The following is a 72,089-nucleotide window of genomic DNA, read 5'->3' on the forward strand; positions in this document are numbered from 1 at the left end:
TACTCAGCCATAAAAAGGAATGAAATCTTATTATTCACAACAACATGGATGGACCTAGTGGGCATTATGCTAAGTGAAATGAGTCAGAGAAAGACAAATACCTTATGATTTCACTTATATGTAGAATCTAAGAAAGAAAGTGGAAAAAACAATGAAACAGACTTATAAATACAGAAAACAAATTGGTTGTTGCTGGAGGAGAAAGGGTAAGGGAACAAGAAAAATAAGTGAAGGCTTAAAAGATATAAACTTCCAGTTATAAAATAAATAAGTCAAGGGGATAAGTACAGCATAGCAAATATAGTAAATAATATTGTAATAATCTTTTATGGTGACAGATGATTATCATGGCAAGCATTTTGTAAAGTATATAATTATCAAGTCACTATGTTGTACACACAAAACTAACATGTCAACTATTTTTCAATTAAAAACAAAACACTGTAGGGGCGCCTGGGTGGCGCAGTCGGTTGGGCGTCCGACTTCAGCCAGGTCACGATCTCGCGGTCCGTGAGTTCGAGCCCCGCGTCGGGCTCTGGGCTGATGGCTCAGAGCCTGGAGCCTGTTTCCGATTCTGTGTCTCCCTCTCTCTCTGCCCCTCCCCCGTTCATGCTCTGTCTCTCTCTGTCCCAAAAATAAATAAACGTTGAAAAAAAAAAAAAAATTAAAAAAAAAAAAAAAAAAAAAACAAAACACTGTAAACATCATTCTTTTCAATATTAAACTAATCTCTATTTTATCAGTATATTTTCACATCAATTAAGGAAAACACTGGTCATAACATTTTCTTTGTTGCTTTTACCCATTTTCAAAACATGCCTTGTCTCTCCAGTTCCCTTTTGGCTTTTTTGATACAAACAATCTCCAATAATCCTTATACACATAATGCAAATTAATTTGGATTTAGCCTAATACATCCTAGAAAGAGATTTATCTTCATCCATTTTTGTAATTGATTTGAAACCATAGTGATTGGAAGGTACATAGTGATACTATTTTTAGTTTAATAGCTATTGAGTTCTTAGTGGGGAGAGAAGAGTAATCTATGTAAACATCTTATGAAAAGAGTAATCATTTTTATTGGCTAATGAGGTTTAAAAACTCTTCTGAATCAAATAGTTCATTATAAGGGACATGGATTAACAGTCTATTTGACAAAGTAAAAATTCTATGACTTCCAAAAATTATATTTTATATGTGGAATTTTGCCATTTCAATCCAACTCAACAAATAAGCACTGAACTCTGTCTCTGATCAGAGTTATGCTTAAAATATAAACTTCCCAACAGTGAATACTTTGGGTATAGGCTTATCATATAATTTTGAGAAACAGAGTAGATTGTAAAAAGTAACACAGGAAGCCACATGCAAATGAATGAAAATGGACCATCATCTTATACCTTATGCAAACATTAACTCTAAGTTAATAAGAAAAACTTGAATGTAAGTTCCAAAACCATAAAACTCATAGAAGAAAACAAAGGTGGTAATCTTGAGATTGGTCTTGATGACTATTTTGGGGCAGTGGGGAGATTTGGTGTCAAAAGCCAAAACAACAACTAAAAGTCAACAAGTGGGACTATATCAAACTAAAAAACTGCAGCAAAGGAAATCATCAACAAAATGGAAAATCAACCTACTAAGTGGGAAAAAATATTTTCAAATAATATATCTGATAAGGGGTTAATATCCAAAACATGTAAAGAATTCATACAATTCAGTAACAAAACAAACAATCCAATTACAAAATGGGCAGAGGATCTGAATGGACATCTTTTCAAAGACAACATACAGATGGCCAACAGGTATATGAAAAGATGCTCAAAATCACTAATCATCATGGAAATGCAAATCAAAATTGCAATGAGAGATCACTTCCTACCTGTTAGAATGGCTAGTATCAAAAAGACAAGAAATAACAAAAGTTGGTAAGAATGTGAAGAAAAGGGAACCTTTGTGCACTGTTGGTGGGAATGTAAATTGGTACAGCCACTGTAGAAAACAGTATGGAGGTTCTTCAGAAAGTTAAAAATAGAATTACCATAAGATCCATCAATTTCACTCCTAGAAATTTACCTAAAAGGAAACACTAACTCAAAATGGTAAGTATACCTCTGTGTTTGTTGTAGCACATTTACAATAGCCTATATATGGGACAACCTAAGTGTCCATTAATGGATAAATGGGTAAAGAGAATATGGTGTGTATGTGTGTGTGTGTATGTGTGTGTGTATATATATATATGAATGACGTGTGTATACATATATACGTATATATACATATATGTGTATATATGTATATATGTGTATATATGTAATGTACACATACATACATATATACACATACATACATGTAATATATGTGTGTGTGTATATACATATATATATATTAATGTTATCTAGCCATTATAAAAGAATGAAATCTTGCCATTTGTGACAACATGTATGGACCTACAGGGCATTGTAGTAGGTGAAATAAGTCAGAGATAGACAAATACTGTATGATCTTACTTATATGTAGAATCTTTAAGCAAAAAATCAATCAAAACAAGTTCATAGATACAGAGCTACAGAGCATATTGAAGGTTGCCAGAGGGAGGGTGTGTGGGTGGGTAGTGGGTGAAATGGGTGAAGGGGGTCAAAAGGTACAAAATTCCAGTTATATGAGATGAATAAATTTTGGAGATGTAATATACAGCATGGTGATTATAGTTAACAATACAGTATTGCATATTTGAAAGTTGCTAAGACAATAGATCTTAAAAGTTTTCCAGGTAAAAATTTCTGTAACTATGTATAGTAATAAATGTTAACTAGACTTGTTATGGTGATCATTTCATAGTATATGCAAATACTGAATCACTACGTTGTACACCAGAAAGTAATATAATTTTATATGTCAGTCATATTTGAGGTTTTTAAAAAGTGACACAGAGTCTTGAAAAATTACACAAGCTAGTAACAAAATAAATCTTTACAGTTTTGAAAGAGAATCCAAGTTTGTACGGAGAAACAGAAAGTTTTAATGAATTAGGTAATATTTCAGTGTCAAATGAAAATAAGTATTTTTACCATTTCCCCCTTTTTAATAGGGGAAATGAAACAACATGATTTTAAGTGGAAAGAAGAAAAAACATATAAAGTCACGGAGAAAGCAAAGTCAGATATCCATTTAGAGATATAGTAAGTTATATCGTAAGATATACTAAACTATATAGTAAGATCTACTAAGCTATATAGTATAGTAAGATAAACAATATATTGTATTAGAGTATAGAGTATAGAGTACCTGGAGAATTATATTCAGAAATGATACTCGTAATTTTGGACCTATGGTTTTAAATAAGCTGTTTCCATATAAAAAAAATTATTTGTTGATGGTTTTGAGAAAGGCAATACAGAGCTTAAATTAGGAAGAATGAATTTGTCATTTTGGGAGCAAAATACTTGTATAATTAAGTCAGATGTATTACAACTAATTAGGATTGATTTTCTTGGAAGGGATTAGTAGGAAATGTCTTATAAGTATGGTAGGTTGACCACATATTTCTCATCATTCTTACAAGAACTACAATGACAATTTAAGAAAAAAAAATGAATGTATGAGGACTTTAAGAGACAAAACAGACGAACCTAAGGGAAGGGAAACAAAAATAATATAAAAACAGGGAGAGGGACAAAACAGAAGAGACTCATAAATATGAAGAATAAACTGAGGGTTGCTAAAAGGGTAAGGGGCATTAAGGAATCTACTCCTGAAATCATTGTTTCACTGTATGCTAACTAATTTGGATGTAAATTTTAAAAAGTAAAAAATAAAATAAATGAATGTAGTTATATAGTTGTATAGATGACAGAGAGAGAGAGAGAGAGAGAGAGAGAGAGAGAGAACACAAGAGAGATGCTTTTGTAGATGGGTAAATTGTGACATTATGAAATCAAAGAGTTTGAAGGAACCAGAGATGTTATCTTGTCTAATATCTCACTAGAGTTCAGTCTTAACAACTGGTTTCCAAAATCATGTTATAGGGCAATGTTAATTACCTAAAAGTTATTCCTTATATTAAATTGAATTCTATTTCTTAGAAACTTCTTTTTGTGCCTTCTGGTATGACATATACTAAGTGTAATTTCATTATTAATAATAGTACACGAAATACTTACAGGTGCTTTTTCTTTTTTAACTTAAAATTTCTTTTCTCCAGACTGACATCTGAAATTCATTTAATGATGTCCAAATACATGATATGAGCCCATTCTCTTCCTAATCACTCTCCTCTCAGTATCCTCCAAGTTGCTAGTAGTCTATATTTTAATATTTTGCTACACAGTGCTAAAGAAAATTATATGAGTATGGTTGATTAGAGTAAGGTTATTTTATGTCTTTCCCCTGGAAATGTTTCTAAAACTGGAATGTGTCTACAGAGAGTAATGCTTAACCTTGGCCACTCTCTGTCACTGAAAATATTTTTAGAGATATGATCTTTTATTCTTTTGACTAACACACTTAACAAGAGCTACATTCTTATGAAAACAGAGACTTTAATATTTTAAGTCCCTTGGGATAATAAATTATTTTATATGACAGGTCACCACTCCTAATTTTAATTTACTCTAATAACATGAATAAAATGAAGAAAAATGTTCCATAGATACTTCAATAATAAGAATTTGATTTTCTCCTTCAAGTTACCTCAACAAGTCCAATCAGAGGAGCACAACCTCTTCTAACAATTCTTTGGAGTCAAGTTGATTCCAATCAAACATACTATCAACCAGGCATTCAATCAATGCCTTCCATGATATCAGCAATGTACCAAACAGTGAGGAGAGGTTAAAAAGGAAGTAGAAGATAAAACTCCTGTCCTAAATATTGCCACAGCTTTGGGAGAATACAAAGATAGAAATGTAACTATCAAAAACATAACATAGTATAACTTTTATATTACTAAATGTGTGAAGAATTCTCTAAAAGATACATGCCAATCATGTAGATTGGATTTAGTTTACATAAACTAAATTATGACTACCTACTCTGTGCCAGGCACTATCTTTGTGTCCTCAGTAATGTCACCTAATAAGTAAAAAGACATTCGTAGTATATTCTGATGCATAGCTTGAGAGACGGTATTAACTAGAATCAAAATCTTGTCAAATGAAAGCAATTGATGCTTTTTGGTTAAACGCATTATTTTTTAACTTGGTTATTGACTTCATATTTAATTCAGACTCCACATCTCCCTCTGGTCTTTTATAATTAAAGAAGAGTTTCAAAAGGCGCTTAATGTTCTTCCTATTTAAATATTTAATAACTACATAACTCCTTTAATTTACTGTCCATAAATATATGTTCTTAAATTTGTATTGAGGTATCTTTGACTAATTTGGTGTGTTTGTTCATTCAGGGGACTGTGGACTGTTCATTTCTGTAAGTTTTAGGGTTTTTTCGCTTTACAATAAAAGTTCCCTAAAGATACTTTTTTTCTAGTGACTCTTATTTAGAGAAAATACTTAAATTTGATTAAAATTATATCCTACTGGCTCATAGTACAGATCTATATCAAATCACACTTGACAGGAAATTTGAACTTAAGTATACTACTCTCTTAATATTCAGTTTCCTTAGATGGTTATCAAACATTTAACAAATATGGTAACATTTGGATAAAAAAAAATAAGACAACGGATTATATATATCTCCTTTAAGTTTAGCTAATTTGGAAGTTATTGCCTGTAATTCAGGGGTCACTGCTATATGTCAGGGGTGATTTTCCACAAGTGTTAATCAAGAAAAAGGTATTTGTAGTCAATACTAATTAAGTACTGCCTATCAAGTTAATATCAGCTAACCATAAAAATTTACAACTCAATAAAATATAACAAAATAAGATGTAACTATTATTAAAGTATATTACTTGGAAGCCATACTTACAAAGAAACTCATACATATTGGTGGGGTGCCTGGGTGGCTCAGTTGGTTAAGCGTCTGACTCTTGATTTTGGCTCAGGGTCATGATCTCATGGTTTATGAGATCGAGCCCTGCGTTGGGCTATGTGCTGACTGTAAGGAGCCTGCTTGGGATTCACTCTCCCTTTCTCTCTGCCATTCCCCCATTTGCTCATGAACTCTCTCTCAAAATAAATAAATGAACATTTTTTAAAAACTCTCATAAATCTGTGAAACAAAATGTTATATCACATTTATTATTTTAATTTTTCAATGTATTAATTACTATTGTATAAAAACTTAGCAAACTTAGTGACTTAAAACAACAAATATTTCTTATCTCAGTTTCTGTGGGTTAGAAATCCAAGAGTAGTCTAGCTGGGTGATTCTAGTTTAGAGTTTCTTGTTACGTTGTGTCAAGCTCTCAAACAGGAATGCTATCATCTCATGGTTGGACTGAAGATTTACTTCCAAGCTGATCTACATAAGTGTTAGCAAATCTAGAAAAGTCTTTTTCTGACTTCATTCATGTTGTTCTAGCAGGTTCACCATGTGGCCTTTTCTTTGGCTGCTTGAATGTCCTCACAACACGGCAGCCAGCACCCACGACCCCTAACCTTAAACTACCCAGAATATGGCAGCTGGTTTCCCTAGAGCATGTGACTTGAGACAGAACAAGAGAACACAGTTATGACAGAGATCACCATCTTTTTAAAATGTAATGTCAACAGTGACATCCTCTAACTTCTGCTGTATTCTGTTCCCTAGACGTAAGCTACTAAGTGGAGCCCACATTCAAAGAGAGATATTAAGCTTCACCTATCGAGGAGAGGAATGTCAAAGAAACTATGGACCTGCTTTAAAACAGCCACATTTGATTACAAACTATAATTTGGGAAATCTTATAGAATTCTTGCAGAAGAACTTCATAATAAGATCCCATACATTTTATAGATGTAGAATATATAAAGGGAAGTACCTTGGATATACATTACTGAAAAGTGTTCTCAGAGTCAGAAATCTACTTGGAATTCTTAGTTCGAAGAACCTACTTCAAAGTGTGAGTAGAAAGACATAAAAGAGTGACTTTTTTTTTTTTCCTTACTTCTGGCAACTAAAGCTTCTCTCCTGTTTTCTTTAAGTCCAAGTTTGATTCCTTTGATGCCATCTTTTTTAAAATGTTTAGAAAACCAGTACTATAATTTTCAGAGAAAGTATGGTAGGGCATATCTTTCTTTGGTTTGTTAGTTTCTTTCTTCTTCAAATCCCAATGGATTTAGATATTTTTTGCTGAGATTCAAACTCATTTTAACTTTATAACCATCTTCCCCAGGGAAGACTAAGCACCTCTTCCATATTCTTCTCTTGTCTGGAGATTAATTTGCATTTTATCAACTATTTCTAAATAGGCTTTCTGAAGGAAAGAATATTTGGGGCGCCTGGGTGGTTCAGTTAAGTGTCCGGCTTCGGCTCAGGTCATGATCTCACAAGTCTGTGAGTTCGAGCCCCATACCGGGCTCTGTGCTGACGGCTCGAAGCCTGGAGCCTGCTTTGGATTTTGTGTCTCCTCTCTCTCTGCCCCTCCCCCACGCATGCTCTGTCTCTCTGTCAAAAATAAATAAACGTTAAAAAAATGACTTGAAGGAAAGAATAGTTAAAGGTATCAAAAGCTTTTTCTTTTCCTCCTAGGAACATACTAAATATTTTTTATTAGTAGGTATAACTTGAACATTGAACATGAAATTCCCCAATTCATGTTTAATAGATCAATTTAGGAAGTTATTTTCAAACACCCAAACAGCTATCTAAATTTATCTTAAGATTAATGGCTAAACTATTTAATATTGGGGTAATATTCGATACCAGAGTATCAGTCAGTTTGGCACAACTACAAAATGTCTCTAATGAGACTGACAAAAGACACAATGGAAATTGAAAAGAAAAAAATCAGTTTCAATTTTAATAAGAAGCAGAAGAGTGAAACTTCTTTAAAAAAAAAAAAAACAGGGGGCGCCTGGGTGGCGCAGTCGGTTAAGCCTCCGACTTCAGCCAGGTCACGATCTCGCGGTCCGTGAGTTCGAGCCCCGCGTCAGGCTCTGGGCTGATGGCTCGGAGCCTGGAGCCTGTTTCCGATTCTGTGTCTCCCTCTCTCTCTGCCCCTTGCCCGTTCATGCTCTGTCTCTCTCTGTCCCAAAAATAAATAAACGTTGAAAAAATAAATAAATAAAATAAAATAAAATAAAAAAACAGGAATATTGGTGATGTGGAGGATAATCACTGTTTAGTGATAAGGTTGGAATCCATCGCAGTGAACACATTTAGTCCAAAGCACCAAGAAGGATTACAGGCAAGCCCTGCAGCCTTGGACATACTGTGGGATCACAGGAGGAAAGCCCCTAAGGATGTAAATATGTATGTCCTGCCTTTGACTGCACTGTGGTCACAATAAAAGAAAACGTAATCAACTTTTGCTCCTACTCTCATTTTCACGTCCACATTTTTGGTCCTGACTTATACATACTGAAACTCTGGAGAATCAAAGAATGCTCCAGGAATTTTGAGTCCTAGAATTTGTCTTGACTGTATCCTGTTAAATGCTTTGTAAGCTTTCTGATCATGTCTTACTAATCTTGGTTATTTCCCCACAGAGATTATCACATGTTAGAACTTTACATGTATCAGTATGTTGTTTGTTGAAACAGATTTTTATTAAAAAAAAAATTACACATTTATTTTTAGAGAGAGTACATGTGCACACATGCACACGGGTAAGGGGCAGAGAGAGAGAGAGAGAGAGAGAGAGAGAGAGAGAATCCCAGGCAGGCTCTGTGCTGTCAGCACAGAGCCAGACTCAGGGTTCAACCCAACAAACCAAACCATAAGATCATGACCTGAAATCGAGTCCGGTGTTTAACCAACTGAGCCACCCAGGTGCCCTGAAACAAATTTTTTAATTGTTAGCAATGAGTTGAGTATGGGAAAAAGTCATCTAAAGCACCACACATAGGTGAAATGCAAGTTAGATTGATTTTTGAAAATCTTAAATAAAATTTAATTGTTATATAATTTGACAGCTAACTAAATTCCATGGAACATAGACATACCTATAGGACTATATAAAATGATGTTTTTTTTCAGTGAATAACTAAAGAAGCACCCCTATATAATTACAGAGTATCTGTTTACACTAAATAATATAGAAAAGTTTTAATTATTTAATAATACATCTTTTACTGCTTAATTATGCACATGATCAATCAAGCCCATGGAGAACCTTTAACATCTGGTAAAATGAAGGGGCAGCAGCTGTTCTAATTAATCCAACTAATAAGCCACTAGTGACTTTATTGAAGGTGTTGCTTAATTAGGAAATGCAAGATATGCACAGTGTTTTTCTTAAATTCTAATGGAGCCACACAAAAGCCTTCTCTAAAAATTTAGGTGCAAAATGCTGTTTGTTTTTCTCCAACTTTTATGCCATCAGGTTTATCAATTGAAAGAGATAGAATTAACTAATGCTTTGTATGTTTGAAATTCTGAGAGTAATTTTAGGGAGATCTATAAGTACAATTACTCTTTTCTAATGTTTTATTCACCAACCTTTCCTAGCAGCCCTTGTTGTTTTCAGTCATGTTTACATTTTGAAACTCAGTCCTTACACAATTTCTAAGGTGTCATATTATTGATAATGAACCTGCCTTTCTCTTCTTTCTCCTCTTACCTCAATATTTACATTAGTCAGATAAGAATATTAGGCTAAAAAATAATCACCACTAAGTACTGCTATCCGATCATTTAACACAAAAGGGAACATCGAGCAGCAAAGAGAAAGATCACGATCTCAAAGTAAAGGACGACTGGCAATTTTGCACTATGTTAGAAAAAATAGAAATTATATTAAAACATGCTTAATGTAGGTAAATACAAAATATTTTCTCTACTATATATAGTAGAGAAAATATTTTATATTTATAGTAGAGAAAATATATATATATATAATTAATATGTTTCAGTGCTTGTTATGTACCAAACACCATGATGAGAACTTTAGAATATTATTTATCAGTCTCCTATGAGAGTACCATTATTAACCTGTGGTAGGGTCCCCTCCCTAAGGAATTAAAAAAAAAAAACCTCAAGGCAACCTGGCTGAATGCCTTACATGACAGCATCCCTCATGACCTTGTAACATAAGACCACTTAATCAGACTGTATGTTTGTGTGTTACCATACAGGAGACAAAGAAAGAAAAAATGTATAAAAAACTACAGCATGTAGTGTTCAGGGCTCAGTTCTTTGAGTATGAACCCAACTGAGCCATGCCAACACGAATAAAGTTGCTTCCTGGAAAGAAAAGCCTCAGTGTCACGACCCTCTGTGTGAGAATCCTGCTGCAAACCATACCTTATAAAGGAAACATTTAAACAGTAAGTGATAAAGCAAGGTTTATAGAAATCATTTTGTCTAATTCCAGAGCCTAAACTGACAAATTTAGAATGTATATATTACTTTTATTTGGTCCTCTTTGGTCAAGTTGGAGATATTTCCAAGAACATACCACGGGGCTTAACTCCAACAACTTATTTTCTAATTTTGACTATGATTTTTCTAAAAATAAAGTTTTTTTTATAAGTAGATGAGTCACAACTCTGTTTTTGTTGCATTCCTCCCCAGTGAATTGGAAGAAGCTCATGCCAATAATTTCCCCACTTCTCTTATTTCCTTACAGGATTTGGGGAAAGAAAATTGGAGAGAAAGGCAAGGTGTCTGCTTTTGAAACTTTCAAGAGGAGAGCTTTCAACTTTTCAGCCCCTTATATCTTTGGGAGATCTTTATACCCATAGCTCTGGTAGATCAAATAGAAGAGTTAGGACCTTCTAATAAGGGTCCATGATGCAGGGGAAACCATATCTCAAAAACACTGAATTGCACAATGCTAAAAACTTAATTTAAATCCATAATTTCATTCTTATATAACTCATTCAGATATCTGTTTTTGCAAACATGAATTTAAACATGAATTTAAATTATCCAGTGAATAGAGCATTCCACTCCTAATAGAGCATTAGCATAAAGAGAAAAGTTGGTAAGTCTTGGCCTCTAGAATTTGTCCAGTTTCTTTAATACTTGTATTAATATGAAGTTATTCTTAGCTTTCATATTTAGTATCTGTTATATATGCATTTATGTCTTCTTTTAAACTTCTATTATTGCCTACTTGTGACTTCTCTCCCATTTTCTCGATCAATCTTCATATATTTTCAAAGAATCAAATTCTGGCTTTTGAATGCTTTTTATCTTTTGAATGCTTTTATCTATTCTTATTTTTTTTACCTTTTTGTTTTTACTTCCTTTGGGATGATTCTTTATTCCCATTCTAATTTCTTCAGTTAGATGCTTATTATTAGATATTTTATAAACTTCCTTTTCTTTCAATGTAAATATTCAAAACTAAATTCCCTCAAAAGCATCATAACCACTTCATCCTCTAAAGTTATGTCATGTTCATTTCTACATATATTTACTTCCCATTATGATTTCTTCTTTGATCTTAAAAATATTTGAACATAGGTCTTAATATTTTCTACCATATAAGGCTATTAGATTTATCATTTTGTTATTATTTTACAACTAAATTACATTATGTTTAGATACTTTAAAATATTTTCAAGTTTTAGATTCTCTTTATGGCCTACTATGTTTAGGTAGATTTTATAAATATTCAGTGTGTACTTGAAAACAATGTACATTCTTAATTCTTGGGTGCAGACTTTAATATATGCCAATTAAATAGAGTTTCATAATTGTATTGTTCAAATATTGCATACCTTGTCCAACTTTTTATCTATTGTCTATTTGTCTTAACGAATATGGAAAGAAAAGGTTTGAAAATTTCCCAGGATAATAAATGTTTTACCAATTTCTCTTATCAGATCTAACAATTTTGACTTTCTATATTTTAAGGCTATTTTAATATGTACATACAAGTTTAAATTTACATATTTTTTGTTAATTGATCTATTATTAAATAGGACTTTGTTTCTAAAACAATGTGTCCTTTAAAGACCCTTTTATACTAAAATTGCTAATACAGATTTTCTTCTGATATTTTCAAACTTTAATGTCCTCATAGCTTCACTTTATTTCTTGTAAATAGAGTATAATTAGGCCATTTTCCATCTAACATTATAATACTGATCTGTTAGTGGCTAAATATAGCATACTTATAATTATTTTGTTATTACTGTCGTATATTTAACTCATGTCTACAATCTTACTTAATACTTTCTATTTGGCATGTTTTTAGCTTTTCTTCTCTTTTTTTTCACTTTTTAAAGTTTTTTTTTTTAAATTCCAGTTAACATACAGTGTAATATTAATTTCAGGTGTACAATTTAGTGATTCGACTCTTACAAACACCTGGTGCTCATCACAAGTGCCCTCCTTAATCCCCATCTCCTATTTCACCCATCCCCCAACCTACCTCACCTCTGGTAACCATCAGTTTGTTCTTTATAAGAGTTTGTTTCTTGGGTTGCCTCTTTTTATTTTTCCCTTATTCTCGTGTGCTTTCTTAAATTCCACATGTGAGTGAAATCATATGGTATTTGTCCACAATGAAATATCATCTTACACCTGTCAGAATGGCTAAAATCAACAACACAAGAAACAACAGGTGTTGAGGAGGATATGGAAAAAGGGAATCCTCGTGCGTTGTTGGTGAGAATGCAAACTCGTGCAGCCACTCTGGAAAACAGTATGAAGTTTCCTCAAAAAGTTAAAAATAGAACTACCCTATGATCTAGCAATTGCACTACTAGGTATTTACCCAAAGAATACAAAAATACTAATTTGAAGGGATATGTGTACTTGATGCTTATAGCAGCATTATAGCAACAGTATGGAAAGAGCCCAAATGTCCATCTACTGATGAATGGATAAAGAAAAGGTGGTATATAGGGGTGGCTGAGTAGGTGGCTCAGTTGGTTAAGTGCCCAACTTTAGCTCAGGTCATGATCTCACAGTTCATGAGTTAGAACCCCACATCAGGCTTGCTGCTGTCAGTGCAGAGCCTGCTTCAGATCCTCTCTCTCCCTCTCTCTCTGCCCCTCCTCATTCTCTCTCTCCCAAAAATAAACATTGCATATATATGTATGTGTATATATATATATACACATATATATAATATACAAAATATATAATATACATATAATGGAATATTACTAAGCCATAAAAAAGAATGAAATTGAGGGCGCCTGGGTGGCTCAGTCAGTTGGGCATCTGACTTCAGCTCAGGTCATGATCTCATGGTCCATGGGTTCGAGCCCCACGTTGGGCCCTGTGCTGACAGCTCGGAGCCTGGAGCCTGCTTTGGATTCTGTGTCTCCCACTCTCTCTCTGTCCTTACCCTGCTCATGCTCTGTCTCTGTCTCCAGGATAAATAAACATTAAAAATATTTTTAAAAAAATGAAATCTTGCTCTTCGCAACAATGTGGATGTAGCCACAGAGTTTCTTTAACTTTTTATTTTTTTTAATATATTATTTTTCAGAGAGAGACAAAGCGTGAGCAAGGGAGAGACAAAGAGAGGGAGACAGAATCTGAAGCAGGTTGCAGGTTCTGAGCTGTCAGCACAGAGCCTGACATGGGGCTCGAACTCACGAACCATAAGATCATGACCTGAGCTGAAATTGGACACTTAATTGACTGAGCCACCCAGGCGCCCCTCTTTGACATTTTAAAAACAGATTTTTTTCCATATAGATGAAGTCTGTAAATATATTTTCTGCTTACCAGCTTCTGTGCTCACTCTTAGTCTTGCAATCTAAACATCTACTTTGGAATAATTTTCCTTTTTTAAAAGTACATCTTTTTAAAAGTAAAAGTACATCCTTTAGAAATTATTTTAGTGACAGCCTGCTGGTAGCAAATTTAGCTTTTGTTTATCTGAAACATTTCTTCACTCTTATTCTTTAAAGGTAATTGTTGTGGGCACACAATTCTGGATCAACACTCCCTATCACAGCCTCTTCTCCCACCTCCCTAGCACTTTGACAATAAAGATTTCTTTATCTACTTTTCCCATTGTTTCTATTAAGAAGTCACCTGCTAGAAGAATGGTAATTTACTCCTTATTCTCATATATTCCATTACCAATCTGTCAAGTTTCTTTTCACTGGTTAAGGTTTATCTAAATTCCTAGGAGTCCAGAACTGCATTTAAAAAAGTTTTTTGTTTTTTGTTTTTTAATTCTTTTATCTAGTATCTGTATGTTGCCAGGGACACTTCAAAATATCTGGTTTCTCTATTGTGGAAACTTGACATCCTTCAGCCTTCGCCTTTCAGGTAGTAGACTGTTTTCAGAACCTTGGGAGAGTTACTTCAATATCTCAGTAACCTGGGTTCCTTATCTGTGAACCAGTAGTAGTAACTGTGAATACCACAACACAGTTGGGTTTTTTAACGAATCAAACGGGCAAATGAATGTAAAGGCATCAAAACATTGTCTGCCAAATTGTAGGCACCCAGTAAGGAAGTGATGGTGTGGTCATGGCAGTGGTGGTAGTATGAGCAATAGAGGGTCCTTCTGATCTAGTAGTTTCTAAAGGGGTATTAAAGTAAAAAGTATAATCCATTAATCATGACACTACTAAATCTATATACAAGTTTGTTTTTACAAGGAGTTTTAAAACTCATTGACAGCAACCCCCGTTATATTGAATCTGTATTCTCCACTGTGCCTTACAGAGTGCTTAGTGAGTAACAGAGTCTAAATCACCGCTAATTTTTTCAACACTTTTATTTATCTAGCTTTATTCTACCCATACTTTCCCTGTTCTGTTTTGATAATTGGTTCCGTTCTAAGAACGTTGTTCTTTTTTCTTGCCAAACTCATTTCCTTCAGGAATGAACTTAATGTTTATCTTGCCTATTGAGTTTTTATTAAGTAAATAAAAACTAAATGCTTTCTTTGCAAACACTAGAAACAATGGCTATAAAAAAAGAGATAGTGGAAAAGTTTAGTGCAGTAAGAGAAAAATAAACATAGAATTATACAGATTTAATTCTTTTCTCAAGGTTTTTAAGATGTCCTTTTTGATTGTCCATGGAGCCATTGGCTGAATCCATTCTACTGATTACTGTTTTGTAGTCTTTATTCTAATCAAGTGGAATTGAGAGCCTTGGTGGTAGATTGGGATGTGTAGAGATTTTCTTAAGATCTAGCTGTTCCCCTAATCCTCATCCCCCAACACACAGAATTTATGATGTGATTCAATCATTGCTTCCTCATTTTTGACATAATTGGTTAAACTTTGATTTGATATGATAGATGTTAAATTTTCTTTATTTTTCTAATTGTGGTGTTTATATTTAACACTTGTTAATATGGAGAAAACACAATCATAACTTTTCTACGACCCATTTAATGGAATAATACCTATAAAGCATACAACGTCCAATCTCTATTGCTCTTTCTTCTATATGATATCATGACTTGAAGAAGGCATAACTACTTGCCAGAAGTTAAATCTAGTTTTCTCTCCAGTATATTTTGCCCAACCCCCAGTGGGAAATAATGTTAGTTGTATCTTTTCTTCACCTGTCCAAGGTCTGCAAACAGTGTACAATCAGAAGGGCCATTTATCACTTCGGCAAAGTAGTTGGGAACCTTTCAGTTCATCTAGTCTATTATAAAATTTATTTTTATCTGTCAAAAAAGCCATACTGCTCAACAGTCAGAAATAAGGATGGACTACTTTGTAGCTAAAAAAAAAAAAACCTTCACATTCTGTAGTCTTTAAAAAAACTTTTTTGCTGTAAAATGGCAAAAGTATATAGAAATTTTAAGTTCTCTCAACAGATCAGTTTTAACTGTATAATCATATATCTCTATTATGATGGTTGAAATAAGACCTTTCCTGATTTAGTTTTCAATCACTTTATGCAGCAATTATTATATTTAATTTTTAAGATCTTCCAGAATTTAGATAAATAAATTTTTATTTTATTTTACTGTATTTAATACTTATTAATATGGAGTAAATGCAATCATAACGTTCAAGATCTTGAGTCCTTCAAGATCTCTGAGTACAGTGATGTTGCCATAGCGTGAGCATTAAATGTATAGTTAGTGATGAAGTATTCATTTGAGTTTTTCCTTGACTGACTGCAGGATTGGGAATAATAATGCCAAATAATTATCTCTTCTGCACAAATGTACGCTACTTGAGCTGGACACAAAGAGCTTCCTAATAAAAATGAGTCTTCCTCTTCCAGATCCTTTTGCCCAGGTAGCCTGTCTTTTCATTTTATGGATGAATTTGCGCTCTAATTAATTTTCTCCTATCTTTTAAAGGAGGCCTCTGGCCATGAAATGACAAGGACAAATTTGCCTTCCACTGTGTTCCATGGATACCAGGATTTAGATGACTGCATTAGCAAATACAGCTTGGCAACAGATTATCTGGAATCAATTCTAAGAGTGACTCATCCTTCCTGACACTCTCTCCAAAGGCAAGCCCTTCTGCAAGAATAGCCCTTGCTCTCTTCTGAACACTGATACATATGCCCAGAACGTTGGAGGGGAAGATTGTCTAGACAGAATAAAACAAAATGCTCATCTCACTTTAACTACAATCTTCAAAGAGCAATTATATTACAGAAATATTAAAGCTCCTGGAATCTCTACCATATTTTTTCCTTTACTTAAAAAATTTTATTTTATTTTTTTAACTGGGGCAAGAGGGAGGCATGTGGGGTCATCTCATGGTTGAGGAACTTGAACACAAGTGGAAGAAGTCCTCATCACTGGCAATATTCCTTTACTTTTAGAACCATCTTTTTGACCTTGCTATGTGACAAAGAAAGTTTACCTTAGCCATATACCTTTAGATTTATATAGCATTTTCATCTATGTATCATCTATCATATATAGCATTTATATAGCATTTATAGCATATCATATATAGTATTTTCATCTATGACTTAGAGACCACGCTTCTTTGGTATAAGTAGTATGCCTATCTTAAAAGTATGTAATTCCAGAGGCACCTGGGTGGCTCAGTCAGTTGAGTGATTGACTCTTGATTTCATCTCAGGTCATGATCCCAGCATTGTGGGATTGAGCCCTATGCTGAATGTGGAGCCTACTTAAGATTCTCTCCCTCTGCTCCTCTCCCCAGATCGTGCTCACTCTCTAAAATAAAATTTTTAAAAGAGTATGTAATGTTAGTTGAAGAAGTTTTCTGCCCCTTTTCAAATGTAAATAATAACACTCAATGCTAATGTCAGAATAGGGCTTTAAAATTTATATTGATAAAAGTATGTTCATGGACTAGCACTGATCACATTCTCCACTAACCTAGTTGAATTTGCATTTATTATATAAAATGCACATTTATTATGTGACCAAAGTCTAAGCTAAATTATTTCACATGATCTCATTTGGGTTTATTTCCCCCATTTTGCAGGAAAAAAAAAATGTGAAGCTTCATGTAGCTGACTATACAAGTTCACATTGCCAGAAAATTATGGACCAGTAAAGCCAGCCCTAAATTGCTGTTTTTATGAAGTCCCACCAGTATTGGAAAATAATAATGGTATTTATTGAACACTTACTCTGAAATTATATGGGCACAGGACTCTATAGGCTTTATTTCACCTAATACGACACTAGACGTAAAAACTAGAATCACTCTCACTCTGAAGATAAAGAAATGAAAATTCATTAACTCACTGAACTAGAATGTATTCAGGGAGTGGGTTCTAGAGTGCACCCAGATAACCATCATGCTGAAGTGCCCCTGAACATCTCCATTAAAACAGGATGAAAAATTCTGTACAACATGGTCATTCCTTAAGTATTTTGCACCCAATTGTATACTTTTCTGTGTAGACGTCACAGAATCACATTTCCACCACACGTTCTATCTTTCAGAAGCTTGTGTACACACCTGAATCAAACCTCATTTCTGCGTCCACAAACTTTTCCTTTGTAAACAGAAATGATAGTAGAGACCAAGAGGTAAGTAAAACAAAGAGAAAATGAAAAACCAGCACGGAGCTAAGCCAAGATGATGATCGAGAAAGGGTGCTAGAAAATCTCAACACGCTTATCAACATGCTGGTAAGGATTTTTCTGCTTGCAATTTAAACTTCAAAATCCTAATTAAAGTTCCTTATTTCCTAAAGGCCAGTCTGCTCGAAGTCTTTCGAGAGATAGCTTGAACAAGGCCTAAGACCCCTGCCTTATTGTTTTAGATGTTTTTATTGAAGTGCATTCGACCAACAGAAAAATCAAATAATCACGAATATGCAGCATGATACATTTGTACAAGCATCCACACCAAGAAACAGTATTCCGGACATCTCAGAGGTCATTGTCATCTCTGTTGCAGTCGCTGCTTTTAACAGTAAGCATTCTCTTGCCTTCCAATGGTATTGATTACTTTTGCAAGATGTACTTTATATAAATAGAAGATTATGTACTGGTGTCAAAATTATGTTTATGATTTCATATCACTGTAATTCATTGTAGAATGGTCATTCTCAATGTTGTATAGTATTCACTGTGTGATCTACAGTTATGTATTTATTTATTCTACTATTTGTGAGTATCTGGGTAGTTTTCATTTAGGGGCTCATGCAAATAGTGCTGTCCCTAGACTCTACTAACAGCATCTTTTGATGATTAAGAACCTTTATTTTGATATGGTACAGTTTTTATCATATTTTTACTTTTACTGTTAGTGTTTTGTATGTCCTGTTTAAGAAATCTACTCTATTCCAAAGTCATGAGAATATTCTTTCTCTAAGATTTATTATTTTATTTTTGCATATAGATCTGCAATCCATACAGAATTGACTTTTTTTTTTTTTTACACCAAAGGGGTGAGATAAGCTTCAAGATAAATTGTTTCCACAGGGATACCCAATTGATCATTGTTTTTTCAGAAAAAAACTATCTTTCCTTGCTGTACTGTGACATCACAGATGTCACAGATATAAAACACTAGAGACCTTGGACTTCCAAAAAACTGTATTCTAAAGTTTCTCCCTTTCTCCATAAATAGTGGAAGGGAAAAGAATATAGTAATCTACAGTGAGGAGGTAAATAGCAAACTAGTTGCCTCTGATGCCTATATAAGGTTAGCATATTGAGAAGTTTCTATATAAAAATCGGAATTTTCAGATTCTCTTTAAAAATTAGTCAATCTAGGGGCACCTGGGTGGCTAAGTTGAATGTTGGACTTCAGCTCAGGTCGTGATCTCATGGTTCATGAGTTTGAGCCCCACATCCAGCTCACCGCTGTCAGCACAGAGCCCGCTTCTGATCTTCTGCCCCCTCTCTCTCTGCCCCTCTCCTCCCCCACTCATGCTCTCTCTCAAAAATGGATAAACATTTAAATTGTTTTTAATAAGATAATCCAGAAAGATTGAGCACAAATTTCTACAAAGCATCAACTGGCTGGGGAGAAATAATGGCCAAGCTCCTCTGATTGAATATGGTTTCGATGTAGGCACAATTGCCTTCCTTCCCCACAGGGTACATTAATTTATGTTGTTTATTTATTTTACCCTCCACTCCTATTTCTGATGCCAAAGACAATGGTAAGGAATTTCTCTATGGCATTTTACCTCATTTATCATCACTGAAAGATAGAGTACCTATGGATTTCAGCCCAATCCACATAGCTTTCTGGGCTCATTGACAGGTGCTTACAGTGGAGGGGATTCTCCTTGGATAACCAAAGGGAAATGAGATGGCTTGCATAAACTAAGTGCAATAAGCTTGGGCTTAGTCCCAGCAGTCAAATCATCCATCCAGGTGGAAATCCCATCCTCTCATTTGCCTTTTTGACAAATGTGTCCTAGGCTACCTGCATAGTGCAAATAAACTTCTACTTGTGTTATCCTAACATCCTAATTAAAAAATACTGTGCAAATGTTTTTATTTTGTATCTTTTTTTATTACAATATTTAATTCATTTTTTAATTTACATCCAAGTTAGTTAGCATATAGTGCAATAATGATTTCAGGAGTAGATTCCAGTGATCCATCCCCCATGTAGAATACCCAGTGCTCATCCCAACAAGTGTCTTTCTTAATGCACCTTACCCATGTAAACCATCCTCCCGCCCACAACCCCTCCAGCAACCCTCTGTTTGCTCTCTATATTTAAGAGTCTCTTATGTTTTGTCCCCCTCCTTGTTTTTATACTATTTTTTGCTTTTCTTCCCTTATGTTCATGTTTTGTATCTTAAATTCCTCATGAGTGAAGTCATGATATTTGTCTTTCTCTGACCAACTTCACTTAGCATAATACACTCTAGTTCCATCCATGCTGTTGCAAATAGGAAGATTAATTTTTTCATTGCCGAGTAATACTCCATTGTATATATACACCACATCTTCTTTATCCATTCATCTCTCGATGGACATCTGGTCTCTTTCCATACTTTGGCTATCGTCGATAGCACTGCTATAAACATTGAGGGGCCTGTGCCCCTTTGAAACAGCACACCTGTAACCCTTGGATAAATACCTAATAGTGCAATTGCTGGGTCATAGGGTAGTTTTATTTTTTATTTTTTGAGGAACCTGTACACTGTTTGCCAGAGTGGCTGCACCAATTTGCATTCCCAACAGCAGTGCAAAAGAGGTCCTCTGTCTCTGCATCTTCGCCAACATCTATTGTTGCCTGAGTTGCTAATTATAGCCATTCTTACTGGTGTGAGGTGGTATCTTATTGTGGTTTTAATTTGTATTAAATGATGATGAATGATGGTGAGCATTTTTTCATGTATCTGTTAGCATTTAGATGTCTTCTTTGGAGAAGTGTCTATTCATGTCTTTTGCCATTTGTTCACTGGATTATTTGTTTTTTGTGTATTGAGTTTGATAAGTTCTTTATAGATTTTGGATACTAACCCTTTATCTTATATTTCACTTGCAAATATCTTCTCCAATTCCATTGGTTGCCTTTTAGTTTTGCTGATCATTTCCTTTTCTGTACAGAAGCTTTTTATTTTGATGAATAATTCATTTTTACTTTTGTTTCCCTTGCCTCCAGAGACGTGTTGAGTAAGAAGTTGATGCAGCTGAAGTCAAAGGGTTTGTTTTTTTTGTTTTGGTTTGGTTTGGTTTTTTTGCCTGCTTCTCTTCTTCCTGTCTTATGTTTAGGTCTTTGGTACATTTTGAGTTTATTTTTGTGTATGGTGTAACAAAGTGGTCCAGGTTCATTTTTCTGCATGTCGCTGTCCAGTTTTCCCAGCACCACTTGCTGAAGAGACTGTCTTTATTCCTTTGGATATTCTTTCCTGCTTTGTCAAAGATTAGTCGGCCATACGTTTATGGGTCCATTTCTGGGTTCTCTATCTGTTCCATTGATCTGAGTGTCTGTTTTTGTGCCAGTATGATACTGTTTTGATGAGTACAGCATTGTAATACATCTTGAAGTCCAGGATTGTGATGCCTCCAGCTTCGGTTTTCTTTTTCAGGATTGCTTTGGCTATTGAGGGTCTTTTGTGGTTCCATACAAATTTTAGGATTGTTCTAGCTCTGTGAAGAATGCTGGTGTTATTTTGATAGGGATTGCATTGAATGTGTAGATTTCTTTGGTTAGTATTGACCTTTTAACAGTATTTGTTCTTTCAGGCCATGAACATGGAATATTTTTCCATTTTTCTGTGTCTTCTTCAATTTCTTTCATAAGCTTTCCATAGTTTTCAGTGTATAGATTTTTCACCTCTTTGGTTAGGTTTGTTCCTAGGTGTTTTATGGTTTTTGGTGCAACCGTAAGTGGGATCGATTCCTTGATTTCCCTTTCTGTTGTTTTATTTTTGGTGTATAAGGATGCAACCAATTTCTGTGCATTGATTTTATATCCTGTGACTTTGCTGAATTGATTGATCAGATCTAGCTGTTTTTTGGTGGAATCTTTTAGGTTTTCCTTATTACTCTGCTCAATTTTTAATGCATATTAGCATTATTACAGTGTATTTGTGTAAGGGGAATTTTTTCAAAATGTTGCTTTCCTTACCCAAACCCCTCCCTACCAAATATTTTGTGTAACAAAACTTAGTGATTAAGTGAGCAAAAGAATTGAATATACATTTCATCAAAGAATATATAGAAATGGATCATAAGCAATAAAAACATGCTTAACAGGGAATGTATATTGCTGCAATCACTGTGGAAAACAGTATGGAGTTTCCTCAAAAAAATTAAAAATAGAAATAACATGTGATCCAGCAAGTCCACTATTGGCTATTTACTTGAGAACAACACGAATTCAAAAAGATACATGTACCTCGATGTTTATTGCAGCACAACTTAACAATGACCAGAATATAGAAGCAACCCATGTGTTCATCAATAGATGATTGAAGATGTAGTCTGTATACATATTACATATAATACACACACACATTATATATACACACACACACACACACACACACACAATGGAATATTGTCAGCCATAAAAAAGAATAAAATCTTGCCATTTGTGACAACACAGATATACCTAGAGGGTATTATGCTAAGTAAAATACATGAGACAGAGAAAGAAAACTACCATAGGATTTCACTTCTGTGTGGAATCTAAAAAACAAGTGAACAATCAAAGTAAAAAACAAAAAACCAGACTCTCAAATACAGAGAACTTGTGGTTTCCAGAAGGGATGTGGGTGAGGGATGGGTGAAATAGGTGAAGGGGATTAATTGTTACTAACTTTTAGTTATAAAATAAATAAGTCATGGAGATGAATAATACAGTATAGGGTTTACAGTCAATAATATTGTAATAACATTGCACAAGCACAGATGAGGACTATACTTATTGAGGTGAGCATTGAGTAATGTATAGAATTGTTGAATCTCTATGCTGTACATCTGAAACTAACATTGGATATCAACCGTACTTCAATATTTTTTAAAAATATGCTTATCATTAATATTTAGAAAAATGCAAATCAAGCCAGAATGAGATAACACTTTCTACTCACAATAATGGTGATCAAAAAGAGATACCACACTAATAATAGTTAGTACTCATAATCAGCTTATGACAAGAAATCCCTCTTCTGAACAAATGCATTCAAATTCTACATAATAGTATCATTTCTAAATATCTGTATATTCCCCCATAACCACCACCAACAGTAAGTCTTTTAAAGAAAGGGACTAAGTTTCATTTATATCTCCACTTACAGTGCTGAGTACATTGGTTCATATGCATAATCAATAACTGCTGAACTAAATGCAAAAAGTATTGCTAAATGTGAATTTGTTGATTGAAATAGTTATTTCTTTTATAACTAACTTTTGCTTTCTGATTAAAAATAATAAATGCTTGGGATGCCTGGGTGACTCAACAGGTTGAGCATCCAACTCTCAATTTCAGCTCAGGTCATGATCTCATAGTTTCATGAGTTCAAGCCCCACATCGAGTTCTGTGCACTGAGCATGTGCATGGCGCCTGCTTGATAGTCTCTCCCTCTCTCCCCCCACCCACTTGCACAATCTCTCTCAAAATAAATAAACTGTAAAAAAAAGCCCATCTTCCTCCTTTACTCTCTAAAAATAAATAAAAATTAAGCAAAATAATGAATGCTTGAACATTATAAAGTGAATAAGAAAAAAAATCTATTATTTCACCATCTAAGTGAAACTATGAATGTTTGGTGCATTTACATCTTATGTACTATGGAGACTCTACTGTACATCTCCTAATTCTTTTCAGTAAGCTCAAGTCGTTGATAGCAATGAGGATTTAGAAGACCTATCAAGGCAACAAGCAATCAACCAAAGTCAACTTACAAAATAATCTCACCATTGTACTTCTCAAGACAAATAATTGCCCCCATGCAGTAAAACAGATTGTTCCCAGTAAAACAAATATCTAATTTGATCTATACACTTTTGTTTCTTTTTAGCTACTAAAACCAAGTCGTCAAGAAGTGCAATAGGCACTTGAGAGGTTCCCAAGTCAGCAGGCTCAGCATGATCATCTTTACTTGTGAGTCAAGACTATCTCCTTGTGATCTCCTCCTATGCCTTCTGTGTGAATCCCTCCCAACCTCCTTGGCAAGCCTTCCACCACGTTGGGACTAGTTATACTATATGTTGTTACTCCTCTGATAACCACTGACTTCATTTCCGCATGGCTCTTCTCATAATATTACTAACATGAGAAGTATCATATTATTAATATGAAAAAGACACTGTCATAAAAAGGCAACTGGAGGTGATTTCAGACTTTGTTGGGATCTTCATCTACTTGACTACTCCTAATTTGTCTGTGTGGCTTAAGATTTGTTGTTTTAAGTATGAAAATATAATCTTCCTTCTTTTTAATGTAAAGCTGTTAGTCAACCATGCAGATTTTCCCTCTTTGTATAGGAGACCGTGGCACTCAGTGTTTAGACTCCCAAAGATTTATGTTCTTGTGATGGTTATTTTTGAGAGCCTGAACTAAATAGGATTATTTGTCATATGACTATCCACACATTTCACAATGTAGTACATTATTTTTTATGATACCATGAATTCCTACTTCAATTTAAAGGTACTATGATGTTTGTATATATAATGCACTTGTAGCTAACAGTAACATTAATTCTAAATTTCAAGGTAGATTTGATTTTCTATTCCTTAGGGAAGAAGAGAAGAGTTTAGATGTATTATTTAATTTTTGTTGCTATGTATCTTTTTTTTAAATGTTTATTTATTTCTGAGACAGAGAGAGAGCATGAGTAGGGGAGGGGCAGAGAGAGAGGGGGACACAGAATCTGAAACAGGCTCCAGGCTCTGGGCTGTCAGCACAGAGCCTGATGCGAGGCTTGAACTCACAAGCTGTGAGATCATGACCTGAGCTGAAGTCAGAGGCCCAACCAACTGAGCCACCCAGGCACCCCTGTTGCTATATACCTTGATTGGCCATTTTGATAGTAGAAAGCTAAGCCACAGAAAAAAATCTTGGGAAATGAACGACTGAAATAGAGACAGTCCTAAATTTTCCTCTATAATAATTTAAAATTAAGTGCAAGCTTATTTATAAGAAAGGAAATAGGAACAAAAGACATAGTGGTGTGGAGGAAGTGTGAGGCTGAGGGAAAAAGGATGGTGAGGGAGAAATATCTGATGGCAAGAACAGAAAATTGGAACCAAAAGTAAGCATTAGAATCTAACACAAGAATTTCCAGAAATCATAAATAAGAGTTCAAGGCATTTTATATACAAATTAAAATAAAATGTTGGGGAAGATAATGACAGCTCTAACCTAAGTGTTTTCACATGGAACAGGTTCAGCATGTCCAGTCTCTCTCCTTACCTTGATGAAGGGAAGTACGCTACATGAGTTTGGGAGAAGAAACTGAAGAAACTCAACTCAGCCCACACCCCCTTGTTTTTGGATCCACCAGCGTGTTGAGGGGATTCTTGGAGGGGCTGTCCTTCCAATCAAATGGGCAGCTGAGCCAGACAGGCCAACAGTTGTCTGGTGCTACCTATAGCTTAATTGGTCTCACTCAAGAGTGAAGTATTAACAAGCTAACCTACCTTCATCCTCCAGTAACAATTCTTATCCACAATAAGTTGGTATTTTCGCATTCAGCTGTCTCCCACCTCAGTCTTTTAATTGGTTCCAAACTCAGGCAGTAAAGGAGATATTATTTGTTAAGTTCCTCAAAACTCAAGAAGTTTGTTTGATTGCAATAAACTTTGAAGAACAGATGAAAGTTAGAATTTCAAGACACTCCCTTCTCCAAAATAGAAGAAATCTGCTGAAAGCAGTTTCTGATATCCAGTAGATAGTTGTAGTACACAAGGACTACTCTATTTTAGTAAATGAGGGATGATCATTTTTGACTGACTCTGGAGGGTCACTGGGTATTTATACAAAAGAACTGAAATGATGATCTTGAAGAGGTATTTATATACCATGTTTATTGCAGCATTATTCACAATAGCCAAGATGTGGAAATAACCTAAATATCAATAGATGAATGGATAAAGGAAATGTGGTATATATGTACAATAGAATATTTTTCAGCCTTTAAAAAGGACATCCTGCCCTATGCAGCAAAATGGATGAATCGGGAAGGTGTTATGCTAAGTGAAATAAGCCAGAAACAGAAGGACAAATACTACATGACTCCACTTAGATGATATGTCTAGTCAAACTCATAGAAGCAGGAAACAGAATGGTAGTTACTGGAGGCTGAGAGAGGAGAATGGAAAGCTGATGTTAAACAAGTATAAAGTTTTAGTTATACAAATGAATAGGTCCTAGAGATGCTCTTACAACATTATGCTTACAGTTGATACACTAATAATTTGTTAAGAGAGTAGGGCTCATGTAATCCATATCATAATAAAACAAAAATAAAAAAAGAGTAGAAATAAATGCACACTAGTTAAGACTGAGACTATTCAACCTTGAGAAAAATTGTGTCTCGAGGAACAAATATCAGGAATATTGGTCTTCACTAGCTCCTGAGGGCACAGCCTCCTGAAACTCCAAAAAAAGCCTCAGTAGGTGAAACAGCTGGTGAGATTCTCTGTCACAGAGAAGCAAACTAGGAAACTCCTCCCTACAAGGCAGATTTCATAGGCCTAAGTGGCCCCATTACCACCATCACTGAGGCCAAAAACTTACATGAGAAAATAAAGGTTCTGTTGGGAAAGAAACCAACACTCAGTTCATCACTAGGGCCCCAGACCACAAGTTCAAAAGAGTAATGACAATTTTGGGACTTTGGCTATGTGCCATGAAAAAGAATGGCACCTTGAATAGGACCTGATGCCTGGAGGCCCCTGTACTGCCCATTACAGAAGTTTTGAGAAGACAGAACGTTTCAATTGCCATTCTTCAGAGACAGAAGACAGCAAGCAAAGGTGGATTTCCTTCTAGATATGGTAAAATACAATGCATAATTGACCTCTTATTGGGAGATTTCTCCAAAATGAATTTACTGCTTATGTACTCCAGATAACTAACTTAACTATTAAAATTAGGTAAGCTCGTTAAAGAAAAAAATAACCAGTGTTAGTTTTTTAAAAGAGTGTCAGGGCTTTTATTTTATTCAGGGCTTTTGCAAATGGTGAGAAGATGATCTCACTGAGAGAGAGACAGAGACAGTGCTTAAATCTAAACACAACAAGGGTAAGTGGGGATTTATAATGAAGGAGCAAAGTGAAAGGGTTAGTGGATAGACGATTGCTAAGAGGAGACATCAAGGGCAGGGAGATTCTTGCTAAACTGACTTAACAGGATTCTTGCTCAAGGCAGACCAGGGTGATTATTAGGGCAAGGGATAAGGAACTGATCACATAGGGTAGAAGATTGTCTCTAAACTTACTTGGCAGGATTCTTTCTACAACTGGACTATTCAGGCTGAAGACAGAGTCCAAGAACAAGGTCTATACAAGAAGAGGGTTCAAAGAAGCCTAACTAAATTTTAGTCAAGAAGAGAGTCTTTGTCAGGAAGAAAAAAAAAAAGTTGTTCTCCCCAACTTTCTTTACTTAGCACCATTTTCAGCAGGATATAATTCTTTACTGAGATGAAATCTGGAGATTAGCATATTTTAAATATTTGGTAGGTGTAAGTCTCAAGTTATGAACATTTGCTGTGTTTTCTTAGTTCTTTATGCTTTACAAAACAAGGACTCCCAGAAAATAAGTAAACACATGCACACATTCAATGATAGGGATAGGTCAAAGGGACACAGGAGCCAACTAAAAGAAGGACAATAGCCAAAGCTGAAACAATGTGAGCAACAAAATAATGTATTACTCTATTACAGCTTAAAGTATAAAATAAATATCCATGATTCCATATTGATATCAATAACTGAATAAATCAATGATTGAATGAATAAATACAAAAAGAATGGACAAATCTCCCATGTAGAAAAATTCCAAATAATTTATGTAAGTATTTTCCAATCAAATAGAAGGAACATAACTCCCCACCCCTTAAGTGTGGGCTAGCCATAATGGGTTCCTTTTGAAGGGTATGCAGAACAGAAAGGAGGAAGAAAGTAGAGAAACCTGACAAACACTCCCTGGACCAGGTGATTGAGGCTACCAACAACAGTGATAAATCATACTGATAGCATATATTCTTGAGAGGATGAGGAGTTTGGAAATTTATCTTTGCAATCTTCCTCCCTAAAATTTATAACGTCTGTTTTACCATGAAAAAAAAAATCACACAAATCCCAACTGAGAGAAAGTCTTCAATTACCTGACTAGTATACCTCAAAACTGTCAAGGTCATCAAAAATAAGGAAAATCTGAGAAAAGGTTACAGTCTGAAGAAGCCTAAGGAGACATGATTTCTAAATTTAATGGAGCAGGCTAGATGGGATTGCGGGGCCAAGGACGTTAGGTAAAAACTAAAGCATCTTGCCCATCCTCTGACGGGCACCCTGCTGCAGCACCACCCCTGTCTTGAAGCCCCTGTCCCTATCAGGTATCTACCAGCTGCACCTGTATCCCACCATGCCTCCAGCCTCAGAGCACGGAGTTACACCCTGGGGCTGCCCACAGGGAAGGCGGCCTCTCCACATCAGCATCTCTGTTCCTTCAGCAGCTATGCAGTTCCCTGTGCTGGATTTGGCCCTGCGAGGCTCCTGTAACAGGTGATTCTGTTACAGGAGTGATTCTCCCAGTGCAGCAAGGTGTGGGGGGACTGGTGGGAGCAACCAGGCCAAACTGCCCTCTCCAGGAAGTTGTGCCAGAGCTGGTCTCTACCCTAGGGGCAGCCTCCCTGGGCTCAGATCCGGGGGTTCCGCAGCAGTTGTGCAGGTCCTCAAACTAGAGTCAGAGCATCACAGTTGTTCACCCCAACATCCTACTGAAACATTTGGAAGAAGTCCTCATCACAGAGGATTTTTAGGGCATACCAACTACTTGGTATGATGCTATAAGGCTGGATACATGCCATTTATATCCATCCAGATCCACCAAATATACAACACCGAGAATGAACCCTCATGCAATCTATGGACTGGGGAGGAGTATGAGGTCATTGTAGATCCATCAGTTGTCATAAATGTGACCTCTGGTGGGGGATGTTGATTAATGGGGGAGGCTATGCATATATGTTGGGAAAGGAAGCACACAGGAAATTTCTATCTTCTCCTCGATTTTGCTATGAACCTAAAACTGCTCTTTAAAAAGGCTATTAAAAATAATAAAGGAAAAAAAATGAAAAGGATTTCACACGGCTCCCGGGCACTTGAACAAAGATCCTCATAGTGGGTCTCTGCAAGGTCTGTCACTTTCAAGCCAAAGTGCCCTATTTTAGGGCAAATATTTTGTAATCAGATTGCAAAATCATGGAGCCTCCTTTAGTCCACTGCCCTCTTACTCCAGCCTCCATATTTCTCATGGAAAGACTTACTTCTTTATTCCTGTCAGACCTCATACTCTCTTCTGTATTTCACCGTATATCTTAAAAGCTTATTCAACTCAGCCCAGTTCATTAGATTCCTAAGAACTATTAATTTCCCTCTTAGGAGTAGAAGGCAAATATTTATATTCCATTTTTTTTTTCTGGTGCAAAGAAACGTTAAAAAAAATCAGGTAAGTCTCAATAAAAATGCAAGGACATCCTTCCTTTCTCTCACACACTATTCAATCCCTAGAGGACTTATGAGGGCTTGGCTCAATACATAAACTGTATCTTAAATCTATATGCTTATTTCCAATAAGTGCCACTTTATCTGCCATGGCCCTAATTGTTTATTGTTTTTTACTTGGATAAGTTATAGCCTCCAAACTGGACTCTTCCGTTTCTCTTGCTAGACCCATGGTATTTGTGAACACAAAGCAGCAGTATCCAAATGATGTTGAAGTGTTGGACCAAGAAAACTTTCCAGAAGCTGATGGTTGATTTGTGCTTGGAAGGATCACATTTTCGTCATACAGGAAATGGGTGGAGAGTATTCCAAAGAAAAAAAGGGTAAGAAAGATTCACAGGTAACAAGGCATAATAAGGTGACAGTGACCAGGTGGCTTTCAAAGTCTAAGAGGATGGTGACTCACCTGGGATTCTTGAAGAAATATCATAAGCAGTGCAGACATTTGGTCTAAATATGAAATACAAGGGCACGTGGGTGACTCAGTCAGCAAAGGGTCTGACTTTTGATTTCGGCTCAGGTCATGATCTTGCAGTTTGGGAGATCAAGCCCCATATCTGATTCTGTGCTGATAATATGAAGCCTGCTTGGGATTCTCTCTCTCTCCACCCTTCCCCTGCTGGAGTACCCCTGCTCCCTCTCTCTTTCTCAAAGTCAATACAAATTTTAATAAATAAATATGATATAATATTTTGAAGTACATTACCCTAGTTGGCATATTTCCTTCCATATTGTTTAGAAGTAATAGAGAAGTTCAATTTAAATAAGGTTGTGATCACTAGAAGTGTAACTTTCCCCACTTAGATTTACTTTCTATTTCTGCAAACTAAAATGCACAACCATTTCTTCTTCCCTTAATGAATCATTGGGCTTTTGAAAGACAAATGAAATTTACATACCTGAAGAACAAGCAAGCAGCCTTCAATTCATTATATACCAGCTTTTGAGAAAGGGATATTCACCTTGACTTTAGCACTCTCTGTACTAAGAGTCACTTCAGAGAGTTAATTTGGTGCCATGGTGATAGAGAGGGAGAAAGGAGGGGAGAGGATCCTAACATTTCTCAGCAGAAAATATCTTCCTAAGTAATATATAATATCAAAAGTGCATCAGAATCTCTGACTGTTGCTGGAGTTCTTTACGCATTTAAAATTTAAGTGCGTAGAGGAAAAGAAAATAGTCCTTCTAAACCTGTGGCTCTCAATTATGGAGGATTTTACCCATCAGGGAACACTTGACTATGTCTAAAAACATTCTTAAATTTTTTTTTAAATATTTATTATTTCGGAGACACAGAGAGACAGAGCATGAGTGGGGGAGGGGCAGAGAGAGAGGGAGACACAGAATCTGAAGCGGGCTCCAGGCTCTGAGCTGAAGGCACATAGCCTGATGCGGGGCTTGAACTCACAGACCATGAGATCATGACCTGAGCCGAAGTCAGTTGCTCAACCGACTGAGCCACCCAGGCGCCCCTGTCTAAAAACATTCTTAATTATCCAGGAGATGCTACTGGTTTGTAGTGGGTAGAAGACAGGGCTGCTGATAAACATGAGGACATGTGCAGGGCAGTCCCTCACAACGAGACTTAGGCAGCCCACCATGTCGATAGTTGCATTTGAGAAGTTTTGTTCTAGACCAAGCCTCTCATTTTATGAAAGATGAATCCAATGCCCAGAGAAAGAACATGCACAGCCCACAGTCTCACAGCTGGGGAGAAGTGCGATTTTCCCCACCTACCTCCTGTGCATCATAGGTTATGCCGTACAATTGAACTATTGGATCCAAACTGCCAGAAAGACAAGGTTCTTCCAAGAATCCAGGTATCTACCAGCATGATCACGGTTTTCCTTTTATGGGTATGTTAAATCTCATTGCTTTCTCTTTGTGGAAGAAAAGCAATACCAAAAAAGTGGTCTAATTTCAGAAGGGAACAGCCAAGAGTCTAAGTTTCTTGCAGGAAACCAAAGAACTCTGAGAATATGGAGTTTTCTTTTGGGATATAAATAGAACTCATATGAGCCTTGGAGAATTTGAATCACCCACTCTTTGGCACCTAAAATTTCATTTGGCCTAACAGCATCTGCAGTGTATTAAAAAAAAAAAATTATTCAGATTATATCACTCCCCTGCTGAAAACTCACCAATGGCTTCTCATAGCAATTCCAATAAATCCCTGACTCTTTTATCAGTGAGTGCAAGACTCCGCTCTTCTCATCATTCTGACCTTATTTTTTACTTCTCTCTCCTTTGTCTCTGCCTCACAACTTTGAAGTTATTCTTCTCTGTAAAAGAAATGCTATATCCCCCAGGGAATTCACATTTAGCTTCTTCTCATCATTCATTCAGGCCTTGGGAAAAAAAAAAAGTCAGCTCTTTAGAAAAGAAAATTATCCTATTTAAAGAAAGTTACCCCTACGATTACTGATTGTCACCTATTTAGTTCCTTCATAACACTAATAAAATCTAGGATTACTTATGTGTTATTTACTTATTGGCTTTTCCTTTGACTAGAATTTCCAGGAAGGCAGGACTGTCTCTATCTGTCTCATTCAGTGCCATGTCTAGAGCATTTTCAGTCTACAGCACTCAGTAAAACTCAGTATGTTTGCTAAATGTATGAATGAATGAAGTCAGTGACAACAGTGAGAAAAGGGGGAGAGATTTTAATGTGAGACCTCAGGGGAAAAGACAAGGAAAGAAAGGGGGAGGGGATGCACAACAAATTCTATTTCCAGGAATAAGAATGATCAAAGGAGGGGTAAGAATGATTTTGTCAGGAGTGACATCAATAAGGAATCTGTCCCGAAACGGCAGTCTCAATTAAGTATGATCTAAATTTTAGGTAAAAAAGCAAACAAAACAGTGAATATACAAATAAGAATAGGAGAGAGACTGAAGATACAAACTTGCTAGTAAAGAAGTCCTGGAGGTCTACTGCATAGTGTAGTGAATCTAGACGATATTGTATTATAGTCAACATTACTAAGAGACTAGGTCTTGATTATTCCTACCACAAAAAATATCAAATGACACTTAGGTGTCATGATAGAGGTGCTACCACTACAATGGCAATCAGATTACAATATATAAGTATATCAAACCAACATGTTATACACCTAACATTTATACAGTGTAAAAATAAAAAGAAAGTGAAAACAATTTTTTTTTAAATTTTTTTAATGTTTATTTTTGAGAGACAGAGACAGAGCATGAGCGGCTAAGGGGCACAGCCTGACTCAGGGCTCGAACTATCTATGAGATCATGACCTGACCCAGTCACACATTCAACCAACTGAGCCACCCAGGCACCCCAAAAACAATCTCTTCATTCTTTTAAGATTTCCTATTCTTCCGAAATTTTATTTTACACTTTCCACCTCCCAATGACTTGGGTTCCTCCTTCGTAGTCTGAAACATCACAAATACTTCATAGATAAGACAATCCCATAAAATCGTTGTTAGGATTAAATTGGATTTAAAATACAAGGGTATTATCACAAAGCCTAGCATCTAGAGTTTAACAATTATCATTACTGTCAGTAGGTGATAGGGTTTATTAATGGTTCATCGCTATGTGCTTTAATTTAATTACTATCAGTAACAAAACCACACAGAGAAAACAAAGAAATTTAAGAAACCCAGAAGGAACTGTGTGGATGTTTCAAAAACAGCAGCAAAGGGAGAAATTAGGGACTGGCACATTCTTCCAGAGCCCCAGTGGAATATAATACAGATGGAAGAGTTGATGTTGACAGCAGGTAGGCAAATCCCTGGGGCCTGTGGGAGGAAGAGGAAAGCACATTACAATGAACCGCTGGAGGTTATGGATGAAAAGGAGAAGAGATACTGAATTTAAGAAACTTTCCAGAGAAAGCAATAAGCAGAATTTGGAGTTAGCTCTATATTTGAAACAGAAAAAAGTGGTGAGGAAAAAAAGGTAAAGCTTAAAATATTGCAAAGGTTTGTAATATAGAAGTATCCCCATCTTTCTAATTCTTTCTTGAACTTTCCATTTTTTTTTTCAGTATATTTGCATCTCCAGAGCACATGTGCATTTTTCTCTCTTTGCATCTGTTTTATTTTCTTCTTCCCATTCCTTCTCCCTTCCCTCGGTCCCTTTCTATTTCTAGGTCTTTTTCATTCCTCATCTTTTTGACATTTTGAGTATGTTCTCAGATGGTTTCCATGGGGAATTACTAAAGTGAGAGCCACAGTTCCTTTCTAGAGGCGCTTCTAACATGAGCCTCATGGCTCCTTGTGATTAAAATAATTAATCTTCATTTGCTTCAAAACAGTCATGAGGCTTAAGTGTCTCCCACACTACTGTAAACAACTTAAAGTGAAAGCATGTGGCATTTGCTTTCCATTCCCAGTGCTGAGTATCATGCCTGCCTGGCATCTTGCCAGATTCTAATAAATGAAAATGTTAAAATGAATAAGTAGTATTTATTTATTTTCAAAGCAGCATCTACTAAAGGACCCAACACAAATTTTTGGAAAGAGAAACTATGGAACCAAATGTATTCAATGGAATTCCTCTAGAGAATATCTTGAAAGGCACTTAAGGAAAAAAAAAAAGGCGAGAGCTCAAAGAAACAACTATGGTCTCCAATCAATCATAGGAGAGAAATGAGAAGGAAATGGAGGGCAAGAGGGAGCATTGGTAGAAGCTGGGGTAGAGACGACAATTTTGTGTTCCACCTATGCAATATATCCTTTTCCTATGATCTTTACAAATCTACAATAAATGAGCCAATGAAATGCCCAGGTTGTCTTTTGTGGAAGCCAGGAAAGAGCTAACAGGTGGAGGGTCTAGATGACATTTCCATTGCTCATTTATTAAGGCAAATAAAAAATGAAATAGCTACCAGACTTTGTGGAAATAAGAGATGAAAATCAAAACCAGAATAAGAATATTTTTCTAATCAAGTAAAATTTAAAAACTATTATTGTTGATTGACCTTTAGAGTATAGAAAGATTAACAGACTTATGTAGTATTGGAAATAAATATTGTTATTCTTTGGGAAAATAAGTAGACAAACCATATCATGCTTTGAATATGTAAGTTATTTGACCATAAAAATATGCTTTTAGAGATTTACTCTAAGTAATTGAAAATAAAAAATAGTCTTTCCACTTAAAATGTTAAATATTGAAGATACCTAAATGTTTAACTTTACAAATATAAATATATTTGTGCATTCATTGATTTTATACAGCTATCATAAATGATGTAAGAGTACACTTATTACGATGACCATTGAGAAAGGTATTGAACTGTTCAATCTCTCTATTGTACACCTGAAATAATATAACAATGTATTTTAACTTCACTGGAATTAAAATGTAAAAATCACTTAAAAATTGAAAAATGACAGGAAAGTGCATATTATTTAAAAGTACAAGGAAAAGAAAAATTGTATATTGAAAAATTGTATATTGATTTTTAGCCTATTTACATGTATATAAAAATGTGTACATATTTCTGTACTTTCTAAATTGTATACAAAAAGCAGTAAAAGAAAACAAGGATATAAAACTTTAAATAAATTCAACCCTAGCTGCCATCAGTTCATCCAAATTGTTAAGAAGCAAGTAGTGGCCCCAGTAAGCATACAGAATGACTAATGCCCACATCTTGGTGTCCAACAGCAGGAAACATGGCTCCTTGGGGAACTAGCTAACTAAGGACTGGAACAAAAAGTCAGCAAGGGGAGCCTGGAGCATCTAGCAATGCCAAAAATTAAACTGCAAAAAAAAAAAATTAAATAAACATAAATAAAAATATAAATAAATTTCTGGAGGTACATGAAAAGAACACAGGAATTAACTGAAAGCTGACTCAATAGCCAAAGCGGGAACAATCTGAGAAATAAAGTAGCATTGGATTATAGCCCAAAGTATATAAAATATTCACAAATTCACACTAATAGAAATAAATGATTGTATAAATAAATGAGGGAGATTAGATGAATCCCCCTTGAAGAATTCCAAATAATTTATATAGATATTCAGCCTTCATAAAGAATAGCATATACCCCCAGATCTTAAGTGTGAGTTGTGCAGAATGACTTCTTTCCAAAGAGGTCACTGTGGAAAGAGGAAAAAAATATTAACTTTCTAGTGAAGAAACTTGATAAATGCTACTTCTATAGGTGATTATGATCAAATACATTAACAATGAAAAATCCTGGGGATAGCACATATATCAATATGATGTGATGAAAATGTCACCTTTCCTTTATAGTCTACCTATCAAAAAACCATAACCTTAGTTGAATGAGGAGGAAAACATCAGACAAATTACAATAGAGTGGAACTCTAAAAAATAGCTGACCAATACTATGAAAAACTATCAAGGTCATAAAAAGTAAGCAAAGTCTGAAAAACTGTCAGAACCAAGAGGAGCATAAGAAGATGTGACAAGTAAAGGCAATTTGGTAGCTTGGATGGACCCTGGAACAGAAAAAGGACATTAGGTAAATAATAAGGCAACCTAAATAAACTATGTATCTTCAATAGTACCATAGTCATTATAATAAATCAATATTGCCTTATTTTTAAGTACCATATTAATTAAGATGTTAGTAATGGGAGAAACTATACCTTGTTGCAACTCATTACACCAATAATGAAGAGTAGAAAGAAAAATTAGGAAAACAACCCTCTTTACAATTGCACCAAAAATAATAAGATACCAAGGAATAAGCCTAACAAAACAGATGAAAGACCTGTACTCTGAAAACTATAAAACACCAGTGGAAGAAATTGAAGATGACACAAAGAGATGGGAAGACATTCCATACTGATTACTTGGAAGAACAACTATTGTTAAAATGTATGTACTACCCAAAGCAATCTACTCATTTAATGCAATCCCTATCAAAATACCAACAGCATTTTTCACATAACTAGCACAAACCAACCTAAAATTTATATGGAACCACAAAAGACCCTGAATAGCCAAAGCAATCTTCAAAAAGAAAAGCAAAACTGGAGGCACTGCAATTCAGACCTGAAGTTACATTACAAAGGTAGAGTGATCAAAATAGTATGATCCTGGCACAAAAATGGACACATAGATCAACAGAGCAGGATAGAAAACCCAGAAGTGAACCCACAACTGTATGGTCAACTTATCTTTGACAAAGCAAGAAAGAATAGTCAATGGAAAAAAAGACAGTCTGTTCAACAAATGGTGCTGGGAAAACTGGGCAGCAACATGCAGAAGAATGAAACTAGGCCACTTTATTCCACCATACACAAAAATAAACTCAAAATGGATTAAAAACCTCAATGTGAGAACTTAAACTGTAAAAATCCTAGAGGAGAACACAGGCAATAACCTCTTTGACATCAGCTGTAGCAATTTCTTTCTAGATAGGTCTCCTGAGGCAAGGGAAACAAAAGCAAAAATGCACTATTGAGACTTCATCAAGATAAAAAGCTTCTGTACAGCAAAGGAAACAATCAACAAGACTAAAAGGCAACATACGAAACAGGAGATTATTTGCAAATGACCTATCTGATAAAGGGTTAGTATCCAAAATATACACAGACATTATCAAACCCAACATCTGAATAATGAATAATCCAATTAAAAAAGATGGGCAGAAAACAAAAGATGCTCCACATCACTGATCATCAGGGAAATACAAATCAAAACCACAATGAGATATCACCCCACACCTGTCAGAAAAATCAACAATACCAGAAAAAAACAGGTGTTGGGGAGGATGTGGAGAAAGGGGACCCCTCTTGCACTGTTGGTGGGAATGCAAACTGGTACAGCCACACTGGAAAATAGTATGGAGTTTCCTCCGAGAGCACAATTGATAGGTTTGAACTAATATCTCTGGGTATATAAAGCCCTGCAACTGGCAGAAAATTTATTTTCATTTCAATTAGTCATAGAATTTTTCTCCAAAATAAGAGCGTATTAGGATATACAAAAATTCTTGAAAATTACACAAAAAAGCATCAAATATTATATAATCATATAAAATAAATTATAAAAAGATAACTGTAAATCCCCTCTTATTTGGATAACTTAAGATCCTTTTAACAAAATCATGGGAAAAAAAGAAAATGTAATGGAAATTTAACTATATTAAATTGGGTGAGATGAAGCTAAAACTACATAGGAGGGAAATTTTTATCCTTGAATGCTTATTACAGTAAAGAAATATTGAGAAATAAGAAATAAGCACCCAACAATTCAGATAAATGGAATATAGGAAAATACAAGCAGGATGTAAATATCAGTAAAAATAGAAAAAAAAACAGGCAAAGAGGAAACCTCGACAAAATCCAAGTTGATGATTTAAAAGATTAATAAATTAGACAAGATTCTGGTATTACTGTTCAGAGGAAGAAAAGAAAAAGGCACCCACACAAGCACACATATAAACACAAAAATTGTTACCCACACATACACATACATCCCCATGGTATCAGGAATAAAGAAAGGGAATTAACTGATATACTAAAGATTTGAAAATATCATATAATACTGTAAATGATTTTATTGCATTAAAATTGAAAGTTTTGATGAAATGAAAATTTGTTAGAACAATATAATTTACCAAAACTCACTGAAGAACAAGTAGAAGAACTGAGTAGTCCTATAATGATTTAAGAGAATGAAGAATAGAAAAGAATCTACACATACATACAAATAAACCTATAGTGTGTGGGTGGGTAGATTTAGATCCAGGTGGTTTTATAAAGAAATTTTACCCAACTTCTAATATACAAATGATCCAAATTTTAAGCAAATTATTCCCCCAAAACAAACACAAAACAACTTAGTATATATAACAAAGACAGTACAAGAAATGAGTAGCTCAATATCACTTATGAACAAAATTTTACCTATGCAACATTTCAAAGAACATCTCAGCAAAATATGGTAATTTTTACCTACCCAGGCCTTCCACATGTCAACTCTGCCCTATTCCAGCCTTGTCCATTACTAAATGGAAAACTTTGCCTAATTCTGAAGTTATAAATAAGCATACTGGCCTGATCCTATAAACTATGCTCTTTAACTTATCTTTAATAATAAAGATATCTTGGGGGCGCCTGGGTGGCGCAGTCGGTTAAGCGTCCGACTTCAGCCAGGTCAGGATCTCGCGGTCCGTGAGTTCGAGCCCCGCGTCGGGCTCTGGGCTGATGGCTCAGAGCCTGGAGCCTATTTCCGATTCTGTGTCTCCCTCTCTCTCTGCCCCTCGCCCATTCATGCTCTGTCTCTCTCTGTCCCAAAAATAAATAAACGTTGAAAAATAAATTAATCAATTAATTAAAAAATAAATAAATAATAAAGATATTTTGGGGCGCCTGGGTGGCGCAGTCGGTTAAGTGTCCGACTTCAGCCAGGTCAGGATCTCGAGGTCCGTGAGTTCGAGCCCCGCGTCACGCTCTGTGCTGACAGCTCAGAGCCTGGAGCCTGTTTCAGATTCTGTGTCTCCCTCTCTCTGGCCCTCCCCCATTCATGCTCTGTCTCAAAAATAAATAAACGTTAAAAAAAATAATTAAAAAAATAATAATAAAGATATTTTGACCTCCATCTTTACTCCTTTAGTTATCAAACTATACCTAATGTCATCAAAAGAAAGGCACGATTACTAGGGTGCTATTAGTGTCGTTTAATACAGGTCGCGAACTCACTTAAAATGTTCATACTTATAATTTTACAGTGTCAATAAGTGGTGCATCATTTTTAGCTGTATAAACTGAGGATCGTCAGAAGTTGAGTAACTTGTCTAAGATCCTACAGCTAGTAAGGGTAGAGTCAGGATTCCAATTCTGATGAAATGAATTAATTGGCTTTACATATATATGGCAAAAGGAAGGCATATTGACCAAATGCAGCTTTAATTATGTGGAAAATATTTCTTCATATAATACACTCAAGTCAACTTTTTTTCCTATTGTTTTAAAATTTTTTTTTAATTCTATTTTTTATTTTTTAAAATTTGCATCCAAATTAGTTAGCATATAGTGAAACAATGATTTCAGGAGTAGATTCCTTAATGCCCCTTATCCATTTAGCCCATCACCCTCCCTCACAACCCCTCCAGGGACCCTCAGTTTGTTCTCCATATTTATGAGTCTCTTCTGTTTTGTCCCCCTCCCTGTTTTTATATTATTTTTGATTCCTTTCCCTTATGTTAATCAGTTCTGTGTCTTAAAGTACTCATGAGTGAAGTCATATGATTTTTGTCTTTCTGACTAATTTCACTTAGCACAATACCCTCCAGTTCCATCCACGTAATTGCAAATGGCAAGATTTCATTCTTTTTGATTGCTGAGTAATACTCCATTGTGTGTGTGTGTGTGTGTGTGTATCCATCTTCTTTAGCCATTCATCCATTGATGGACATTTGGGCTCTTTCCATACTTTGGCTATTGTTGATAGTGCGGCTATAAACATGGGGGTGCATATTTAGCACACCTGTATCCTGTGGATAAATGCCTAGTAATGCAATTGCTGGGTCATAGTGTAGTTCTATTTTTAGTTTTTTGAGGAACCTCCATAATGTTTTCCAGAGTGGCTGCACCAGTTTGCATTGCCACCAACAATGCAAAAGAGATCCTCTTTCTCCACATCCTCGCCAACATCTTTTGTTGCCTGAGTTGTTAATGTTAGCCATTCTGACAGTCATAAGGGGATATCTCACTGAAAGCACCAACACATTCCACATAAGAAAACTCAAAATTTTAGAAAAGAAACATGATACTATATCTTTGTGGTAGGATAGAGAATATTCTCATACACGTGAAGGAAAGGGTAAAATTTATAGAATATAAATAGTTTGCCATATTAAATTGAAAACCTCTGTATGACAAGAGATCAGAAACAGAATAAGTCACAGACCGAAACAAGATATTCATAACCCATATAAAGAATTAACAATTGGAAAATACAATGAACTTCTTCAAATCAATAAAAATCAAAAGGACGCAAACCCAATAAAAATAATCCAAGGATACAAATGGGCAATTCACAGGTGAGGAAATAAACATGAAGAAAGTATTAGAAGTCCAAGATCACTGGTAAAAAGTTAAATGCAAATGAAAATAACAGTAAGAATCCCTCTCACATTCAACTGGTTGTCAAAATTAATGAGAATAGGAACACCAGATATTGATGAAAATGTAACAGGGACTCTATTAGTAAAAGATAAAAATCATAGAGCCATTGTGGTTAGCAATTTGTTTAAGGTAGGCACATCCCAGGATCCTGAATTTTACTATAATTGATTACCCTGGAGACAGTGCCACACATGTTCAAGGAGACAGGTAGAAGAATGTTTCTGCAGCATTAATCATACCAAAAACAGATAAGGTAAACTCTAAATGCCGCTTGGAAAAAGAGTAGAAAAATTAAACGGGGTGGATTAGTACAATGGGATACTCGGCAGTAGTTAAAGCAAAACAGAGTATATCTACATGTATCCACATGAAAATCCTCAAAATTAAAGTTGAGTCAACCACAAAGATTTTTTTAAAGTACAAAATGAACCCACGTATATAAAATATGAACCCACAGAGATGAAGGGAGATTTAACATGGAGTTAAATGAACCTTAAGCTTTGGCAGCTTTCGCTCGCATAGGCCTCTTTCCAGGGAAGATTTTTTTTTTTCTGCCTATTAACTCACAGTTAAACAAACTTTCAGTGTCAGGGTATTGAAGGGTAGCCAATACGGGGAGAAATTATCAATGATGCACATACTTGGTTAGTAAAATATTTACACTTATTTATTTTAATAAAGTAGAAAGTTAGATAGTAAAGAAATAAGCATGCATTACTTTCTTGAGACAGGTCAGGCTTCCCTCAGCCACAGCTGCTGCCCTCCAGCAAAGCTAGTAACCTCTACCAATGAGCGTTCCTTCCTTCTGAATCCCTACATATATTGAGCAAAAGCCTGTATCAGCATGAGAAGAAGCATGAAGTAGTAAGTTCAATACACACCAGCTATCAATAATAAAAATAAATTAAGTTCATTCATGCTACAAGGCAAACAATTTTCTAATTGCTCCATAAAAATTATTAAGAAGTGGTGTCATGGGAAGAGGGAATCAAAGACTATGTGGTCACAAATAAAGAAACATGTATTATAGAGGTAGGTCAGACAACTTATCTTAAAATATTATGTTACTTTTGGGGAATGCGAAATGCTTGCCATATTTATCGGCTCTTCACATTTTTAAACATGTTGTATTTTTTTCCTCATTCTACAGAAGTATTCACTTTTGCATCTAACTATGCTTTGTAATCATGGTTTTTTTCCCCCCATCAAATAAGGGCCCCAGAGTGCACACACAAAAAATTTATACAGTGAAACCTTGGTTTGCAAGCATAATTCGTTCCAGAAACATGCTTGTAATCCAAAGCACTTGTATATCAAAGCGAATTTCAAGAACCATTGGCTCAGTTGTGATCATGTGACACTCGGCATCACGTACTACAGTACTGTTTTTTTATATACATGATGACATACAGGGGAAAGATATACAACTTTAAAGTATTGGTGACTGGTGGGGAGGAAAGGAAACAGAGGGAGGAGTTAACTGAATCTGCATTATTTTTCATTTTCAAAGACAGATTCGATGCACATATGGCAAAATGTTAACATCTGTTTAATCTTGGAGGTGGGTACATAGGTGTCTATTATTTTTGCACATTTTTATGTGCTTGAAGTTAGGCTTAATTATGATTTCAATTCATGCTATTAATAGGAAACAATTTATTCATGTGAAAAGTTTAAGCTATTGCTATAATAGGTCACATATTTGACAAGGTGATTTTACCTTGTGCCATTTATCCTAAGGTAAAAATAAAAGAAACACTTTACATACATAAAATATTTACTTTAATATTTATAATTTTAAACATATGACCAGGCAATGTGCTAAGCTCTAAAATAAGATAAAAACAGAGAGGGAGGCAAACCATAAGAGACTCTTTAATAGTCACTTATTTTTGAGACAGAGAGAGGGAGACAGAGGGTGAGAGGGGGATACAGAATCCGAAGTAGGCTCCAGGCTCTGAGATGTCAGCACAGAGTGCTACCTCGCAAACCATGAGATCAAGACCTGAGCCGAAGTCGGACACTTAACTGACTGAGCCACCCAGGTGCCCCAAGAGTCTGTTAAAGACAGAACAAACTGAGGGTTGCTGGAGTGGTGGTGGGGGGCGGGGAGTTGGGGTAAATGGGTGATGGGCACTAAGGAGGGCACTTGTTGGAATGAGCATTGGGTGTTATAGGGAAGTGATGAATCGCAGGATTCTACTCCTGAAACCAATACTACCCTGTAGGCTAACTAACTTGAATTTAAATAAATTTTAAAAATAAATAAATACAAGCATTTCTTTATTGTTATATTTCTTTTTTTTGTAAAAGTCCCATGCTTATATTTATATTATTGTTGTTTTGAAGAAAAAAATTCTTAAGAATTGTGACTGGTTGAATTTACAATGCAATGGTCTATAAAGTGCATGCATACAGTCATTCAAATATCTACTGAGCTCTAATCATGTTCTAAACTAGTACTAGGTATAAAGACCCAGTCCGAAATTTTGCAGATCTTACAGCTGATTGGAGAAGACAGGCAACAAACAGACAAGAATATAAATAAATATTGGTATACATTGTGTTAAATGTTCTGAAAGGAAGAGTCTGTCAGTAGAGAAAGTTGAGTGGGGGTGGGGGGAAGCTCCTTTAGGAATCTCTCTGGAGAGAACATTTTAGCACAGACATTTTGTCACAGAGGCTGACAAAAATCCAGTGTTCGATGAATTGATCAATGAAAATAATGATCCCAAAGTTTTAAAGCTGAAAGGATTAGAGATATAAATGCCCTTGGCAAAAATCAAGGAGATCAATTATAAGAACCATTGTAAAAGGTCAGGGGATATTACAAATTCAATTATTAGTATATTGATGTTGAGATGTTATTTAAAAAAAGTCACTTCTTGCGAACAATCTCAGGAAGGAAATAATATAATCAGCCAATGAAAAATAGATATAAGGTAAAATAAATTAACTGGATAAGTAAAAAAAAAAAAGTCAGGAATATAATACTAACTGAAAGAGCAAATTGTGAAACATGATTTATGCAACATAAAACAATTTATACGAAGTATACATGTACAAAACAGTACTGCAAATTGGAGTTCATATATGTATAGGAAAAGCATAAAATATACATGGAATATGCATATATTTTACAGGACATTGGTCATCTCTGATGGCAGCTAAAAGGAAGTGGGATTCATGAGGAATTTAAATATATCTACAGTATTTTATTTTGTTGGTTATCAAAGTTTATTTTGCAAGAGACAGCACAAGTGAGACAGGGGTAGACAGCAAGGAAGAGAGAAAGAATCTCAAGCAGGCTCTACACTGCCAGCACAGAGTTCAACATGGGGCTCAAATTCACAAAACCACGAGATCATGACCTATGCCAAAATCAAGAGACAGACACTCAACCGACTGACCCACCCAGGTGCCCCATATCTGCAATATTTTAATTAAAAAACAAGATTTGAAGCAAATATACCCAAACGTCAATATTTGATCTTACCATGGATATCCCAAATTTATTACATTATTTTTCATAATTTGACTAAAATATTTCATAATTTTGAATAAACAAAAATTTTAAAAAGCAATAAAAATCAATGAAGTAATAGCATAAGTCTGTATTATACATTTTACTTTTGGTGGCCAGGCAAGGAAGCAACTAACTCAATGTCTCTGGTTTTAGCAAGATTTGATTATGTCAGGATTCAGTTGCAAATATTAGAAAGAAAGCTAGCAATAATTGACCCTTGAACAATGCAGGGGTTAGGAGTGCTAGTCCCCTCCACTCCAAGCAGTTGAAAACCCCCATATAACTTTTGACTCCCCCAAAACCTAACTACTAATAGCTTACAGTTGACCAGAAGCCTTATTGATAACAAAAAATGGTTGAATAATTGATTCTGTATATGTATTATATACTGCATTCTGACAACAAAACAGGCTAGAGAAAAGAAATTTATTAAGAAATTCATAAGAAAAAATGTATTTGCAGTACTGTCTTATAAAAAATGTAAAAGTGGACGTGCACAATTCAAACTTGTGTTGTTCAAGGGTCAACTGTATTTTACACAGAATGACATTTAATAAAGAGAATTAAAAACTTATGGAATCGCCAAAAGGCTGAGTAGCTAGTTCTCGAGCAATGAGGCACACACCAACAGAACAAAACTAGCCCACCAAGAGCACTGCTATGTTGTCTATAACAAAGAAATGAGAGAGTGGGAACTCACCTCCAGGAGCTACTAGCTCTGCAAATTCACAGCCTTAGCTTCCCTCCAGGAGTCAGGAAGTTAACATTGACTACTGCACCCTGCCTCTTCATTCTCACACCTAACGAAGCACAGCGAAACGTTTGGAGTGTCTCACTGAGGAGACCATGACAGCCACGCTCCTTCCTTCTTCTGTGTTTGTCAGTAGTGCCGAGACTAAGAAGCTTAAATCTACATTTCCAACACCTGATGAGTGTTCACTGAAACTTCCAACACCTGATGAGCGTTCACTGAAACTTCCAACACCTGATAGTTCACAGTGGCTCCTGGAACTGATCTCTAGCTAAAGCAGGTGCAAAAACTCCCAGAGCCTTCCTGACCGAACTTTCCAGCAGTGATGGCAGCAGCCACAAAAGTATGGCTCGGCTTCCTCCCATGTTCCAACCTAATCAGATAAACTATATGAAATTAAGAACCCTCACTGCCAAAGGGTTTTGGAAATGTAGGGTCAAGCTTCTCAGTCTCCACATCACTGACAAACACAGAGGAAAGGAGAATGGCTGTCGTGGACTTTTCCAGACCCTCCAAGCACTTTGTTGTAGCTCATAGAAAGGCCAGGGAGCTTTTGACATTTCTTATTACAGTTAATCCAGGAGCCATGTACAGTATAAATAGGGGATAATATCTGGAATATTTAGAAAGAAGCACATACTCCTTCCAAACTCAAATGTCAGCAATAAGACCAGGTGGCTGCAGAATAGAGAATAGCAGCTGATCGGCGTTGGTTAGTAGCCAGGCAAATGCAGGGTATCTGGGAAATAAAGAAACAGATTTTGTTTCTATACTCATTAGGAAATTCCATTTGGAGGTCTAGCAGCTGTTCACGGTGATAAGAAACCTTAAAATTGTTTTCTTTTAAAATCTATAATAAGCTGAATTTATACAATCTACCTAAAAGACTTTCACTTGTTTAGCATGGGTGCTAAATTTTCATTGTCCAGAGGTCTTATTTTCTGGCTCATTTCCTTTGTCATTTCATTTTCACTTTTATCTCCTTATAACATTCCTGGGTGCAGGAGAACACTACTCTATACTTGTCATTAATAATGTCAGTTAATACTTCAAGTCATGAAGAAAAGAGCCAAAGGAAACTCACCTCCCTCCAAATTCCTGCAGAGAGAGAGGATAGGTAGGAGAGTATAAACAATATTCATTTTTGAAAGCACTAATAAGATCAAGAAATTCTTCTCCCATGGGGAATATAATGAGCAAATTATGTGTTACCAGATCCATGAATCCTATGGAAATGTGGACTATATCAAGCTGCAGGGCTATAAGGTAGCTAAAATACAACTCTGCAACACCACTTGCAAAATGGCCCTAAGTTTTCACCTTTCCCTGTATTGAGACTCTTTGCCACATAACTTTGTTGTGCCCTTCTACACTGACTCTAGCCTCAGCCATGTGGCTTGCGTGGGTTGGCGGGAAGTCAGTAAGTGTGACCAACGTGAGTTTTGCAAGATACTTTTTCAAGTGGGCTTGCCTACTTTTGCATCTCTGTCATTGTTATAAGAACATGTCAAGACTAGACTGCTAGAGGATAAAAGATACATGGATAAAAGATACAAGGCTCACTGACATCATCCCAGTCAAGGTCATCCTAGATCAGCCAACAGTCAACTCCCACATACGTCTACAAGCCCAGATAGTAACAGCAGAGCTGCCTAGATGAGGATGTATGCATGACCCTGGGCCAGATTAGCTAAATCATACAACCTCCTGAGCTAATTAATGTCTTTAATGAGTTGTCTGCTAGGTAGCATGAATGTGCCAATAGGTAATCAGGAAAATGACCAATGAATGAGGATTATATGATGGTGAACTGGTGATCATACATGAACCTACAAGTTATCTAAGTTTCATTTAATTTCCTCAAAGTGACTTTAGGATACCAAGAGATCAGATCCATAAGAAAATGTTCAAATTTTTCAGTCAGTGAAATGTTTCTTTCTTGCATTTCAAAAGCATTCTATCAAGGGCCCTTGTCATGATCATGAGATCTTTCTAAAGTTCTGATGTTTAAAGGGAGCAGCTATATGTGCAATTAATTTTTAACACGTTTTGACTTCATGCATGGTTTTAGGCAACCAGATATTTACCAAAACTCTTCCTAAAATGGAGGTATAAGAAAATTTTGGTGGGGGGGGGGGCAGATGTCCTGCAATACTGAGTTTAGAAGAAAGAAGAAAGGCAAACTGGTTGGGTATAGCTTATTTTCAGCCTTGTTCTATCCAACTGCTCTTTGTGTCCTACCCCTCCCTTCCAAAGAACACCAAGGAAAACAACTTATTAGTATCCTGACAAAGGAGGCTCTCATGTTCTGTATGTGTCCTCTTGTCTTGACCACCGACATAACTTATCACTCTTGGGTCTTCATGGTCATTCTTCGACTTTTAAACTTTGCCTATGTACAGGATTTTTCATAAACAAGACTCCAAGTGTTGTGAAGCATTTCTATACTAAAATTGCTTACTTTAAGAAATGAAGCCTTTCCCCAAAAACATGAAATTACAATAACACAATGCGGAAAAAAACATTGTGAAGAGAGAATGATGGAAAAATAGTGAAATGATGCCAAAGTGTGCTGTGCACGAAAGATAAGCCTTAGAGACAAGTTTTATGCATAATGACTCAAAGTGGGAAAGAAATTTGACAAAGTATACTAGTTGCCAGAAAAAAAAAAGAGAGAAATATCATCCTTTATAAGGTTAGCATGGTCCATAAAAGAAAAATACACTGGTTACTTAGGATAAATGCACTTCTTGAAAATGGTCAGGAACACAAATCTTCCATGTATGTTTATTTGGTTAAGTGACCTCACAAATACCCTTATAATAAATAGAGATTACAGTAAGATAGCTTTTTAAAAAAAAATTCCTACATGAATGCCATGTAAAAGCAATAATTTAAATGTTGGAAAACGTCATCAAGTTTTGCCACTTTCTGGCTGTCAGACTGGTGGAGAAACAAACAAGATTAGCTAAAGAGATGGATGACTTGCTTACCTTTCAAGAAATCCTTTATAAATATAGCTTCCCACAACATAACTCTCGGACCATAGACATTTTAAGGTTGTGTTTTCAGAGGCTGAAATAAATTCAACTGGTAAGAAAAGGTATTGTCATTCACCTCACTGAAAAGTAGCACTATCTACTTCTTAATTATTTATGCATTTGTGGCAGATATGATCACATTCAAAATGTGTGTGTGGGTAAAATAAAATTTGTAAAGTGAATTAATATAATACAAGCATGTTGATGACATTTAACAGTTTGATTCTGTTTATGATTCAATTTTGTACTTAGCCTGTTGGTTTGATTGGCAATAGAGTGCTAAGTGTACTCTCTAAAAGATCTGGGTTCTAGACAAGCCCTTCCAATTGTGAATTGTGGGATAATAGTCAATTTGCTTACTTCCTTAAAGCTAATTCTTTATTCAAAAGGGAGCAAAAGAATAATAACTAATTCAATAAGATGTTACAAGGATTAAGTGAGTTGTTATATTCAAAATGCCTCACATGCAGTAGGCATTCAAACAAGCTATTAACAGCACTGGCTGTCATTTACATCAACTTTGGTAGGGTCACAGCACAGCGACCATCATTGTCATCCTTTCTGTAGACTGCATTACTGAAGGGAGACACTCCCTTAGAAAGTTATGTGGTAAGTTTGTGACTGTATTCGGAAACTTACCCTTTGAGATTCTTTATTGCATTTCATGTAACGGAGCACTCACCTTGGCCATCATATGATAAAGAAAATAGATAGCAATTATCAGGCCACGATTCCAAAATCATGTTAGATTAAAAAACAAAATCTACATAGGAAAAAAAAAAGGAGGTGAATTGTAGATTGTTAAGGATTAATAGGCAAGATTAATGGGGAAAATAATGGGGAAAATGTCACCTTGATAACATTTTATTCATATATGTTGTGATTTGTATTACTTAGTAAGATTTTTATTTTCTGGAATAATAACTTCTTTTTCTAATGATTCTTCTCTGACAGTGTTTGTTCACTCATTCATTTATTTATTCAAACATCTCCTGATCATCAAATCCAGGTCAACAGACACTAGGGATAAGAAAGTAAGGTAGGTCTTACCCACAAGGACTTCAGATGGGGGTACCGGAAAGATACGCCAGAGAACTGTACAGCTGTCCCTAATAGAAAGAGATGATTACTATGATAAAGGCTTGGAATGCTATTAACAAAAAGAGCACAAAAGAACAATTTATTATGGAAAAGGGTTGGGAGTCAAAGAATTTTTAGAACTCTGCACAATTTCTTCTAAAATTGTGTCTGGATCTGGGGGCACCTGGTGGCTTGGTCAGTTGAATGTCTGACTCTTCATTTCAGCTCAGGTCATGATCCCAGGATTGTGGGGTCGAGTTCCATGTTGGGCTGAGCATTGAGCCTGCTTAAGATTCTCTCTCCCTCTGTCCCTTTTCCCTACTCATGTTCTGTCTTCTCTAAAACAAAACAATAAAAATTTAAAGAATGTGTGGATTCAATATCTGTAGTTAAACAGCTGCCTTTCTATATATTTGTAGCTCTTAAATGCAGGAATCTATTTTCCATCAATTACATTTTTTGTTTCCCAGGGAAGATAAAATATAATAAAATTGTAGAATTTCAAAGACAGGAATGACCTTAAAAAGAGCTTTAGCCCAGTATTACAACTGATAAAAACAAAAACAAAAACACAACTCTTTTCATTTGAGGATATACCCAATTTGGGGAAACATATTTGGTTGGTAGGCTGTAATCCATGTCTCCTGCCTCAACCCCAAGCCAGGCTGTGGTCTGTAGAATGGCTCTTCTTCTTTTTCCTTTTTTCTTCCTCTTTTTTTTAACTCTTAAATCTGCATGTGTCTAGTAACATGCTAACATTCAGAGGATGTTTGTAGGAAATGCCTGTAAAATAATGACTAAACTTCTTCTGGCCAGAACAGAACAGAATTCAGCACAGCACCCCAGCACTTTATTAAAAATGTGTGGTTGTTCTGAAACCGTTAATATAGCTCCATGAATTCATACCTTATGCCTTCAGACTAATTTATGCACTGCCAAATCTTGTGTAAATCTCATTTCACAAACCATGCCTAAGGAATACTGAAATTGGTGCTATTCACAGGAAAATTTAGCAAATGTATTTTTCCTATGCTAAATATGTCTTTGTCATTATTATCTATGAGTGTGGTTTGGCTTATTACTGACAAGAAAGATTTACTTAAATATTTCCTTATGGCCTTCAGATCTACAGAAGCCACAGAACAAATTTATCTGGCTTTTCATTAATTTATCCTCTATCTTGCCATTATATTGCCAGTTCCATTACTATAAATTTTGGTAACCATCCCAAGATGTCCATTAGGCCTAGATCAAAGAAGAGAAGAGAAGGAATTGACAGAGTCAGTGAATCCCCCCAAAATTTCTTTTGTTTATAAATGCCTATTTAATAAAGTAAAAAGCTCTTGAATTCATTAGATGTGTCCAATAAAAGCCATCATCCTGTGAGCTATATGCTTAAGCTATGTTCTAATAGTCTTTCTGGTTAAGCCACTCAACTGATTTCTTAGCTTTAGTAAATTAGTATTATTCTACATGCAAAGTTTCACAAGAAAATTGTTAATATTCACAAAAGATACATAAACTTAACTGTCCTTCATTAGTTAAATATCTACACATTTAACATAAGCTTGAGAGACAATCACCTTTCTCTATATTTTGATGAAGAAGAGCTACTTTCTCTATTCCTATATTATTGCCAGGTTCAATATTCCTTTTTCACACTTCCGAAATAAGAAATTTACCTTACTATTAAGGAAACTGTAATTTACATGATTATCACTTGAAAGTCACAAAGAAATTGTATCTATTATTTCTGAAAATTATAACTGAAAATTAATTTTAAGAACAATTATAAATAACTGTGTATGCTATATATGATTTGAGAGAACTCACAATTTTGTACATTGATCTGATAATATTGCTGGAATTCTAGAGAAGTTTAAAGCTATTATTCTAAGTGGAATCTGTTTTAATTTAGAACCATAATTCTTTGAGTACATCCTTTTATCTTTATGACTTGTTCTTTAGCATGTCTGCTTGTATAATATCTGAACCTTACAGATGTTTATAATTCAGAGTTCTCATGCCAACGTTATTTTAATATTACCTTTTTCAAGAAGTATTCAAAGAGCTTTATAAATATTTCACTACATATTCTTATATCAAATCGCTATAATGAGAAACTCTCTTGGAATGTTTCCGCTGAAAGACATAAGTGCCACCCAACAATATCCAGTTTATGTCAAATGGAAATTTGGAGGCTTACACAACTGAAAACTCCAGGGTAGATTTGACTTAAGATATGTCACATTCATGGTACAAAGTATGTCATCAGGTTTCTGTCTTCATCCTGGATGATCTTCATTCTCAGGAATGTTTTTCCTTTCTTGTCAAATATGATCCCTGTAAGCACTAGGGTTACTATTATTTCCAGAGAAAAGAATCCTACTTTTCTCCTAGTCCAGAAAAACAGTCCCAGGGATGACTCTCATTGGCTCAACTGGGGTCACAGGCCCCATCTTGAATCCATAACTGTGGCCAGGTTGTGAACGACTCTGCTGGACTGGGCTTGGGCCACATGTCCTGCATTGAATGAAGCCAGAGGAGTAATCGGCCTCAACAAAACCCCACTAGCTGAAAGGGGGTAAAGTCGTGATTTCTTAAAACAAAGTACTACGGGAGCACACAAACTCATTAGCTCAGCCTTACATAGCCACATATAACATTTATAGCTTCCTCTCTCTCTGTTTTTGGAGATTTAAAAAAGAAAATGTGATATCCCCAAGACATTCAATAAACCCATCGGCACACCTAACGAGAACCATATTATGACATTTACAACATTGTTGGAAATCTGTACTCCTTACCAGATTCTCTGAATCCTGCCAAAATGCCTGAATTTCAGCGGCAACATTTTCTATCTACTATCTATCTACAGCTAAGAGGAGTATAGAAGGAAACCTTGTATGAACTTTGTAACTGAGTTAGTTGTTTGCTATTTCTTTAGGTCATAGCTATACTTTCAGGAACTGAAGACTTCAATTAGGAAATAAAGCACATACAGTGGAAGACTGTGGATATTCAGTTTTTGAATAATGATTGCCATTTTACAGCCAACCCAAGGGGCATGCTACCATTCAAAATCATAATGAACTCAATACATTTCTTTTCTCTCTCAAGGCAATACCTAAACAGTGTACAGGATCTCAGGGAGTCATATCAGTTGACTGAGGAACACACAATGCTTACAGAGAATGAAACAAAAAAAGGATGTCCATCTATTTAACAGTTACATACCGGTGCCTATTATGTGTTGAGCTCTGGGAATAGATCAGTTAAACAAACAAAAATCCCTGTCCTTACAGACTTTACATTCAAATGGATCAAGACATATTGAGCATGTTGTTAAATTTCTCTCTTTTGAAGTGGGAGTTTGTTCTAAGTTTTTCTCTAAATTGCACACTGGGCATTTTGGCTTGTTAAATTTATTACTACTGATAGAACAACTGATCTGGACATGATGCAGACTAACCTGAGAGATATTGACTTAAGCTATGATATCACAGAGAAAGGCTGAACTTGGATGGCCACCCTCCTGTTTGTCAGGCTTTAGTATATTTCTACAAATAACAATTCTGTACAAATCATAGTTTGGAGTAGTGTTTAAGTTTTTGTAGTTAGGGGTGCCTGGGTGGCTCAGTCGGTTAGGTGTCTGACTTTTGATCTCGGCTCAGATCATGATCTCACAGTTTGTGAGTTCGAGCCCCACATTGGGCTCTGTGCTGATGGTGCAGAGTTTGCTTGGGATTCTGTCTCTCCTTCTCCCTGCCCCTCCCTCGCTTGTGCTCTCTCACTCTCTCTCTTTCAAAATAAATAAATAAACATTAAAAAAACTGTAGTTATATGTAGGATATTTAAAATATATTAACGGTGACATTTTGATAATCTGTAAGAAAGAATGTGTATTGAGAATTGGTTGAAAGTAGACGTGGGAGTATGCTATCCAGCCAAACAGAGGACTGTCGTGGATAGTTTTCCTTCTGAGAAGTGCCTTTCTCATTCCATCAACATGGTTCCTACAAGGCTGCCATGTTCTTATATGACCCCAACTCTGGCCTTAGATTACCAGTTCAGACATATGTTTGCATGATCCAAACTAGGCAAATGGGTAAAATTCCTAGTAAAATTCCTGGTGTTTTTAAATTTTGGATTAAAATAATCATTTTTTTTTCTTATGCCTGAAGACATAATATTTAGGAGCTATTGGTTTCATGTTTTCAATCACAGAGTAAGAGGCAGCCTGAAAGATAAAGCCACTACAAGAGAAACAATGATGAGAGGAAGCAAGTTTTAATGGCATCTATGCCCCTATTGCAAGTACTTCTGATAAATTTCTCTGATTACTGCAGATGGTTCAAGTTGGTTTTCTGTCATTGACAAATAAAATGTACCTAATGCACAATTGTCATTAATGTCATTAAATGTCTTTAGACTTTGTCCTTATAGTGTTTTTTAGTTTATTTTCTCTCTGTTAGTTTCACCTCTTGCTCTTTTTAGCTCCTTCCTGTTTAGTTGGGAAGCCAATTAACCAATTCTGCCAAAATTGCATCTAAACTAGGGTTTCTAATTGCATCTAAACTAAGGTTTCTAATTGCATCTAAATGAGGTTTAAATGCACTTTGTGATGGTATGGACAGTTCTCTTTTGATCCGAATGCCTGAGCATTTCTGAGTAGATTTTGTGACAGGTATTTTGATAACTTGAGGTCTTTTTGTTTTCTTTTACAAGGCGAAATTCACATATGTGAAGGTTGTTAGTGTGAACAATTGTCCCAGTTTGCTTGAGACCAAGGGGGCATCTGGGAAGCAGAATTTTTAATACTAAAACCAAAACAAACAAACAAAACGCAGGCAACCTGGGACAAGTTTGTCACACTGGTTCTAGAAGTGGTTTCACGAAAATGTGAGGCACCACTCTACACTTAAGGTAGGTACTTGGGCTTTGGAACCGGATGCTCTGGGTGAAAATTTTTGCCTCTGCTATTTAATGTGTCACTTTTCTTAAATTACTTAACATGTTTGTATGTTAGTTTTTTCCATCTGTAAAATTGGAGTAATAAAGATGCCTATTTGTTAGTATAACTTGAGCACGAAATTAGTTAATATATGTAGTCTGAATGTAATGCAAGGACTCAATTTTATGTGCTGTTGCTGTTTTTGTTATTATTGAGTTTCTAGTTGCTATGGCTGAATCATTGACATGCAATTTAAAGGAAAGTTCAGTACCGGATTGCCAACAAGCCTTGAGTAGAACATATGTCCTAAAATGCTTCAAGTCTTTACTAGTATCCAAATTTTAGTTCTTCCATTAATTTTGCACGTCAGAAGAGGTTTATTTTTTTTTTTCTGGTTTGTTTCACTTTCCCTAATCTGCGCTATACCACTAGAGTTTATTCTGCATTTAATTTAAAATGAAGCACTTCATTTGCCCCACAAAGTTCCCTACTCTTTCTTTTCCTTATGATCAGACAAAAGGGAAATAAGGAAAAGGAACCAAAAGAAGAGGAAAAAAAACAGTTTTAAAATGTCACAATGGTCATTTCTAATTAGAAAAGAATTTGGTATTTGCTTTGAATCTAAATCCAAGTGAGTTTACACGAATCTATATCCAATGATTTCCTTTATATTTATCCTTTTCTTAAGAGAACTCTTTTAGAGGATCATTCCATACAACCCAGCAGTTTTTAAATATTAAATAAAACACGACAGTGTCTTTTTGAGTGCAATAAAAGTTGATTTCACACACACAAATATAAATAATGGCTTTTACTTTTTATTGAGGGACTTGATGAGTCCAAAGACTGGATTAAAAGTATTTTGCATCCCATTTTTGCCTTTGCAGTGCTTTATGACTTAAGTACTCTTCTTACCCCTTTACGCGAAAGATACAACTGTGGATGAGTCTCAGCGCACATATAACTAGTATATGAATATGAAGTGTGTTTTATTTTGCTCAAGCTAAATTTTTTTATTCTATTGCGTATAAAACTTTTTATCGCGTTCCAGTTCTGACATTATTCTAGGGTTGCCATAATTACAGTCACGTTCAGACGACACGAGCTGGCCCCTGTTTGTATATCCAGTGTCACCTAGATTTGGGTAACAGTTCTTTCAATCAAAGCAGGGGGGTTTCTAAAAAGCTATTTATTTGCCAGATAAGCTCTGCTTATCTGTTTTACCACTGATTCTACTCTGAAACTATATTGTGATTGCAGTAACTAACCCAATTTCCTGTGACTCCAAACCTAAGTCCTTGCTAACCACTCTGCTTTGTCTTTGACAAGATCTATGCTTCCACCCACACTGTTTGACTCTTTCAGCGACTAGGGTTAGCAAACTAAGGCCACCCAGCCAAATCTGGTTTACCACCTGTTTTTGTGAATAAAGTTTTCCTGGCATAGAGCCATGCCATTCATTTACAGGCTGTAAGGACAGAGGTGGTTAGATGCAAAAGACACTACATGGATGATAAAGCCTAAATTACTTACTATCCGGGCCTCAATATCAAGTTTGGCAGTTCTTAGTCAACTAGGCTATTTACCTCAAACCAGTTAGATTCCTCTGATGCAGTTTTCCATTCACCAGCTCCACACTTACTGTTTTGCACCTGTTAATTGAGAAGCCTTCATGCTGGCCCTCCTACTCAAACCTCATGGTTAACTCTCCCATAATTATCTCCTTGTTCTGTCTATACTCAATGTCACACTCACTGCATCTGGGCTATTGTAAAGCCTCACATGTATGACATGGTTCAGTGAAGCAACTCGGTGTTACCACTCACTAGTCTTCTTGTTCTAATCAGCTCAACAGGAAGATGAGATAAAATGTGTTGGCATCCTACAGAAGGGACAGTGACACCACAAATAGGTTGACTTAGGGAAACGGGCCATTTTTTTTCTCCCAACAACAAATGCCGTTGCCAACATATTTCAATAGTGCTTTTATTTCCTTGATTGGAAATGGCACTTAGGAAGGGAAAAACTATAGAAAAATTCTTTTATTTTTGACATGTTGTGACCTTTCTTTCTTAAAAGAATTCTGAATAATACTCCAATACACACATCTTTCCACAGGAGGACAGGACTTCATCAAGCAGGAAAGCGATTACAGGATAATCACTTTTTTATATCAAATTAGAGCATTTAAAAAAATCACAGCCACAGCTGTAGAACTCCCACTGAAAAAGAGCTAAAATTAAAAATTCTCAGGTCCATAACTGTGACTCCCCATTGGTGGGCTGCACTTCAGATGCCTTGCCAAACCACTGAAGTTTGCATGACTGTTCTCTGAGGCAAGAAATTTTCCCTTGTTTCTTAATCCTAATTGGGCTAGTTAGAACAGGGCAGGCTGCTGCTGATTAAGACAACTCCCTGGGGATTTGGAACCACGTGACGCACCGTGCAACGGAGGTCTGGTGCTTACGGCCAGGATGTCTCAGGGACGTGGCTATTTCCAGAATAAGGAGCAGAGGCCTGCAAATTCTTAAAGACTCTGCTTCAGTGACTTCCTTATAAATAATACCCTCGCTGGCACAGATTATTGGAAGAACAGTGTTCCCACTTGAACTTAGGGAGCCCTCTATTCACTATAAATTGGGAAAACAGGGGAAGAAGTTGCTTTATCATAAAGGATTCGTATACCCCTGTCATTGTTACCACAGAGAGTATGACCACATTTTGTTTCTGCTGTGATACGGAGCTCTCCTTGAGAAATTCGAAGCCGGGAACAGCACCTGTTGTACATAGGTGATTTTCCCCCCCTCCTGGTAGATTCAACTTGCGGGCTTGATCCTCTGATTACCGAAAGCTGTTTCTCATCCGTCTGTCATAACATATAACAAGATATTTAAAAGAATGTCTGACAACCAATATGAAGAGCTATTTAGTTCCTAGTCTCGCTTTTCCAAATGGCAGTACATTGATCAGTCAGGCAGTTTAATGAATCAGCCATCTTGCATCAGCCGTTCTTCTCTAAATTAAGTCATATTCCACATAAAAGCCTTATTGTTATTCAGGGTGCTTCCCAGCCACAGCTGTAAGATTCAATGAAATCAGTATGTTCCTATGAAGAACAGCTTGTTGGGGGAAGGCAGTGGGAAAATGCACAGGGCAACGAGAGGAGAGTGCAGGATTTTGTTTTACTAATAAAGTTTCAAGGTGGGTTCTCATCTTCTTGCAATGTCTCTTTTCAAAGTCTTTTCCTCTGCAGTCTGAAGTTTTATTGCCCTGAAATGATGTGTATAAGAGCTCTTTGAAAGGGAGAAGGTGAATTTCAGGAGATTGTTTTAGCTAAGAGCAGCATGATTGCACATGCAAGGCCTGGAGTTGTCAGGAAACTAAGCAAGTTACCCTCATCTATCCAATGACATTAATATAGAATGGAGAGTGAAAGCCAGGGCAGAGGGAGGGAGAGAGAAACAGAGAGAGGGAGAGAGGTATGGGCAGAAGGGGAGAGAGGGAGGGGCAAATGGAGAGAGAGAGAGAGAGAGGGAGAGAAAATCTTAAGTGGGCTCCATGCTCGGCTCAGCACGAGTCTCCACACCGGGTTCTATCTCATGACTGTGAGATCATGGCCTGACCTAATGTCAAGAGTTGGCTGCTTAACCAACTGAGCCACCCAGACACCCCATGGATTCTGTCATTCTAATCCTGCCAAAATTTATAGGTAAATAAGGAAGTGGTATGGAAATTATTGCAAAAGAGGCCAACCTCTATTTAATTCCAGGCTTTCCTATTCACCAGGCTTGTGAACTAAGCTGTCAGTTAACCCTTCTGTAAAATGAGTCACTACTTCCTTGTTTCACAATGCTGTCTCATTATAAATGTCTCATTTATTTTTGTATCTTCAGGAACTAGACCAGTGCCTGGAACATGGTGGGCACTCAAAACTTTTGAGGAATGAATTAAAGCTCTGTGAAACCCTGTAAAGCTTCATGAACTAGTATTAATATAGCATATTTGAAACCATTGAATGTGGTCACTTGGATTATTGGTCCACATTCTTCAGCCTGCCCTGTCTCCTCACCCTCTTTGTCATGAGCTTCTGCAGTTCTACTCACCATTGACAGAGTATATCTCCTTATCCCTTGATTTCTGGCTTGGACATAGGACTGGTATTGACCAATGGAAAACAGGTAAAAATGGCAATGTCCTAATTAAGCCTATACCAACTGCATATTTCAACTTGCTCTTTTGCCCTCTGCCATTGCCATGAGAACATGACTTACCTAACCCATTGATCCAAGGTGGACAAGACTCATGTGAAACCTTTCCAAACTAAACCAGCAGGTGACAGCATCTCAATCAAGTTCCAAATGGATTAGCTAAGTCCCTACTCAACTGTAAAATCATGACCAAAATAAGAGTTTATTGTTGTATGCCCCAGAAATCTTGTAGTTATTTGTTAAGGCCACAAGAGTTAACTAGTACACTAGACAATTTAAATACTTAGTGATTGTGTATTGTGCAGTGACATACTCCTAGGGAAGGAAAGATGGAAAAGGACAAACATGGCATAGATGTAGCCTGACTCTCAAGAAGCTTTGAGGTTATTGTGGATACAGAAAATACCTGTGACCACTACGACACAACACTAGATAGAATGAAAAAAATACACCACAAAATTAAAGATGAAAAAGCAGTGGTAATGTGGAGGTCAGGGAAGATTTGGTCATTTATTCAATAAATATTTACATAATGCTTACGCTTATTATGTGCCGGGTACTGGTTTGCGAAGCAGATTCCGTACCTATATTTATCGTTTATCACTTAGTAAATGAAAAAGAGATAATTTTCTCAAAATAAATTAACTTTCAAGGGAGAGACAGAGAGAACACATGCTACAGGGGAGGGGCTCTCATTCCTCCCTAGCAGGCTCTCCTAGGGGCTCTCCTAGCAGGCTCTGCACTGTCAGCACAGAGCCCAAAGTGGGGCTCCGAGTCATGAACTGTGAGATCATGACCTGAGCTGAAGCCAAAGTCAGACGCTTAACTGAGCCACTCGGGCATCCCGGAGACACATTATTTTCAAAGGAGAAATGATAGCACTGATAACTCTTCAACAGCAATGATAGAAATTAAATTAATACCGTTTTAAACTGCTAAAAGAAAAGAAATGTTAACCCAGAATTCTATTTCCACAAAAATATCTTTTAAAATAAATTTGAAAAAGACATTTCTTTTCAAAAATTGAGACAATTTGTTGCCAGCAGGTCTGCATTAGAAGAAATACTACAAAGAGTTCTTCAGGCCAAAGGAAAGTGATCTCCGGTAGAATCACAGATAGGCAGGAAAAAATAAAAAGCAAAGCAAAGATTAAACATGTAGTGAATTACAAATGAGTATTGACTGAACATAGGAATGATAGTAATGTCTTGTTAGGTATAAAATGCATGTGAATTAACATTTATTTATTTTTGAAAGACAGAGCAGAAGCAGGGAAGGAGCAGAGAGAGAGGGAGACACAGAATCCTAAACAGACTGCAGGCTCTGAGCCTTGAGCACAGAGCCCAATGCAGGGCTCGAACCCACAGACTGCAAGATCATGACCTGAGCCGAAGTCAGATGCTCAACTGACTGAGCCACCCAGGCACCCCAGAACACATGTGAATTAAAATAACTAACATCAATAACACAAAAAAATTAAAATGGAGGTAAACAGAGACTTAGTGTTCTAAGATCAGAGCATCTTCTGGGAAGTGACAAAAGTAAAGTTTATATTGGACTGTTCTACAGTATATGTAAGTTGTAATCTCTAGGAGAACCACTAAAGGAATAATAATGTACTGTGTAAGAAGAAACAAATGTGTGTGGAAAGACAGAATAAAAAGAAAATGAATCTAAAAAGAAGGGAACAAAGAAGAAAAACAAAATAGAGTGTAGTAAGATAGTAAAGAAACAAAATTAATGAATAAATTACAAGACATGTTAAAAGGTGAGAGGGATAGAGAAAAATAAAGCAGCACACAGGAAGAGAACATTCTAAAGAGGTTTAATTTGCAATAGACTGGTCAAGAAAGCCCTCACTGAAATGTTGGCATTTCCTGAAAAAAATAAGGGAGCAGAACATGAGGCTATCAGGAAAGAAAGCATTCTGGGCAGAGAGAATGCAACAAGGCTGTTCAAGAGATGAATGAGAGTGGCTTAAATTAAGGTAGTGGCAGGAAAAGAGGTGCGAAATGGTCAGTGTTGAGTGCATGCTGAGAGTAGAGACGACAGGATTTGATCAATGATTGAATGTAGCCTGTGAGAAAGCAAGAGTTAAGGATCAGTTCAATGTGTCTGGCCTTAGTAGCTGAAAATACAAGGTTGCCAATTATTGAAATAGAGAAGACTGGGGTGATCTGCTTTCCTAGAGAGTATCAGGAATTTAATTTTAGAGATACTGTGTTTGAGATACTTATCTCTGAGTGGGGATGTAAAATCATCAGTCAAGTTTATTAGTCTAGAACTCAGAGAAGAGATATATGCTGTAGACATAAATTTGGGAGTTGTTGGCATGTTAGCAGAATTTAGGCCATGAAACTGGGTGAGATCACCAGATACGTAAGGGATATAGGAAAGAGAAAATGTCTTAGGTCAGAGCCCTGGAAAGTCCTCATTTTAGAGGTCAGAGAGATTAGAGATAACCAACAAGGTAGACTACGAAGCAGATGTCTGTAAAGTAAAAGAAAACACTAATAGAGCGTGGTGTTCTGAAAGCCCAGAATCAGGCAATGATCAGTTGGGTCAAATGGTGGTAATAGACCAAAGTGAAATGGGCCAGTGGCATCAAGGGAGATGAAAGGTGTTACAGAGAAAAATAATGCTTAGCACATGGGCTTGCAGGAAGAGGACATTCTGAGGCAGTATCATGCTTGTACAATGAATGTTGGTACAATACATGGTTGTAAATTAGTGAAAAATACTTAGTAGAAAGAACAAATAGGATGCAGGAGAAGCAAAGGATAACCGCTAGAGCTATGTCCTTGAGTGGTCAAGAGGGGATGAGGCCTTGAGAGTTATTGCCTGTTGCCTGCATTCCATGGCCTGGAACGAGGCTAACTGGAGTTCAAATACTTGACAGACTAACTTCTCCTATGTGTTAAAAAAAAATCGGGAAGATGATTGTTCCAGAAAATCATGGAGAAGACCTGAATGCCAGTTGACCCATAAGCTGGACCCGGGTGATCAGGAGCTTCTCATCACCTCCCCTTTCCTTGGAATGTGGGTTTCCTTTGTCATTCCTTTTCCCAGGGGCTGCTCCAAGGACATAGCATTTAGATAGTGATGTGGTGTTGAGAACCCCTGCATGGTAAACTTGACCGAACCCAGTTAAGGTCTCTCTATACATAAACTTTTAAGAGTCAGCAGGTGGATACAAACATTCTCTCATCTTGCTGCCACCCAAGACACGCCTCATAATGTAAATTCCCTTTGCTTATCAAAACTGCCACCTACCTGAATCAGCTAAGTATCCAACTCATGATTTCAGCTCAGGTCATGACCTCACAATTGTGAGATCGAGTGCCACATCAGGTTCTGTGCTGGGCACCTGATGTGGAAAATCACATCAACCTGCGTGTGAAGAAGTGTGGTGTGTATGTCAGATGCTTATGGACCCCCACATGAGTATGGGGGCACCCTGAAAATGCTGGCTGCTCAAAGTTTCACAATGCAACAAAGAAGAAAAATGGATGGCCTGCTGCGGTGGGCTGACCTCCCCTGTGGGCCATTCTGTTAGCCACTGATGACCAACCAGAGGCTAAAGGTCAGGATACAAAGTTAGAAGAGCTGATATAAGAGAAGAACATGGGAATATCCACTACTCTGCTAGCTACAGGGCTGGCAGACAAAATGGGAGAGCAGAATAATAAGTTAGAGACCAGCATGCTGTTCTGCAAAGCTGGAAGGGTGCAAGCTGCCACTGATTAAGGTCTGAGTGCTTGTGACAAAGATTGATTAAGATGCTAAGAGATGGAAAATAAATAAAAAAGGGGGAGCACCTGGGTGGCTCAGTCAGTTAAGCATCAGACTCTTGGTTTGAGCTCTGGTCATGATCTCACAGTTTTATGGGTTCAAGCCCTGCATCTGGCTCTCTCCCTCTCTCTCCCTCTGCTCCCTCCCATTTGCTCTGTCTCTGTCTCTCTCAATAAATAAACTATAAGTAAATAAATAAGATGCTACAAGATGGAATAAGTTAAAAAAATAATGAAAACGGAGAGGGCGATGTTATACTAATGGATGAGGAAACAGATGAAATGCCCCATGCCTTCTGATTTCTTTCTTTTTTTTTTATTTTTTATTTTTTATTTTTTAACATATGAAATTTATTGTCAAATTGGTTTCCATACAACATCCAGTGCTCATCCCAAAAGATGCCCTCTTCAATACCCATCACCTACCCTCTCCTCCCTCCCATCCTCCATCAACCCTCAGTTTGTTCTCAGTTTTTAAGAGTCTCTTATGCTTTGGCTCTCTCCCATGCCTTCTGATTTCTAATACAAAGAGAAATTGTAAAGAGCAATTAACCCAAAGCTTTTAGGAAAAATCTTACATTCTTTCTGTGTCCCATGAAGTTGCAAATCTTATCATATCTTTCAAATGTAAACACCCAGGAGTTAACCTAAACATTGCCCACAGAGACTGAATTTTTAAAAAAGGCACTAGGGGAGGCTTTTAAAACTACACACTACTGTAGTAGCTCCCTTGTCCCAAAATCTAATCCAAGGCCTCCATAAGATCACAGTGATCACTGAAAAGCTTTAACCACATGAATGAATGCCTGATTCATGGCTAAGTTTTGGAAAAATACCTACATAGATATAGGAAGTTGTAGAAAGTTTATAAAGAAAAGAATATTGAGGGAAAAAATTTTATACAATCAGGCTAAGATTAAAATGGATTTACATAAAAATAGAATTTTAATGTAAAAACTGGTGCAAAATTAGAATATGGTTTTCTCTTTGTTAAAAAGAGAAACATTTCCTAGATTATTGGTTTCCTCTTAATAAAAGAATATATATAAACAAAGGTTTCCTTTACCTTTAATGTAATCTACCTAGAAAATGAAGACTACATTTTGTCTTTACTAGGTCTTTGATCACTTAAAAAGTGAGTCTCCTCGGGGCGCCTGGGTGGCGCAGTCGGTTAAGCGTCCGACTTCAGCCAGGTCACGATCTCGCGGTCCGTGAGTTCGAGCCCCGCGTCGGGCTCTGGGCTGATGGCTCAGAGCCTGGAGCCTGTTTCCGATTCTGTGTCTCCCTCTCTCTGACCCTCCCCCATTCATGCTCTGTCTCTCTCTGTCCCAAAAATAAAAATAAACGTTGAAAAAAAAAAATTTAAAAAAAAAAAAAGTGAGTCTTCTCTATGGAAAGAGGTAAGTTTTTTATAACGATCTAACTTTTTATACATATTAAACTTCATAGATAGCATTGTCAAATAAAAAATGCTACACTTTCTTTACATTAGCATTATTTATATAAAATTGCTAAAATTTTCTTATATTTAGCGTTATTTATATCAAATTGCTACAAGTCTGATATGTCCTTGTGTAATGTTATCAGTCATAATTTTAAAATGTATTTCACAGAAATAACCATATTGTATTATAATGTATTATATTGTATTATACATTGTATTATATGTATTATAATTGCATTATAATGACTTTTCATCAGAAATTTACAGTCATTTTTGAGGTTCTTGTCATTTATGGACAGTTATTATTTTCTGCTGATGTTCTGGCAGGAAAAAAGTGTTCCTGCAAAAGTGCTTCGTCTTCAAGGAAATTCATGGAAAAGACTTGACAAGTACAGGTTTCTGATAACTAAGATCAACGTGACTTCATGTGGGAGGGACAATAGTGAACGTTTGAAGTGCTCCACCAAGGCTATCTACATAGCTGTACAATATGTCATGGGATGGTAGCTGGGGACCTGTCCCTGTTCTCCTCCAAATAAGTAAAATGGACCCATTACAATGAGGGAATGTTAACATATGAAGATCTGCCTCTTCTGTAGGACCTTCCACAGGCTTTGCTAAAGCATCTGTAAGGGAGAGGATGGCCAATGAATCCATGGAAAATTCAAAGCCCAGGCACCAGTGTAAAGTTTTGGGAGTTGTTTAGTCAGGTAAAATGCTTGCAATCCCAAAAGTTGTAATTCATAAAATGTAAGCCTATCCAATCCCTAAGAATGTAAGAGATACAAGACTTTATAGGGATTTGGGGGTTTTACAAGATGTTTATTCCCCACCTGACACTGTGTCTTTGTCTCTTATGTCATCTGGTAAAGAAAAGGCATCTATGAGACTGGTGATCAGAACAGCAAACCACCTTCGAGAAGGTAAACATACTGATAACACAGATTAAATTTCTGGGCATCTCCCAAAAAACACTACCACTTCAGTTAGATGTGTCTGTGATGCCAAAATGTGTGGGTTGGGCACTAAGGCAGAAACAATGGAAGGAGAGTACTCCTAGGATTTTGGTCTCAGTTTTGGAAGGCACAAAAGTCCCATATACCCTCATACAGCAACAGCTTCTAGTAGTGTATACAGCACTCATCCAAGTAGAGTCTCTCACTAAGGAATAGTGCATTGTGGTAAGAACTTCCCTATCTATCAAGGGGTTGGTTAAAACTATGTTCCATTGGCTGACGTTTGTTATAGCTCAAATTCCTACTTTGACTAAATGACATGCCTATTTGTAGAAGAGGAGCATCCTGTCCACCAATCCACTGTCTCTAGAAATATAAGTGCTATTAGACCCTAGAATATATAGATCATCCAGAAGCCCCCACTCCTGCTTCTGTGTCAGAGCCTGCAGCCTATAAAGAAGTGACACACACAAAAAAAATTCTCACTAATGACTGGTGTCAGACAAGTCTGACTGATAACAGACAAGTCTAGTTGAGGAAATCTATCCACGTTGACTACAGTCACTATTCAGCCCAACACTGACATAATCTACATAAAAACAAAAACACACCATAAGCAGCCATTGTACTAAACTGAAAGAGGTCTGGCTGGTAATCACTCATGAGCCCTGGCTATTAACCCTTTCCACTGACAAGCTGTTCTAAGGAGATTAACCCTGTGGCTTGGACAATGGGCAGACATGGATAATCATAAATAAGTTCTTATGGGGGCAAGATATATGAAATATATTTGTGTCTCTCTGCAAGAACCTGAGGCAGTTATCACTGTTTTCCATGTCTCAGCTTATAAGTCACTGACACCTGCTGGCAATCAACAAGCTGATACCCTAGCTCAGGTATGAGCTCTAGCTACTGACCCTTCAGTAGATACAGCAGACTACACAGCACATAAGGAATGTCCACCACAATGCCCAAGCGACACCATATATTGTCAAGGATGCCAGATTGTACAATTACTTGGCTAATGCTATAACAGCATGTCCTGTGTCTTCTAAAAAATGCCCAAGGCACCTGTCAAAAGAATCTGCAGCAATCCACCATAAAGTATTGGCAAATTGACCATATTGGTCCCCTCCCACTTAATGAGGGTTCTAAGGATGTCTTGGTTTATATGAACACTGCATCTGGTCTAACCTAAGCTTTCCCTTGCCACCATGCAAAATAGATTGCCACCATTAAGGGATTAAAATACTGAGTACTACTCATGATTGGTGGTCACATTTCTAAGGTTAAGGCAAAAGTACATGACACTGCATGGCAGGTTTCATCTCCCCTATAACCCATAAACAAGGTGAAAGAAAAGAAATAATTTTTTTTCTTTCTTTTTCTTTGCCCCATAATCCAGACTGGGGATCTCTGGAAGGCATCTAAAACTATACAGGTATGGAAGTCATGAGAGATAGCCATTACCCTAAATCTCACCATGGATCAATGTTCTAGGCTGGTGAGAACACCAAGCCCTGATACACCCGGGAAAGAAGTTATCTACTAGCATTTGGAATGGGACTTCTCACCAGAATGGTGAGTTACTTTGCAACCCTGGGTGAGGGAAACTACTCATTCTCCTTTGGAATCCCATTATCCTGCTACCATCTGGACTTTTTAAAGTACATTATACTTGGACTAGAACACATCCCAATAAAAGAGGCAAAAAATGGGATCCTGGTCTAGCATCTCCTGTCCCCAATTCACCTCCTCATGCCTGACGGTGCTGCCTCCCCTAGCCAATATATATGGTGGGTCAAGTTCCTAAAGCTGTTAACCTCCCTCTCCTCAAAGCCAGATAGGCACTGTTTCCCACGACCACAATCATTTTACCACCATCTTTGTTTCCTCCACTGGCCTGAAGCACATTATAGGACACATAGAAGCCACTTCTAAGTTCACCTAGAAAACCTTAAGCCTTAAACAAAGCTTGTCCTTACTGAACACTGAAATGACTCTAATGAGAAAAGCTGTCCTCTAAAATAAAATGGACTTAGATATTATTACTGCCTTGCAAGGAGCCACCTATGCCATTATGCAAACAAAATGTTACATGTTCATACCTGATAAGTATTCTCATGTATAATTTTTTTATTAATCACATAAAAGGGGTGCGTGGGTGGCTCAGTCAGTTAAACGTCTGAATCTTGATTTCAGCTCAGGTCATGATATCATGGTCATGAGATTGAGCTCCGTGTCAGGCTCTGCACTGAGTATAGAACCTGCTTGTGATTCTTTCTCTCCTTTCTCTCTGCCCCCCCCACCCCGCTCAAACTCATGCTCTCTCTCTCTCTCAAAATAAATAAGCATTTAAAAGTAGATAAATAAACAAATAAATCACATAAGAACACAAGTAAATGCCCAAGTGAGTCAGCTCCCAGCTTAGGAGATTTAATAAAGCAATGGTTCAAATTATGGGCATTTATAAGAAAGTTGTCACTAATTTTGGAAATTATTCTCTTAATCTGTATTTTATCTTACGTCTCATCTGTATTCCTGTGGAGTTTACCTCCAATGCAACCAGAAAGCCACCAAAAGAGCCACCTCAATTCTAATGAAACCCTTTGCTGACTGTGCAGAGCCCATTACAGAAGAGGGGCCATAAGAGATAGCAACACTGTTCACAAGAGAGGAAACACTGGGGAAGGACGTCAAGAAGATGTGACTGCCAGTTGATATAGAGCTGGACCTAGGAGATCAGAGGTTCCTCATCCCCACCCCTGTCCTTGTAATGTGAGTGCTGCTTGTCTTTCCTGCTTGTAGAGGCTGCTCCCGAGACATAGACTTGAGATAGTGATATGATGTTGAAAACACCTGCACCGTATATGTGACTGAACCTAGTTAACGGCTCTTGATAAACTTATTTTAAGATCTGGTGGCAGATGTAGGGATCTACTCATCTAGCTGTCGCCTAAGACAAGCCTCCTATGTAAGTTCCCTTTGCTTACTAAAACTGCCACCAAACAACCTTGAGTGGCCTGCCTCTTTCTTGGGTCTCTCCCTGCTTTTCCATATGGGAGCTGGTTTTAGATTTCACTTGGAAGCTCCAGAGAGGGTTGCAAACCAACAATAAGACTGAAAAAAAAGAACTCTTTAGGGGTGGCTTCTTGGCTCAGTCAGTTAAGCATTCAACTCTTGACTTTGGCTCCGGTCTTGATCTCATGGTTTGTGAATTCTTGGTTTTGGCACAGGTTAGTGAGTTTGAGCCCCATGTCAGGCTCCGCTCTGAAAGTACAGAGCCTGCTTGGGATTCTCTCTCTCTCCCTCTCTCTCTCTGCCCCTCCCCCACTCACACACGCATGCTCTCTCTCTCAAAATAAATAAATAAACTTAAAAAAAAAACTATGTGGAAAATAATTATCCGTTCAATTTTACTGAAGTAACTACTTACCAGGTTTATGACAAATATGTTCAGTTTTCTTGAAATGTAGAGTTTTAAAACAGCATTGCACTTTCCCAGTATCAAGACAAATTCTCCTATGGAACATAATGTAATTCTAATGAAAATGATGCAATTCTCTAACTAGTTATTCATGATGCTATAAATATCTAAAGCTAATCACCATTATGTTGAGGACTGTTATACAAGTTGATGAATATTAATTGCTAATTAGTATGCATCTGGATTTCAGTGTTCACATGGAACATGCATATAAAAGGATAAAATGAAAATGCATACTAGAAATGGAATTAATGTTTTATTACCTAATTTCATCAAGCTCTAGGCCCACTATGATCCCTGTCTCAAATGTAGATTTTTGTCTTCATTTTGTTCTTATCTGAATGATCATAGAAATGAAAAAGAATGTTATTGCTCTTTAAATAGCAATATTTCCCAAGATCATTAATAATCCCTAAATATATTCTTCCATAGCTTTTTGGCATCTGGAAAAATGAGGTTTTCCTTTCCATGTCTTGCCATCACTTAAATGATGACCCATTCTAATGAAATCTATAAAAACTTTTCAAAAGAAAAAGCACTACTAGATCTCTTACAGGTCTAGAATACTTTGTAGTTTTATTTTTTTAATGTTTATTATTTATTTTTGACAGAGAGGCAGAGAGACAGAACACAAGCAGGGGAGGGACAGGAGAGAGGAAAACATAGAATCCAAAGTAGGCTCCAGGCTCTGAGCTGTCAGCACAGAGCCTGATGCGGGGCTCGAACCCACAAACTGTGAGATCATGACCTAAGCTGAAGTCGAACGCTCAACCGACTGAGCCACCGAGGTGCCCCCATTGTAGTTTTTAAATAAAGTAAATGAAAATAAAAGTCTTCTCAGTTGATCAGATCCTTATAACTTTCCTGGGTCTTAGGAGCCAGCCAGAGAGGGTCTGAGGGCAGATGTTACAGTCAGAGCCAAAGATTTATCAACAGTGCCTGCTAGGGAATTATGCCCTGGGAGTGGCATTGCAGTTATAGGTTGTGAGATAGTTGTGCTTTGCTAAAGCAGCAGTTGCATTAGAAGTTGGGATGGGCTATCGATAAAAGTTGTCATAGACAGAGGGTTTCTGGAAAGGGAGAACCAGTGATGGACCCAGGGAGGTGTGGGTCATGAAGAAAGAAGCACAGATTCATATTTCCCACCTAGATTTTTAGAAGCAGAAAAGTCCTTGACCTAGTCTTAGAAGTTGCTTCTGATAGATGTAATAGGAAGTGATTGCTTTGTCTTATAAGGAGACTCAGAGATGCTAAACCAAGAGTTTATCATGTTACTACCGAAGTAACTGATATGAAACACTATTTGGTTTCCTGCAATTTCCCTCCTGACATACGGAGAATTATCTCCATAATTGGAGATGTTTTACCACTTAAATTTTGGAAATTTTAAGCAAAAAAAAAAAAAAATGTTTTGAATACTGATTAAAAGCATTCAAAAAATCCCATTTTTATTAAATATAATGTTTATTTCTTTAAAAAAGAAAAAAACTTTGCAGGGCGCCTGGGTGGCTCAGTCGGTTGGGCGTCCAACTTCAGCTCGGGTCATGATCTCAGGGGTTCGAAACCCATGTCAGGCTCTGTGCTGACAGTTCGGAGCTTGGAGCCTGCTTTGGATTCTGTGTCCCCCCCTCTCTCTGCATCCCTTCCCCCCCACCCACCTGTGCTCACACCCTGTCTCTCTCTCAAAGAATAAATAAGCATTAAAATTTTTTTTAAAAAATTAAAAAAAAAAAAAAGCTTTGGTCCTAAATATAAGTGGTTAAATGATATCTGTGAACTGATTCTATAATTTTAAAATGTCAGGCTTTTTTTAAGTTGCAAAAGGAAGAACACTAACATTTTGACTGCCCATCGTTAACTCAATTGGGATACTTTTTTTCCTGTGTATTATCTGAAGTGCTTGCAGATTTAGTTTCCCTCCCTCCCTACTCTCTCACAGTGTGATTTTAAGAATTATCTTGGATCCAAATTACCTGGATACACATTTCAAAAATGTGGTTCTATTGTAATATTACAGTCCTAGGAAATGAAATGAATTTGGCTTAGAGCTGGATTGGCTTTGCAACTCTACCACTTTCCTGCACTGTGATTTGATCACATCTGAGTCTTCATTTATTCATCTATTAAGGAGTATAATAATACTTCCCTGGCATGTGCCTGTGAGTTTAATTTGTAACGGTTATAAAATTCTTAGCCTGGAAGCAGATACATAAATGCTCAATAACATGTTACTTTTCTTTAAGCAAAACTGGGTCACAAATCCACCGTCTTCTACCAATAACCTAAGTGTTACAGTAACAGCTCAGATCAAGTTTCCAGAGGCCCTCCACCAACGGCATCTTTCCCATATGACCTCATAACGCTTATGTTCTCAGTCCACTTCAAATAGACTCATGTAATGCCTTGACCTCTGGCATTTCTCAAATTTAACAAAACCTACTATCACAATGTTTTTCCATTTCCTCCCTGAAAAACAAAACAAAAATGTTCAAGTTACTAAAAGCATTGCTCAGTATTAGGCAACTTTCTGTGAAAATGTTCCCCAAGAGAGTCTAGCAAATTGCAGTGACTTAACTCACTTAATGACTCCAACACCTTGTTTGTAACTAAAATGTGTCCATAGTACTGTTTGTCATCTTAGCTATTTTCACTCATGAAATGTTTTGTTTCATACCTTAGAAACTAATTTTGGGTCAGGTTCTACTAATATATAATTTTGTATTCCTCATAGCAATTAGTAAATGCATTCCCCAAGATGAAGATTTAATAAATAGTCTTACTTAAATGATGTTACTTGGTGCCTTTTAAACTTATCTGAAGATATGAATCACCTGCTATCCTGGCTAAAATGAAAATTCCAAGCCCCCAACCCATCCCAACCTAACCCAACCCAATGAATCCAACTTTCCAGGGAAGAGAGCATCCTAAATGATTCATCTCTTTAATGATGAATCATCTCTTTAGGAAGGCTTGGTGAACTCCAATTCATTATGGAAAACAGCGCAGCTGCCCCAAAAGGGCTGGTTAAATTTACAAGAGGAGAAATAAAATCTTCCGAAATGCAGAGTGTGAGAAGCGAGAGAGAATACATGCTATGATCAATCTGTCTGTTGGGGGTATGGTAGGAAGTGCAGAATGTTAATGATTAAATGCTTGATGCACTTTATTTTCTCTGAGATATAGGAATGTGCAATCATCTACTGAGGGAAGAAGCAAGGGAGCCGTCGGGATTGAGGAGCATGGTGAAATTTAGACATGTCTGTGGAGAATGAGACACAAGGCAGGTAAGAATCATGGAGAAGAGTTCAAAGTGACAATTCAGTACTCTTCTGAAATGGAATCCAAGAACTTGTGAGATTATGGCAAATTTATGGTTATTTGGTGACTGCGATACTTCCAATAACCTAAGTAGGTGAAAAATTTCCTAGAGCTAACGGATATGGTAGACTGCCTCTGATATAACTTCCAATGACCTCAGCCTTCCGTCAAACATTCCCTTGTATTTTCTCCCGTGGTTTGTGAGCTGGAGTTATGGATTCACTTCTAATAAACACAAGATGGCAGAATTAATGGTATATCGCTTCCAATATTAGGTTATAAAAAGACTGTAACTTTCAACTTGAGTTGTTGGGGTTTTTTTTTGTTTTTTGTTTATTTGTTTGTTTGTTTTTTTAAGTAGGCTTTATACCCAACATGGGGCTCAAACTCATGATCCTGAGACCAAGAGTCATATGTATTGCCAACTGAGCCATCCAGGTGCCCTTCAGTTTGAGTCTTTTTCTCACTCACTTTTGGATTCTTCACCTTGGGAGAAACCAGTTGCAAGGAGGCTCTGTAGAAAGACCACATGAGTGAGATTAGAAATGGATCATCTGAGGCCTGCCAGCAGCCACATGGGTGAGTTGAGAAGTGGAGCTTTTGGCTTCTGCCAACAGTGTCTCCATGATCATGGAAATAAATCTTGAAATGACTGAAGCCCTGGTCAACAGCTTGACTGCAACCATGTGAGAGGTCTTGAGTCAGAATCAGCCAGCTAAGCCACACCTGAAACCCACAGAAACTGGGACATAATACATGTTTGTTGTTCTAAGTCATTAAATTTTCAGTGATGAAGTAATTTAATTTGTAGATAACTAATACATAATATATACTAA

The sequence above is a fragment of the Lynx rufus genome, unplaced genomic scaffold (genome assembly GCF_022079265.1).
Source record: "Lynx rufus isolate CCGP_SWC_20201006 ecotype Redwood Valley unplaced genomic scaffold, mLynRuf1.p SCAF_3, whole genome shotgun sequence".
In the NCBI taxonomy this organism is placed as follows: Eukaryota; Metazoa; Chordata; class Mammalia; order Carnivora; family Felidae; genus Lynx; species Lynx rufus.